This window comes from Triticum aestivum, chromosome 3A (genome assembly GCF_018294505.1).
Source record: "Triticum aestivum cultivar Chinese Spring chromosome 3A, IWGSC CS RefSeq v2.1, whole genome shotgun sequence".
NCBI lineage: Eukaryota > Viridiplantae > Streptophyta > Magnoliopsida > Poales > Poaceae > Triticum > Triticum aestivum.
The window spans coordinates 544292644-544364732 of NC_057800.1; positions in this window are offsets into that span (position 1 = coordinate 544292644).

The window sequence follows — 72089 nt, forward strand, 5'->3', positions numbered from 1 at the left end:
CCCTACGCCTAGACACAAAAGAGGAGGCCACGAGGTAGGGGGTGCGCCTACCCCCCAGGCGCGTCCTCCACCCTCGTGGGCCCCCTGTTGCTCCACCGACGTACTCCTTCCTCCTATATATACCTACGTACCCCCAAACGATCAGATACGGAGCCAAAAACCTAACTCCACCGCCGCAACTTTCTATATCCACGATATCTCATCTTGGGGCCTATTCCGAAGCTCCACCGGAGGGGGCATCGATCACAGAGGGCTTCTACATCAACGCCATAGCGCCTCCGATGAAGTGTGAGTAGTTTACCTCAGACCTACGGGTCCATAGTTATTAGCTAGATGGCTTCTTCCCTCTTTTTGGATCTCAATGCAATGTTCTCTCCCTCTCTTGTGGAGAACTATTCGATGTAATCTTCTTTTTGCGGTGTGTTTGTTGAGACCGATGAATTGTGGGTTTATGATCAAGTCTATCTATGAACAATATTTGAATCTTCTCTGAATTCTATTACTTATGATTGGTTATCTTTGCAAGTCTCTTCGAATTATCAGTTTGGTTTGGCCTACTAGATTGATCTTTCTTGCAATGGGAGAAGTGCTTAGCTTTGGGTTCAATCTTGCGGTGTCCTTTCCCAGTGACAGCAGGGGTAGCAAGGCATGTATTGTATTGTTTCCATCGAGGATAACAAGATGGGGTTTTCATCATATTGCATGAGTTTATCACTCTACATCATGTCACCTTGCTTAAGGCATTACTCTGTTTTTAACTTAATACTCTAGATGCATGCTGGCTAGCGGTCGATGAGTGGAGCAATAGTAGTAGATGTAGGCAGGAGTCGGTCTACTTGTCTCGGACGTGATGCCTATATACATGATTGTTGACACCTGATTTTGGCAAGATATAGATTGCAATGAAGATGGTCTCAAGTGAACGGGTTTTCAGCATGAAAATATTCACGTCACCGAGTGGAACAACTTTAATATTTCGGTTATATTCATTCGACCTTATCTTACGGACCGAAACTATACTCCGAGTGTCATAATTCAACGTTTCAAGTGATTTTTGGCCAATCACGTCTTCAAGATAACCTCGGATGAAGGAGCACTCTTAAGGAATTGTCTTCGTCTCGTCGAGCCAATCGATTTTGATATATAAATCATCTCAATCCGAGTTCATATGCAAAAGTTAGAGGCAATACACTGTAGACCGAACCTCAACGGAAATGTGGCATGAGGTGCCACACACTTGTCTGATAGGTTGCGCGAGTAATTCGGCCATAAAGGCTGCCCTGAATCGAAAAACCTTCAACAAGAAAAAGTTTTTTCTCGTCGAGCCGATCGTTTTTCATATAAAATTTGTCTCAATCCGAGATCGTATGCAACCTGGAGAGGCAAATCAAGATCAGGCTGTGTTTTCAGTCGGGAAATCCGAGTGAAAAGTTTACCATCCGAGTGAAAACCTACCGATCGAGTAAAAGGTCGAGTGAAAACATATCGATCGAGTAAAAGATTGGCTTCCGAGTGAAAATATAGTAGTCCGAGTGAAATTATCATCCGAGTGAAGTTATTCTGAGTGAAAAGATTACCGTCGGAATGAAAACTTGACGTTCGAGTAAGATATTGCCTTCCGAGTGAAATATAGTCATCCGAGTGAAAGATTGTCTTCCGAGTGAAATTATAGTCATCCGAGTGAAAGATTGTCTTCCGAGTGAAAGACTCTAACATCTGAGTGAAAAGGTCCAGTCGGACGAAAAACTCTAATATCCGAGTGGATGAGCTCGAATCTGAGTGAAACTGAAGATGTGCCCGAAAGTTAATCCAGATGACATCGGATGGAAAAGTGATCAACACAGAAGTTGTGTGCATCGTCAAAACGGTGGAGTTTGGTTTTAGAGTCATTATCATCTGAGATAGTATACAGCCTGTAAGTTCACTACGAGACTCGGATAATCCAGTCCGTTACATGACCGAGTCCGACTGGATATTAAAGATGGCTTCATAGAATATTCAAGATGGTCTTATTTGGAAAAGTGTTCAACATAAGAATTGTTCGTCTCGTCGAGGCGCACAAGTTTCATATTTGGGCCATCTTGATCGGAGTTCATATGCAAGCTCGGCGGCCCGCGCAAGGAGGAAGACAGAGGTTGGGCCAGATTCAGACTGAATCCGAGTTGGAATAGAATTAGGACTCTAGGACGTGAATTGATGCAATTTTTTGTAAGGAAAGCCTAGATGAATTCTTTGCTTGTACGGGAAGTCCAGCCGCATCTTATATATGTTGGGGGTGATGGCCGATTGAACAACACCAATCGAACCAATCAATCTATTACAATTTTGTGTTCATCTCTCTTTATCCCCTACCCTTGTATCTTTCTTTCTCGTTTTTCATTCGTTCTTCACGTTGGAGGGCAGCGACCCACGAGGCTCTAGGGGCGAGCGAATCGACCTAGAGCAACCCATAGCCGCCGCGCCCTGACGGGGTCCCTCCCGGGCGTGTGGGGTTTCGGGTCTGCAAAAGCGCATGTCGACTGTCTTGCGTATCGCGTTGTCGGTCGGGTCTCCTTCGACGTGAGCTGCGGTGCATCACCCCCGGCGTTGAGGGTACACGTGACGTGTTCGTGTGTCAACACACTTTTTGGTGACTCCGCTGGGGACGAAGCTTTGAACAGTCTCCAGCCTGTTCTTGCTATGAGGAGAGCGTCATCGAGCGACTACAATCTACAATGATAACATGTATCATCAATCTCCTTACGTAGATGCAAATAGCCATTATGTTGATGTTGCTAGATCTTTCAATGGACAAGTCATGTCGGCTAGCCCTAACGAGCAAAGGCCGACTAGTTATTCCGTTGGAGAAACTTGGAATTTACAGAATCGCGACATCCAATTTATGAATATGAACTTTCGCGCATCGGCAACATCTTTCAATATGCCGGTGAACAACACAATTTGTTCGAGTGATCAATATATGGCACCTCATGTGCAGGAGGGCATCTCACAGTTTTATCCATCGGCAGCCAACTCGCAATATGCGGGTTTATCCCCAAACATGCCGATGAATGAGGCAATCGGCCATGCTTCCATTAGCTATTTGGCCGGTTATCCTCAGTCATCATATAATACACCTCATGATATTAATTGTTCAGCATCATATGCAACTAAAAGTATTCATGACTCGGCTCACTTTTATGGCCGAGTGAATGGAGATTCTACAGGAGTGTATGTGTCTATTATTGCAGGAGATGAGGTGACTTTGGCTGCGTTAAAAAGCTTAGCGCAAAATAAGAAGATTACCACTCTTTGCCTTGAGCAACATGATAAAGGTTTGGTTCCTGATTACGAGGCAATAAAAGCTAGGGTTTTGAAAGAAGATGAAGTGTTACCGATTGATCAAATTGGCATGAGAAAATATTCAACAACAGTGCACATGTCTTCACCTATCGTTGCAGCATGTTATACACCCCCTATACAATCGCAAAATTTCAGCAACATCAATTCATTGCCGAAAGATCATAAAAGTATTGGGGGGGAGCTAATCCAAGCAGGGCTGAGTTTAAAGAGAAGCATGTGGCCCAAGTGGACAAGATCAAGCCAAAGCTCACAGGGAATAGCGTCAATGAATTTACTACGCCAACTCTTGAGGAATTACCAGCAGAATATCGACATGCTTATGAAGCACTCAAGAAGAAACGTGGAGTGGAATATTTGCAAGAATACGTCAAGTGCCTTCCTCCATGTAGCAACCATGTTGGCTCCATTGCAATTTTGGGGCAAGATAAAAAAGAAGCTTTGCAAGAAAATCGTCAAGAAAGGGTTCACTCAGCTAATACGGTTGATTCGGTTGAAACTGAGTCAAATATGACTAAGTCGTCTACAGCTGAACGGTTCCTTTTGTGAAAAGACAATGGTGGATTCAATTGAAACCAAATTGACCACTGAGACATTTAAGGCCGAGTGCGTTGCATCGAGCCAGCCGAGTGCATCACCGGCTAAAGCCGCTAGAGCCGAGTGCATCAAGCCAGTTATTGCTGTTGGAAATATGCCCTAGAGGCAATAATAAATTAGTTATTATTATATATTTCATTGTTCATGATAATCGTTTATTATCCATGCTAGAGTTGTATCGATAGGAAACTCAGATGCATGTGTGGATACATAGACAACACCATGTCCCTAGTAAGCCTCTAGTTGACTAGCTCGTTGATCAATAGATGGTTACGGTTTCCTAACCATGGACATTGGATGTCGTTGATAACGGGATCACATCATTAGGAGAATGATGTGATGGACAAGATCCAATCCTAAGCCTAGCACAAAGATCGTGTAGTTCGTATGCTAAAGCTTTTCTAATGTCAAATATCATTTAATTAGACCATGAGATTGTGCAACTCCCGGATATCGTAGGAGTGCTTTGGGTGTGCCAAACGTCACAACGTAACTAGGTGGCTATAAAGGTACACTACGGGTATCTCCGAAAGTGTCTGTTGGGTTGGCATGAATCGAGACTAGGATTTGTCACTCTGTGTAAACGGAGAGGTATCTCTGGGCCCACTCGGTAGGACATCATCATAATGTGCACAATGTGACCAAGGAGTTGATCACGGGATGATGTGTTACGGAATGAGTAAAGAGACTTGCTGGTAACGAGATTGAACAAGGTATCGGGATACCGACGATCGAATCTCGGGCAAGTATCGTACCGCTAGACAAAGGGAATTGTATACGGGATTGATTGAATCCTTGATATCGTGGTTCATCCGATGAGATCATCGTGGAACATGTAGGAGCCAACATGGGTATCCAGATCCCGCTGTTGGTTATTGACCGGAGAGTTGTCTCGGCCATGTCTGCATGACTCCCGAACCCGTAGGGTCTACACACTTAAGGTTCGATGACGCTAGGGTTATAGGGAAAGTATGAACATGGTTACCGAATGTTGTTTGGGGTCCCGGGTGAGATCCCGGGTGTCACGAGGAGTTCCGAAATGGTCTAGAGGTAAAGATTGATATATAGTAAGTATGGTTTTGGCCACCGGAAGTGTTCCGGGCATCACCGGTAGTGTACCGGGACCACCGGAGGGGTCCGGGGGTCCACCAGGTGGGGCCACCAGCCCCGGAGGCCTACATGGGCCAATAGTGGGTAGGGACCAGCCCCTAGGTGGGCTGGGGCGCCTCCCACCAAGGCCCAAGGCGCAAGGGAGAGTGGGAGGGGGCAAACCCTAGGTCCAGATGGAGCTTAAGGCCCACCCTAGGTGCGCCCCCCTCTCTCCCCCCTTGGCCGCAACCCTAGATGGGTTTTGGGGCTGCCGCCACCCCTAGGGAGTGAACCCTAGATGGGGGCGCAGCCCCTCCCCTTCCCCTATATATACTTGAGGTATTGGGGCTGCAACATACACGATTCGATCTCCCTGTTGGCGAAGCCCTGCTGGAGTTCCGCGCTCCTCCACCACCACCACGCCGTCGTGCTGCTGCTGGACGGAGTCTTCCCCAACCTCTCCTTCTCCCCTTGCTGGATCAAGGCGTAGGAGACGTCACCGGGCTGCACGTGTGTTGAACACGGAGGCGCCGTTGTTCGGCGCTTAGATCGGAATCAACCGCGATCTGAATCGCTACGAGTACGACTCCTTCATCCGCGTTCTTGCAACGCTTCCGCTTAGCGATCTACAAGGGTATGTAGATGCACTCCCCTTCCCCTCGTTGCTAGATTACTCCATAGATTGATCTTGGTGATGCGTAGAAAATTTTAAATTTCTGCTATGATCCCCAACAGTGGTATCATGAGCTAGGTCTATGCATAGTTTCTATGCACGAGTACAACACAAAGCAGTTGTGGGCGTCGATTTTGTCAATTTACTTGCCGTTAATGGTCTTATCTTGATTCGGCGGCATCGTGGGATGAAGCGGCCCGGACCGACCTTACACGTACTCTTACGTGAGACTGGTTCCACCGACTGACATGCACTAGTTGCATAAGGTGGCTAGCGGGTGTCTATCTCTCCCACTTTAGTCGGATCGGATTCGATGAAAAGGGTCCTTATGATGGGTAAATAGAAATTGGCATATCACGTTGTGGTTTTCGCGTAGGTAAGAAACGTTCTTGCTAGAAACCTACAGCAGGCACGTAAAAACTTGCAACAACAATTAGAGGACGTCTAACTTGTTTTTGCAGCATATGCCTTGTGATGTGATATGGCCAAAAGGATGTGATGAATGATATATGTGATGTATGAGATTGATCATGTTCTTGTAATAGGAATCACGACTTGCATGTCGATGAGTATGACAACCGGAAGGAGCCATAGGAGTTGTCTTAATTTATCTATGACCTGCGTGTCAACATAAACGTCATGTAATTACTTTACTTTATTGCTAAGGTGTTAGCCCTAGTAGTAGAAGTAATAGATGACAAGACAACTTCAAGAAGACACAATGATGGAGATCATGATGATGGAGATCATGGTGTCATGCCGGTGAACGATGATCATGGAGCCCCGAAGATGGAGATCAAAAGGAGCAAAATGATATTGGCCATATCATGTCACTATTTGATTGCATGTGATGTTTATGATGTTTTACATCTTATTTGCTCAGAACGGCGGTAGCTTAAGTAAGATGACCCCTCACTAAAATTTCAAGAAAAGTGTTCCCCCTAACTGTGCACCGTTGCGAAGGTTCGTTGTTTCGAAGCACCACGTGATGATCGGGTGTGATAGATTCTAATGTTCAAATACAACGGGTATTGACGAGCCTAGCATGTACATACATGGCCTCGGGACACATGCAAAACACTTAGGTTGACTTGACGAGCCTAGCATGTACAGACATGGCCTCGGAACACGGAAGACCAAAAGGTCGAACATGAGTCGTATAGAAGATACGATCAACATGAGATGTACACCGTTGATGACTAGTCCGTCTCACGTGATGATCGGACATGGCCTAGTCGATTCGGATCATGTTTCACTTAGATGACTAGAGGGATGTCTATCTGAGTGGGAGGTCATTAAATAATTTGATTAGATGAACTCAATTATCATGAACATAGTCTAAATTGTCTTTGCAAATATGTTGTAGATAAATAGCTCACATTGTAGCTCCCTGTTTCAATACGTTCCTAGAGAAAGATTAAGTTGAAAGATATTGTAAGCAATGATGCGGACTAGGTCTGTAGTCCGAGGAGTGTCCTCACTGCTACACAGAAGGCTTACGTCTTTGATGCACCGCTCGATGTGCAAACCCCTACAACGTCGTCTATGGATGTTGTGAACACCTGACAGACACATCCTGATGACTACTTGATAGTTTAGTGCACCATACTTTACGGCTTAGAATTGGGATTCCAATGAAGTTTTGAACGCCATAGAACATATGAGATGTTCCAAGAGCTGAAATTGGGATTTCAGGCTCATGCCAGTGTTGAGAGGTGTGAGACCTCTGACAAGTTCTTTAGCCAACAAGATGGAGGAGAATAGCTCAACTAGTGAGCATGTGCTCAGAATGTCTGGGTGCTACAATCACTTAAATCAAGTGGGAGTTAAACTTCCAGATAAGATAGTGATTGATGGAGTTCTCTAGCCACTATCACTAAGCTACTAGATCTTCGTGATGAACTATGACATGCAAGGGATGGAGTTGATCCCGGAGCTGTTCATGGTGCTTAAGACCGCAAAAGGTAGAAATCAAGAAGGAGCATCAAGTGTTGATGGTTTAACAAGACCACTGGTTTCAAGAAGGGCAAGGGCTAGAAGGGAAACTTCATGGATGGCAAACCAGTTGCCGCTCCAGTGAAGGAACCCAAGGTTGAACCCAAACCCGAGACTAAGTGCTTCTATTGTAAGGGGAACGGTCACTGGTAGCGGAATTACCCCAAATGCATGGTAGATAAGAAGGCTGGAAACTTCAAAAAAGTATATACGTGTTATTAATGTGTACCTCACTAGTACTCCTGGTAGCACCTGGGTATTGGATACCGACTCAGTTGCTATTATTGGTGACTTGAAACAAAAGCTACGGACTAAACGGAGACTGGCTAAGGGCGAGGTGACGATGTGTGTTGGAAGTGTTTCCAAAGTTGATGATATCACCATCGCACGCTCCATCTGCCTTCAGGATTAGTATTGAACCTAGATAAATGTTATCAGGTGTCTACGTTGAGCATGAATATGATTAGATCATGTTCATTGCAATACGGTTATTCATTTAAATTAGAGAATAATGGTTATTCTGTTTACATGAATAATACCTTTCATGGTCATGCACCCTATGTGAATGGTTCATTAAATCTCGGTCGTGGTAATACACATGTTCACGCCAAAAGATGTAGAGTTAATAATGATAGTACCACTTTCTTGTGGCACTGCCGCTTAGGTCATATTGGTGTAAGATGCATGAAGAAACTCCATGTCGATGGATGTTTGGAGTCACTTGATTTTGAATCACTTGACACATGCGAGCCATGCCTCATGGGTAGGATGACTAAGACCCCGTTTTCAGGTACAATGAAACGGGCAAGTGACTTGTTAGAAATCATGCATGCTGATGCGTGTGATCCAATGAGAATTGAAGCGTACGGTGGATATCGCTATTTTCTCATCTTCACTGACGATTTGAGTAGATATAGGTATGTTTACTTAATGAAGCACAAGTCTGAAACATTTGAAAAGTTCAAGCGATTTCAAAGTGAAGTTAAGAATCATCATAACAAGAAGATCAAATTCCTATGATCTGATCAATGAGAATTTCTGAGTTATGAGTTTGGCAAACACTTAAGACATTGTGGAATTGTTTCACAGTTGAAGCCACCTGGAACACCACAGGGTAATGGTGTGTCCGGATGTCGTAATCGAACCTTATGAGATATGGTGCGATCTATGATGTCTCTTACCGATCTACCGCTATTATTTTGAGGCTATGCATTAGAGACAGCTGCATTCACTTTAGATAGGACACCATCTAAGTCCGTCGAGACGACGTCGTGTGAACATTGGTTTGGCAAGAAACCAAAGTTGTTGTTTCTTAATATTTGGGGCTGTGATGCTTAAGGCTTCAGCCGGAGAAGCTCGAACCCAAAGCGGACAAACACATCTTCATAGGATACCCAAAGGTGACAGTTGGGTACACCTTCTATCTCAGATCCGAGGGCAAATTGTTTGTCACCAAGAATGGGTCCTTTCTCGAGAAGGAGTTTCTCTCGAAAGAATTGAGTGGGAGGAAAATAGAACTTGATGAGGTTGTCGAACCTTTATTTCAACCAGAGAGTGATGCAACACAGAAAGATGTTTTCTGTGGCGCCTACGTCTATTGAATAGGAAGTTAATGATACTGATCATGAAGCTTCGGATCAAGTTGCTATCGAACCTCATAGGTCGACAAGGATATGTACTACTCCTGAGTGGTACGGTAATCCTATCTTAGATATCATGTTGTTAGACAACAATGAACCTACGAGCTATGGAGAAGCGATGGTGGGCCCGTATTCCGACAAATGGTTAGAAGCAATGAAATCCGAGATAGGATCCATGTATCAGAACAAAGTATGGACTTTGGTGGACTTGCCCGATGATCAGCGAGCCATTAAGATAAATGGATCTTTAAGAAGAAGACGGACGTGGGCAGTAATGTTACCGTCTATGAAGCTCGACTTGTGGGAAAGAGTCTTTTCACAAGTTCAAGGAGTTGACTATGATGAGAATTTCTCACCCGTAGCGATGCTTAAGTCCGTCGGAATCATGTTAGCATTAGATGTATTTTTCGATTATGAAATCTGACAGATGGATGTCAAAAACAAGTTTTCTTACCAGTTTTCGTAAGAAAGAGGTGTATGTGATACAATCAAAGGTTTGTCGATCCTAAGGATGCTAAAAGGTATGCTGGCTCCAGCGATCCTTCTATGGAATAGAGCAAGCATCTCAGAGTCAGAATATATGCTTTGATGGAGTGATCAAAGCTTTTAGGTTTATACAATGTTTGCTAGAAACTTGTATTTACAAGAAAGTGAGTGGGAGCACTACAACATTTCTGATAAGTATATGTGGATGACATATTGTTGATTCGGAATGATGTAGAATTTCTGGAAAGCATAAACGGTTGTTTGAAGAGTGATCTTCAAAGGAAGACCTGGATAGAGCTGCTTACATATTGGGCATCAGGATCTATAGAAATAGATCAAGACGCCTGATGATACTTTCAAAGAACGCACACCTTGACATGTTTTTGAAAGAGTTCAAAATAGATCAGTCAAAGAAGGGGTTCTTACCTGAGTTGTAAGGTGTGAAGTTGAGTAAGACTCAAAGATTGACCACGACAGAAGAAAGAGGAAGGACGAAGGTCATCCCCTATGCTTTTGTCATAGGCTCTATACGGTATGCCATGCTGAGTACCGCACCTGATGTGTGCCTTGCCACATGTCTGGCAAGAGGGTACAAAGGTGATCTAGGAGTAGATCACCAGATAGCGGTCAAAATTATCCTTAGAGGAATAAGGAAATGTTTCTCGGATATGGAGGTGATGAAGAGTTCGACGTAAAGAGTTACGTCGATGCAAGCTTAACACCTATCCGGATAGCTCTGAGTAGAGATACCGGATACGTATAATGGAGCAACAATTTGGAATAGCTCCAAGTGGAACGTGGTAGCAGCATCTACGATATGACATAAAGTTTTGCGAAATACATAGGGATCTGAATATGGCAAGACCCGTTGACTACAACCTCTCTCACAAGCATAACATGACCAAACCCAGAACTCTTTGAGTGTTAATAACATAGTGATGTGACCTAGATCATTGAGTCTAGTAGACTCTTGGATGTTGGTCACATGGCGATGTGACCTGTGAGTGTTAATCACATGGCGATGTGAACTAGATTATTGACTCTAGTGCAAGTGGGAGACTGTTGGAAATATGCCCTAGAGGCAATAATAAATTAGTTATTATTATATATTTCATTGTTCATGATAATCTTTATTATCCATGCTAGAATTGTATCGATAGGAAACTCAGATGCATGTGTGGATAATAGACAACACCATGTCCCTAGTAAGCCTCTAGTTGACTAGCTCGTTGATCAATAGATGGTTACGGTTTCCTAACCATGGACATTGGATGTCGTTGATAACGGGATCACATCATTAGGAGAATGATGTGATGGACAAGACCCAATCCTAAGCCTAGCACAAAGATCGTGTAGTTCGTATGCTAAAGCTTTTCTAATGTCAAGTATCATTTCCTTAGACCATGAGATTGTGCAACTCCCGGATACCATAGGAGTGCTTTGGGTGTGCCAAACGTCACAACGTAACTGGGTGGCTATAAAGGTACACTACGGGTATCTCCGAAAGTGTCTGTTGGGTTGGCACGAATCGAGACTGGGATTTGTCACTCCGTATAAACGGAGAGGTATCTCTGGGCCCACTCGATAGGATATCATCATAATGTGCACAATGTGACCAAGGAGTTGATCACGGGATGATGTGTTACGGAACGAGTAAAGAGACTTGCCGGTAACGAGATTGAACAAGGTATCAGGATACCGATGATCGAATCTCGGGCAAGTATCGTACGGCTAGACAAAGGGAACTGTATACGGGATTGATTGAATCCTTGAAATTGTGGTTCATCCGATGAGATCATCGTGGAACATGTAGGAGCCAACATGGGTATCCAGATCCCGCTGTTGGTTATTGACCGGAGAGTTGTCTCGGCCATGTCTGCATGACTCCCGAACCCGTAGGGTCTACACACTTAAGGTTCGATGACGCTAGGGTTATAGGGAAAGTATGTACGCAGTTACCGAATGTTGTTCGGGGTCCCGGGCGAGATCCCGGACGTCACAGGAGTTCTGGAATGGTCTGGAGGTAAAGATTGATATATAGGAAGTATGGTTTTGGCCACTGGAAGTGTTCCGGGCATCACCGGTAGTGTACCGGGACCACCAGAGGGGTCCGGGGGTCCACCAGGTGGGGACACCAGCCCCGGAGGCCTACATGGGCCAATAGTGGGAAGGGACCAGCCCCTAGGTGGGCTGGGGCGCCTCCCACCAAGGCCCAAGGCGCAAGGGAGAGTGGGAGGGGGCAAACCCTAGGTCCAGATGGTCCTTAAGGCCCACCCTAGGTGCGCCCCCCTCTCTCCCCCCTTGGCCGCAACCCTAGATGGGTTTTGGGGCTGCCGCCACCCCTAGGGAGGGAACCCTAGATGGGGGCGCAGCCCCTCCCCTTCCCCTATATATACTTGAGGTATTGGGGCTGCAACATACACGATTCGATCTCCCTGTTAGCGCAGCCCTACCCCTCTCCCTCCTCGTCTCTCGTAGTGCTTGGCGAAGCCCTGCTGGAGTTCCGCGCTCCTCCACCACCACCACGCCATCGTGCTGCTACTGGACGGAGTCTTCCCCAACCTCTCCTTCTCCCCTTGCTGGATCAAGGCGTAGGAGACGTCACCGGGCTGCATGTGTGTTGAACGTGGAGGCGCCGTTGTTCGGCGCTTAGATTGGAATCAACCGCGATCTGAATCGCTACGAGTACGACTGCTTCATTCGCGTTCTTGCAACGCTTCCGCTTAGCGATCTACAAGGGCATGTAGATGCACTCCCCTTCCCCTCGTTGCTAGATTACTCCATAGATTGATCTTGGTGATGCGTAGAAAATTTTAAATTTCTGCTATGATCCCCAACAATTGCTGTGTGTACCAAAATAGAAGATGCAAGCTTCACCGAGAAAAAGAACGGTAAATGCAACAAATTGGCCGTGCTCGATTTTTCTGGATGTGAGGGAGCTTACATGCTGCCCTATCAGTTCCGTGCCAAAGAAATTGATGAGCATCAAGAGCAAAGTTATATGGCCAAACAAAGTTTGACTAGTGACGAAGACCAAGAACCAGAGCGTGCAGCTGAACGAAGTATAGTTGACGAAGAGCGGCCGAGTGGAATCCATTTGGGTAATCCGAGTGAAATCTACTCGGGAAATCCAAGTCAAATCTATTCAGGCAATCCGAGTGATGAGGCACGAGATCCAGAAAAAGAGGAAGATGCATTCGAGAATTATTCAGAAGTGGAGCAAGGTATTGTTCCAGTGGTGCAACCATCTTCTCGTTCCAACGACTTCACAAAGGTACACCTAGCCGAGAGTTTACTCAGTTTTCGATTCGGTCAAAATCATATTGTTGATGCACCCGTTAGTAAGATTCTAATTAATTTTGAAAGACCAATCGAGATGAGTAATCTGTTTGTTTCAAATTATCTTGTTACTAATCATGCTGATCAACACATGGCACCATTCATAGAGGCTAATAGTGACAACTTATCGCAACCAAAGTTGTTCTCGTCATGCCGACTGAACTTTATATTCATATGGGCAACTTTGTTTGTTTCATGCGTGGCTAACATTTGGTCTCAGATGAGACGTATATTCTGCAATTATTTTGGTTGCAGGAGTATAAAGCCAGGTTCAAAGTTCTCCAGGATAGCCGATTCAAGAGCAACGGGAAAGGATGACGAAAATTAATGCATAGACGAGTCGGATGATGTTAAACTGACACCGCTCGGTTGTTTTGTATTGAAGCCGGTATCATAATATCAGTTAATGGACCAGGAGTGTACGTCCAGTGCAGTCATAGTGGATCACATCATACATCGCTGACTAATCTTATTATTATTATTGATCACGATGTCGAGCCGTCAAGACAAGAGCCAACACAATGTTTGTTCAAGCAAAATGTCAAAGATTGCAACATGATCCATCAAGTCAAGCAATCAAACAAGATAGGACGATTGGAGTTTGTTGAGGCACGATCATTTGGACAGTCGGATCATTTTGATGGCCATCAAATGTTGACTCGGCTATCTTCAGCCAATTTATCTAAAAGTGGACATGTACACATCAATGATGATGGGGTCAAGTCTTCGAGCAATGATATTGTTAAAAAGTGCATCAAGAACAATCTTGAAGATGGAAATTCCATCAAAGCTACAATGATAACATCTAGCACTGGGGGGCAACAAGAGAATTCAAAGACCGGTGCACGCACAACCAAAGAAAGCAAATGCCATGGTAAGCACAAAAGCAAAAAAACCGAAAGTCACTTTCGCGCAATTATTAGAAAAGTACCAAAAGATAAGTGAGGCAAAGAGTGCTTATCGGCCGAGTGAAGCAAAAGCATCGAAGTCACCCCCAAGGCATAAATCTAAAGACTTGGATTGGCAAAGGAAGACGTTGAGCAAGCAGACTTCATATCCTGCTTTTGGGCCGCCAATGCCAATGTCGTGGATGCCTCCCTACGCTCATGTAAATCCATATCCATCATGGGGCACGTATGATACAAGGGCAAATTATCCATCTTATTTTAGATCATCTTGCCAACATTATGCAGATCCAAAAAGATCAACATTTGATGAACAATCACACGTCAAAGACCATTTCAATCATAAGGAATCGGTCCGGAGCTCAAGGAACAAGAAAGAGGTGGTCAAGCAAGTGTACCAGGTCAAGAAAGATGGTCGTAAGTGTGCTACTTCAGATTTGTTCTCAAATAACAAAGAGCCAGTTAAAGTATTGACATTGGCTACAAAAGGCAACGAGGCAAGTCAATCAAGTGCCAAAGAAGTTGAGAGTGCACAAGGCCAAAAAAGAGTTGGCATTGGTTGAAACAAAATCATAGCTGACGTGCTCACTCGGCTTAGCACATTGGCAAGAGAAGGAATTACAAAGACTTAGTGCACATGAGTTGACAAAGAAGAACATGGCATGGGTTCCCAAGAGGAGCAGTCAAAATAGAAATGATGTCTGACCTTCTATTGCAACAAGTGTTAAAAAGGTGAAGAAAGAAAAGGATGGCCGCAAGAGTGCTATTTTAGATCCGACTCCAAATGACAAAAAGCCAGCCGGGCCTATGTTGGCTGCTAAGGACAAGAAAGTGAAGCAAGTAAAATTAAAGGATCCAATAGTCAAGTTTGGACAGCCCAAGCCAGAGATGCCCAAAGTCAAGAAGAATTTGCCAGTGCATAAACCAAAGTCCCAGCCGGGACGCCCACTCGGCTTACCATATTCGCAACAGAAGAAGCTAAAACGTCTTATGGCCAAAGAGCTGGAGAAGAGGAACATGGCCTGGGTTCCTAAGGGAAATCCTCGAGTCAAGAGCGGCATCACATCTCCTATTGCGAAGCCAGCAGAAATAAGGGAGTACAAGTGTAAAGCCCGTAGGCGAGGACGACAATTTTCATATAGGACACTTTGGGAGGCGTCCCATCCATATTCTTCAATCGTACCATCAAAATCAACGCTATGGAATTTATCCTCAGCCGAAACATCTGACTTATTTCGGCTATTCACACTTTGGTGGACGGACTCCCGAGCACTTTTGAGATAAGAACGCATGGCCGATATTTGCATATCGCCCTCAGAATTCATTGTGTTGACAAACCCGGCATCTGGCTAACGGTGTTCACCATGGTTGATTTCCTACTCCTATAGCCGATGCTCATTGTTTGCCAATACTGGCGAGGCCGACTTAATTATTGAGTCGACCACCAATCAAGGGTCTAGTGCACAAAAGAGCCCTGACTCCAAATGTTATTTATTTGCAGGATCCAAGTCAGGAGACAGACGTTGTTCGGCGGAGGCTTGATGGTGTACTTTGATAACGAGTTGAGTTGCCGAACAGTTGACGGTATTCCTTTGAGGTGCATGGTCATAATCGTTCGGCAACCGTCTTCGTTGAAGGGTTCTAATATTCCCAGGGAATGCCTGGACAAATGCAAGGTCCGGATTGACATAAGAAACTTACGTGGAAGCCTTTGTGACATCCAATTGTTGTTTTCAGACAACTATTATCCAAGAGGCTCTACTGAAGAAGCAACAAGCATGAGCATATGGATGATTAAAATTATCATACTCAACATGCACAGCCAATGGAGTGTTGACATCGTGCTTAAACATTACCCTAAGCAAGGTATTTTCTGGCACGCAAGCTCTGCCAGAAAACAGGGGGGCATGTGTTGACACCTGATTTTGGCAAGATATAGATTGCAATGAAGATGGTCTCGAGTGAACAGGTTTTCAACATGAAAATATTCACGTCACCGAGTGGAACAACTTTGATGTTTCGGTTATATTCATTCGACCTTATCTTACGGACCGAAACTATACTCCGAGTGTCATAATTCAATGTTTCGAGTGGTTTTTGGCCAATCACATCTTCAAGATGACCTCGGATGAAGGAGCAGTCTTAAGGAATTGCCTTCGTCTCGTCGAGCCAATCGATTTTGATATATAAATCATCTCAATCCGAGTTCATAACAAAAGTTAGAGGCAATACACCGCAGACCGAACCTCAACGGAAATATGGCACGAGGTGCCACGCACTTGTCTGATAGGTTGCGCGAGTAATTCGGCCATCAAGGCGGCCCTGAAACAAAAAACCTTCAACACGAAAAAGTTTTGTCTCGTCGAGCCGATTGTTTTTCATATAAAATTTGTCTCAATTCGAGATCGTATGCAACTTGGAGAGGCAAATCAAGATCAGGCTGTGTTTTCAGTCGGGAAATCCGAGTGAAAAGTTTACCATCCGAGTGAAAACCTACCAATCGAGTAAAAGGTCGAGTGAAAACATATCGATCGAGTAAAAGATTGGCTTCCGAGTTAAAATATAGTAATCCGAGTGAAATTATCATCCGCGTGAAGTTATTCCGAGTGAAAAGATTACCGTCGGAATGAAAATTTGGCGTTCGAGTAAGATATTGCCTTCCGAGTGAAATATAGTCATCCGAGTGAAAGATTGTCTTCCGAGTGAAATTATAGTCATCCGAGTGAAAGATTGTCTTCTGAGTGAAAGACTCTAACATCTGAGTGAAAAGGTCCAGTCGGACGAAAAACTCTAATATCTGAGTGGATGAGCTCGGATCCGAGTGAAACTGAAGATGTGCCCGAAAGGTAATCCAGATGACCTCGGATCGAAAAGTGATCAACACGGAAGTTGTGCGCATCGTAAAAATGGTGAAGTTTGGTTTTAGAGTCATTATCATCTGAGATAGTATACGGCCTTTAAGTTCACTACGAGACTCAGACAATCCAGTCTGTTACATGACTGAGTCCGACTGGATATTAAAGATGGCTTCGTAGAATATTCAAGATGGTCTTATTTGGAAAAGTGTTCAACATAAGAATTGTTCGTCTCATCGAGGCGCACAAGTTTCATATTTGGGCCGTATTGATCGGAGGTCATATGCAAGCTCGGTGGCCCGCGCAAGGAGGAAGACAGGGGTTGGGCCAGATTCAGACTGAATCCGAGTTGGAATAGAATTAGGACTCTAGGACGTGAATTGATGTAATTTTTTGTAAGGAAAGCCTAGATGAATTCTTTGCTTGTACGGGAAGTCCAGCCGCATCTTATATATGTTGGGGATGATGGCCGATTGAACAACACCAATCGAACCAATCAATCTATTACACTTTTGTGTTCATCTATCTTTATCCCCTACCCTTGTATCTTTCTTTCTCGTTTTTCGTTCGTTCTTCGTGTTGGAGGGCAGCGACCCACGAGGCTCTAGGGGCGAGCAAATCGACCTAGAGCAACCCATAGCTGCTGCGCACCCTGACGGGGTCCCTGGCGTGTGGGGTTTCGGGTCTGCAAAAGCGCCCGTCGACTGTCTTGCGTATCGTGCTGTCGGTCGGGTCTCCTTCGACGTGAGCTGCGGTGCATCACCCCCGGCGTCGAGGGTACACGTGACGTGTTCATGTGTCAACAATGATCATGCCTAGATATTCTCATAACTATGCTCAATTCTGTCAATTGCTCAACAGTAATTTGTTCACCCACCATAGAATACTTATGCTCTTGAGAGAAGCCACTAGTGAAACCTATGGCCCCCGGGTCTATCTTTATCATATTAATCTGCTACTACTTAGTTATTTCCTTTGCTTTTTACTTTTGCCTTTATTTTATTTTGCATCTTTATCACAAAAATACCAAAAATATTATCTAATCATATCTATCAGATCTCACTCTCGTAAGTGGCAGTGTAGGGATTGACAACCCCTATTCACGTTGGTTGCGAGGATTTATTTGTTTTGTGCAGGTACGAGGGTACTCGCGCGTAGCCTCCTACTGGATTGATACCTTGGTTCTCAAAAACCGAGGGAAATACTTACGCTACTTTGCTGCATGATGTCTACTACACAACCTTCTTCTTGTAGACGTTGTTGGGCCTCCAAGTGCAGAGGTTTGTAGGATAGTAGCAAATTTCCCTCAAGTGGATGACCTAAGGTTTATCAATCCGTAGGAGGCGTAGGATGAAGATGGTCTCTCTCAAGCAGCCCTGCAACCAAATAACAAAGAGTCTCTTGTGTCCCCAACACACCCAATACAATGTTAAATTGTATAGGTGCACTAGTTCAGCGAAGAGATGGTGATACAAGTGGTATATGGATAGTAGATATGAGTATTCGTAATCTGAAAATATAAAAACAGCAAGGTAACTAATGGTAAAAGTGAGCGTAAATGGTATTGCAATGATAGGAAATAAGGCCTAGGGTTCATACTTTCACTAGTGTAAGTCCTCTCAACAATAATATCATAATTGGATCACATAACTATCCCTCAACATGCAACAAAGAGTCACTCCAAAGTCACTAATAGTAGAGAACAAACGAATAGATTATGGTAGGGTACGAAACCACCTCAAAGTTATTCTTTCCAATCAATCCGTTGGGCTATTCCTATAAGTGTCACAAACAGCCCTAGAGTTCATACTAGAATAACAACTTAAGACACAAATCAACCAAAACCCTAATGTCACCTCAAGTATCCGTGGGTATGATTATATGATATGCATCACACAATCTCAGATTCATCTATTCAACCAACACAAAGGACCTCAAAGAGTGCCCCAAAGTTCTACCGGAGAATCACGACGAAAACAAGTGCCAACCCCTATGCATAGGTTCATGGGCGGAACCCGCAAGTTGATCACCAAAACATACATCAAGTGAATCACGTGATATCCCATTGTCACCACAGATACGCATGGCAAGACATACATCAAGTGTTCTCAAATCTTTAAAGACTCAATCCGATAAGATTACTTCAAAGGGGAAACTCAATTCATTACAAGAGAGAAGAGGGGGAGGAGAAACATAAGATCCAACTACAATAGCAAACCTCGCGATACATCAAGATCGTATCACCTCAAGAACACGAGAGAGAGAGAGAGAGAGAGAGAGAGAGATCAAACACATAGCTACTGGTACATACCCTCAGCCCCGAGGGAGAACTACTCCCTCCTCGTCATGGAGAGCACCGGGATGATGAAGATGGCCACCGGAGAAGGATTGCCCCTCCGGCAGGGTGCCGGAACGGGTCTAGATTGGTTTTCGGTGGCTACGGAGGCTTCTGGCGGCGGAACTCCTGATCTAATCTCCCTTCTGGAAGTTTTTAGGGCATATGGAGTTATATAGGCAGAAGAAGCACGTCAGGGGAGCCACGAGGGCCCCACGAGGCAGGGGGCGCGCCCCTACCCTCGTGAGCTCCTCCTTCCTTCCTTCCTTGATGTGGGGTCCAAGTCCATCGGGTGGCTTTTGTTCCAAAAATAACTTCTCTAGTTGATTTTGTTCCGTTTCGACTCCGTCTGATATTCCTTTTCTTCAAAACCCTGAAATAGGCATAAAACAGCAAATCTGGGCTGGGCCTTCGGTTAATAGGTTAGTCCCGAAAGTAATATAAAAGTGGATAATAAAGCCCGATATTGCCCAAAACAGTAGATAATATAGCATGGAGCAATAAAAAATTATAGATACGTTGGAGACGTATCAAGCATCCCCATGCTTAATTCCTGCTCGTCCTCGAGTAGGTAAATGATAAAAAGATATTTTTTGATGTGGAATTCTAGTTGGCATAATTTCAATGTAATTCTTCTTAATTGTGGTATGAATATTCAGATATGAAAGATTCAAGACAAAAGTTCATATTGACATAGAAATAATAATACTTCAAGCATACTAACTAAGCAATTATGTCTTCTCAAAATAACATGGCCAAAGAAAGCTATCCCTACAAAACCATATAGTTTGGCTATGCTCTATCTTCACCACACAAAATATTTAAATCATGCACAACCCCGATGACAAGCCAAGCAATTATTGAATGCCTCCGGCGGTGTACCGGGATGTGCAATTATGCATGAGTGACATGTATGAAAGAATTATGAATGCTGGCTTTGCCACAAATACGATGTCAACTACATGATCATGCAAAGTAGTGTGACAATGATGAAGCGTGTCATAATAATGGAATGGTGGAAAGTTGCATGGCAATATATCTCGGAATGGCTATGGGAATGCCATGATAGGTAGGTATGGTGGCTGTTTTGAGGAAGGTATATGGTGGGTTTATGGTACCGGCGAAAGTTGCGCGGTACTAGAGAGGCTAGCAATGGTGGAAGGGTGAGAGTGTGTATAATCCATGGGCTCAACATTAATCATAAAGAACTCACATACTTATTGCAAAAATCTACAAGTTATCAAAGCAAAGTATTACGCGCATCCTCCTAGGGGGATAGATTGGTAGGAAAAGACCATCGCTCGTCCCCGACCGCCACTCATAAGGAAGACAATCAATAAATAAATCATGCTCCGACTTCATCACATAACGGTTCACCATACATGCATGCTACGGGAATAACAAACTTCAACACAAGTATTTCTCAAATTCATAACCACTCAACTAGCATGACTCTAATATCACCATCTCCATATCTCAAAACAATTATCAAGTATCAAACTTCTCATAGTATTCAACACACTCATAAGAGAATTTTATTATTCTTGAATACCTAGCATATTAGGATTTTAAGCAAATTACCATGCTATTAATACTCTCAAAATAATATAAGTGAAGCATGAGAGTTCAATAGTTTCTATAAAACAAATCTACCACCGTGCTCTAAAAGATATAAGTGAAGCACTAGAGCAAATCACAAACTACTCCGAAAGATATAAGTGAAGATCAATGAGTAGTCGAATAATTATGCAACTATCTGAAGACTCTCTAACATTTAATAATTTCAGATCTTGGTATTCTATTCAAACTACAAGCAAAGAAAAATAAAATGACATTCTAAGACTAGCAAACATCATGTGAAGAAGCAAAAACTTAGGATCAACCGATACTAACCGATAATTGTTGGAGAAGAAAGGTGGGATGCCAACCGGGGAATCCCCAAGCTTATCTTGAGACTTCTTGAAATATTATCTTGGGATGCCTTGGGCATCCCCAATATTGATCTTTTGTGTCTCCTTAATTCCTCTCATATCACGGTCTCCCTAAATCTCAAAAGCTTCATCCACACATAACTCAACAAGGACTCGTGAGATAAGTTAGTATAAACCATTGCAAAAACCTTATCATACTCTACTGTAGAAAACCACTAAAATTATTATTCAACATTGCATACTAAATGCCTCTGCATATTTAATAGTCCTATCTTCAAATAGAATCATTAAAGAAGCAAACATATGCAAACAATACAAACATAACAACAATCTGCCTAAACAGGATAGTCTGTAAAGAATGCTGCAGCATCCATACTTCCCTAGATCCAAAAATTATGAAATAAAATTCCCAATGTATTAAATTTATCAGAGCTTAATATGCAAAAGGTTTCAACATTTTATCACATTCTGACTTTTCTAGGGAATTATTGCAACAGCGGTAAACTTTCTGTTTTCAAACAACAACATGTATACTTGTAACATAGGCATAGTGGAGGCTATCAATGCCACTTTTATTTAAATAAAAGATTAAAAACTTTGTTCTAAATAACAGAAAGCAAATCCTAACAAAATAAATTGATGCTCCAAGCAAAACACATATCATGTGGCGAATAAAAATATAGCTCCAAGTAAAGTTACCGATGAACGAAGACGAAAGAGGGGATGCCTTCCGGGGCATCCCCAAGCTTAGGCTCTTGGTTGTCCTTGAATATTACCTTGGGGTGCCTTGGGAATCCCCAAGATTAGGCTCTTGCCACTCCTTATTCCATAGTCCATCGAATCTTTACCCAAAACTTGAAAACTTCACAACACAAAACTTAAAGTAGAAAACTCGTAAGCTCCGTTAGTATAAGAAAGTAAATCACCACTTCAAGGTACAGTAATGAAATCATTATTTATTTATATTGGTGTTAAACCTACTCTATTCCTACTTCTCTATGGTTTATAAACTATTTTACTAGACATAGATTCATCAAAATAAGTAAACAACACATGAAGAACAGAATCTGTCAAAAACAGAACAGTCTGTAGTAATCTGGATCAAACGTATACTTATGGAACTAATAAAATTCTAAAATAAATTGCCGGACCTTAGTAATTTATCTATTAATCATCTTCAAAAAGAATTAACTAAATAGCACTCTCCAAATAGAAATGGCAGCAATTCTCGTGAGCGCTAAAGTTTCTGTTTTTTTACATCATGATCGCAAAGACTTTCCCCAAGTCTTCCCAACGGTTCTACTTGGCACAAACACTAATTAAACACATAAAACCACATCTAAACAGAGTCTATATGTATTATTTATTATTAAACTGGAACAATTATCAAGGAACAAAAATAAAATTGGGTTGCCTCCCAACAAGCATTGTCGTTTAACGCCCCTAGCTAGGCATGATGATTTCAATGATGCCCATATAAAGGATAAGAATTGAAACATAAAGAGAGCATCATGAAGAATATGAGTAGCACATTTAAGTCTAACATACTTCCTATGCATAGGGATTTTGTGAGCAAATAACTTATGGGAACGAGAATCAACTTGCATAGGAAGGTAAAACAAGCATAACTTCAAAACTTTAAGCACATAGAGAGGAAACTTGATATTATTGCAATTCCTACAAGCATATGTTCCTCCCTCATAATAATTTTCAGTAGCATCATGAATGAATTCAACAATATAACCAACACCTAAAGCATTATTTTCATGATCTACAAGCATAGAAAATTTACTACTCTCCACATAAGCAAAATTCTTCTCTTTCGGGATAGTGGGAGTATCATAAGAGACTTGAATATTATAAATTGTTTCCACATTAAAAGAGTAATGTTCAGAGAAGGGGTAATCATAATCATGACAAGTTTTATAAATATAATCCTCACTACTTTTTATAGCATATGTATCATCACAATAATCATCATAAGTAGGAGGCATGCTATCATCATTATAAACTTGCATATCAAAACTTGGGAGACTAAAAATATCATCTTCATTAATCATAGATTCCCCAAGCTTGGGACAAACATTAATTGCAGCAAATATATTCTCAAATATGTCATCCTCATCAAACATAGCTTCCCCAAGCTTGGGCCTTTTCATATCATAGGCATAATCACTCTCATCATTAATAGTATAGATAGCACCGATAGTATAGCAATTATTATATTCTTCCAAGAAAGTACCAACAAGATTTTCAAGATCATAAGAAGTATCATTATCTTCCCAATCATAATCATCACAACAAGCAATAGGCATAACGAGATCATCATCAAGTGTATCATCTTCATTTTCATGAGGCACAGTAATAATAGGAGCAACCTTATTTAGGAGAGATACCTTTTTACCTCTCTTCCTTTTTCTTTTCTTCTTCTTCGCCACATCATGTGTGGGTTAAATCCTCTTTTTGGAGCTCCTTATTAATGAGATTGTTTGAATAGGAGGCTCCTCCTCGTTACCTGATTCATCATAAGAAATAATAAGAGGATATTGGGAAGTCTCTTCCCTTTCATTAGTATTCTCTTCACCCTATATGTCTTTTCTTTTCTTTATGTAATTGGCAATATAAGGATTTTCAATGCAATTCACCGCACAATACATATAAATATTCTCTAGATCAAAATCAAGAACTCTATAAAGATTAAACTTTGGAATACCCTCAGTTATACATTTCATTTCTTCATAACCCAAAAGAAGGCTAAGCTCTTTATGATGCTTAAGGGTAATCAAATTATCACAATGTTTGGACACGACTTGATCATGAAACAAATAGCATTGGAGCTTTAAATGACCATGTTCATTGCAAAGTTCACAAGGGGCACAAAAAAATATTGAATCTATCATCACATTCATCTAGCTCTTCTTGCAACAATTTAGTTTCTAAGTACTTATGCCTCTTGCAATATCTATCTTCCCTATTTGGTGTGTACTTGCAAACCCAGTCTACTCCACAAAAATTGACATGTTTATAGGAGGCATTTTCATCATAACTAGTGCAATCATCATTAGCATCATGGATATTCAAAGAATTCGTACTAACAACATTGCAATCATGCTCATCATTCAAATATTTAGTGCCAAACATTTTAGAGATCTCTTCTTCTAGCACTTGAGCACAATTATCCTTTCCACCATACTCACAAAAGATATTAAAAAGGTGAAGTGTATGAGACAAACTAAATTCCATTTTTTTATTGTTTTCTTTTATAAACTAAACTAGTGATAAAACAAGAAACTAAAAGACTCGATTGCAAGATCTAAAGATATACCTTCAAGCGCTAACCTCCCCGGCAACAGCGCCAGAAAAGAGCTTGATGTCTACTGCACAACCTTCTTGTAGACATTGTTGCGCCTCCAAGTGCAGAGGTTTGTAGGACAGTAGCAAATTTCCCTCAAGTGGATGACCTAAGGTTTATCCATCCGTAGGAGGCGTAGGATGAAGATGGTCTCTCTCAAGCAACCCTGCAACCAAATAACAAAGAGTCTCTTGTGTCCCCAACACACCCAATACAATGGTAAATTGTATAGGTGCACTAGTTCGGCGAAGAGATGGTGATACAAGTGGTATATGGATAGTAGATATGAGTATTCGTAATCTGAAAATATAAAAATAGCAAGGTAACTAATGGTAAAAGTGAGCGTAAACGGTATTGCAATGATAGGAAATAAGGCCTAGGGTTCATGCTTTCACTAGTGTAAGTCCTCTCAACAATAATATCATAATTGTATCACATAACTATCCCTCAACATGCAACAAAGAGTCACTCCAAAGTCACTAATAGCAGAGAACAAATGAAGAGATTATGGTAGGGTACGAAACCACCTCAAAGTTATTCTTTCCAATCAATCCATTGGGCTATTCCTATAAGTGTCACAAACAGCCCTAGAGTTCGTACTAGAATAACACCTTAAGACACAAATCAACCAAAACCCTAATGTCACCTAGATACTCCAATGTCACCTCAAGTATCCGTGGGTATGATTATACGATATGCATCACACAATCCCAGATTCATCTATTCAACCAACACAAAGGACCTCAAAGAGTGCCCCAAAGTTCTACCGGAGAATCACGACGAAAACGTGTGCCAACCCCTATGCATAGGTTCATGGGCGGAACCCGCAAGTTGATCACCAAAACATACATCAAGTGAATCACGAGATATCCCATTGTCACCACAGATACGCATGACAAGACATACATCAAGTGTTCTCAAATCTTTAAAGACTCAATCCGATAAGATTACTTCAAAGGGGAAACTCAATTCATTACAAGAGAGAAGAGGGGGAGGAGAAACATAAGATCCAACTATAATAGCAAAGCTCGCGATACATCAAGATCGTATCACCTCAAGAACACGATAGAGAGAGATCAAACACATAGCTACTGGTACATACCCTCAGCCCCGAGGGAGAACTACTCCCTCCTCATCATGGAGAGCACCAGGATGATGAAGATGGCCACCGGAGAAGGATTGCCCCCTCTGGCAGGGTGCCGGAACGGGTCTAGATTGGTTTTCGGTGGCTACGGAGGCTTCTGGCGGCGGAACTCCCGATCTAATCTCCCTTCTGGAAGTTTTTAGGGTATACGGAGTTATATAGGCAGAAGAAGCATGTCAGGGGAGCCACGAGGGCCCCACGAGGCAGGGGGCGCGCCCCTACCCTCGTGAGCTCCTCCTTCCTTCCTTGACATGGGGTCCAAGTCCATCGGGTGGCTTTTGTTCCAAAAATAACTTCTCTAGTTGATTTCGTTCCGTTTCGACTCCGTCTGATATTCCTTTTCTTCGAAACACTGAAATAGGCATAAAACAGCAAATCTGGGCTGGGCCTTCGGTTAATAGGTTAGTCCCGAAAGTAATATAAAAGTGGATAATAAAGCCCAATTTTGCCAAAAACAGTAGATAATATAGCATGGAGCAATCAAAAATTATAGATACGTTGGAGACGTATCACTGCGTCATCCCTTCCTCTTCGGGGAAAACCAACGCAGTGCTCAAGAGGTAGTAGATTACACCTCCTTCTTCGTTGTTGAACATCTTCTTCTTTTCACGAACCTTGTTCATTGGCAGCTGGGGAAACACCCTTATCATCTCAACTAGTTGATCGATTCTCCAGTTGAGATCTTCACGTAGTCCTTTAATCTATTGTTTTGCAACACCCATCCTCTTCTCCAATTGCGCCATGCTTGTTGCAGCTGATTCTCAAAGAGGACATCAGGAACTACTTTGGATCAACCGGACTCTAATACCACATGAAGTAGTGATGAGTGATATTTTTGCACTCATTCCACCATTATTTAAATCGGATAATCCACGAATATCCGGGAGAATAACTTTGATACTACCACTAATGACTAACTTTTGCCTGCCACAAATAAAACTTGCTGCTAAACGTAGGGAGTATGAGATGAGTTTTTGCGATTTGCCTTATCATTATTATGGAAATACCTAGATCTATTCTTGTTTTTATGCCTAGCTAGGGGCGTTAAACGATAGCGCTTGTTGGGAGGCAACCCGATTATTTTTTTGTTCTTTGCTTTTTGCTACTGTTTAGTAATAAATAATTCATCTAGCTTCTGCTATGATTGTGTTTTTTATGATTTAATTAGTGTTTGTGCCAAGTAAAGCCTTTAGGATCTTCTTGGGTGATTGTCGTTTGATCTTGCTGATAAAAACAGAAAGTATGCGCTCACGAAAATAATAATCGTCTTTTTACCAGAGAGCGATAAAATACCAATCCCAACTGAAGTAGATCAATATACTTTTTATCCTGGTCTTCCTAATTTTTCAGAATTTTTGGAGTTACAGAAGTATTCGAAACCTCCAGATTGCTACAGAATGTTCTGTTTTTGACAGATTCTGTTTTACGTGTGTTGTTTGCTTATTTTGATGCATCTATGGCTAGTATCGGGGGGTATGAACCATAGAGAAGTTGGAATACAGTAGGTTTAACACCAATATAAATAAAGAATGAGTTCATTATTGTACCTTAAAGTGGTGGTTTATTTTCTTATACTAACAGAGGTCATGAGATTTTCTGTTGAAGTTTTGTGTTGTGAAGTTTTCAAGTTTTTGGGTAAAGATTTGATGGGTTTTGGAATAAGGAGTGGCAAGAGACTAAGCTTGGGGATGCCCAAGGCACCCCAAGGTAAAATTCAAGGACAACCAGAAGCCTAAGCTTGGGGATGCCCCGGAAGGCATCCCCTCTTTCGTCTTCGTCTATCGGTAACTTTACCGATAGACACCTTTTGGGAGAGACACGCATGAATCGGAATTTATTAGAATACTCTATGTTCTTCACTTATATCTTTCGAGCTAGAATAATTTTGCTCTATGTGCTTCACTTATATCTTTTGAGCTAGATAATTTTGCTCTAGTGCTTCACTTATATCTTTTTAGAGCATGGCGGTGGTTTAATTTTATATAAATTATTGATCTCTCATCCTTCACTTATATTATTTTGAGAGTCTTTTAGAACAGCATGGTAATTTGATTTGGCTATAAAACTAGTCCTAATATGATGGGCATCCAAGATGGGTATAATAAAAACTTTCATATAAAGTGCGTTGAATACTATGAGAAGTTTGATGCTTGATGATTGTTTTGAGACATGAGGATGGTGATATTAGAGTCATGCTGGTTGAGTAGTTGTGAATTTGAGCAATACTTGTGTTGAGGGTTGCAAGTCCCGTAGCATGCACGTATGGTAACCGTTGTGTAACAAATTTGAAGCATGAGGTGTTTCTTTGATTGTCTTCCTCATGAGTGGCGGTTGGGGACGAGCGATGGTCTTTTCCTAACAATCTACCCCCCTAGGAGCATGCGTGTAGTGCTTGCTTTTGATGACTTGTAGATTTTTGCAATAAGTATGTGAGTTCTTTATGACTAATGTTGAGTCCATCGATTATACGCACTCTCACCCTTCCACCGTTGCTAGCCTCTCTAGTACCGCGCAACTTCCGCCGGTACCATAAACCCACCATTTACCTTCCTCAAAACAGCCACCATACCTACCTATTATGGTATTTCCATAGCCATTCCAAGATATATTGCCATGCAACTTTCCACTATTCCGTTTATTATGACACGATTCATCATTGTCATATTGCTTTGCATGATCATGTAGTTGACATCGTATTTTTGGCAAAGCCACCACTCATAATTTTTTCATACATGTCACTCTTGATTCATTGCACATCCCGGTACACCGCTTGATGCATTCATTTAGAGTAATATTTTGTTCTAAGTATCGAGTTGTAATTCTTGAGTTGTAACTAAATAAAAGTGTGATGATCATCATTATTAGAGCATTGTCCCATGTGAGGAAAAAAAGAGAAAGGCCAAAGTGAAAAAGAGAAGGCCCAAAAATATTATTAAAAAAAGAGAGAGAAAAAGATAGAGGGGACAATGCTACTATCCTTTTTCCACACTTGTGCTTCAAAGTAGCACCATGATCTTCATGATAGAGAGTCTCTTATTTTGTCACTTTCATATACTAGTGGGAATTTTCGTTATAGAACTTGGCTTGTATATTCCAACAATGGGCTTCCTCAAAATGCCTTATGTCTTCGTGAGCAAGCAAGTTGGATGCACACCCACTTAGTTTCTTTTGTTGAGCTTTCATACATTTATAGCTCTAGTGCATCCGTTGCATGGCAATCCCTACTCACTCACATTGATATCTATTGATGGGCATCTCCATAGCCCATTAATAAGCCTAGTTTATGTGAGACCATCTTCCTCCTTTTTGTCTTCTCCACAACCACCATTCTATTCCACCTATAGTGCTATGTCCATGGCTCACGCTCATGTATTGCGTGAAAGTTGAAAAAGTTTGAGAATACTAAAGTATGAAATAATTGCTTGGCTTGTCATCAGGGTTGTGCATGATTTGAATATTTTGTGTGACGAAGATGGAGCATGGCCAAACTATATGATTTTGTAGGGATGAACTTTCTTTGGCCATGTTATTTTGAGAATACATGATTACTTTGTTAGTATGCTTGAAGTATTATTATTTTTATGTCAATATTAAACTTTTGTCTTGAATCTTTCGGATCTAAACATTCAAGCCACAATAAAGAAAATTACATTGATGATTATGTTAGGTAGCATTCCAAATCAAAAATTCTGTCTTTATCATTTACCTACTCGAGGACGAGCAAGGATTAAGCTTGGGGGTGCTTGATACGTCTCCAACGTAGCTATAATTTTTGATTTTTCCATGGTATTATATTATCTGTTTTGGATGTTTAATGGGCTTTAATATGCTCTTTTATATTATTTTTGGGACTAACCAATTAACCGGAGGCCCAGTGCCAGTTTCTGTTTTTTTGCCTATTTTTGAGTTTCGCAGAAAAGGAATACCAAACGGAATCCAAATGGAATGAAACCTTCGCGATGATCTTCCTTGGACCGAAAGCAAACCAGGAGACTTGGAGTTGAAGTCTGGAATGCCACGAGCTGGCCACGAGGCAGGAGGGCACGCCCAGGGGGTAGGCGCGCCCCCACCCTCGTTGGTCCCTCGTTGCTCCACCGACATACTTCTTTCTCCTATATATACTCTTATACCCTAGATCGATCACAAAGAGCCACAAAACCACATTTCCACCGCCGCAACCTTCTGTACCCATGAGATCCCATCTTGGGGGCTCTTCCAGCGATCTGCCAGAGGGGGAATCGATCACGGAGGGCTTCTACATCAACACCATAGCCTCTCCGATGAAGCGTGAGTAGTTTACCACAGACCTTCGGGTCCATAGTTATTATCTAGATGTCTTCTTCTCTCTTTGATTCTCAATACAAAGTTCTCCTCAATGTTCTTGGAGATCTATTCGATGTAATACTCTTTTGCGGTGTGTTTGCCGAGATTCGATGAATTGTGGGTTTATGAACAAGATTATCTACGAATATTATTTGGTTCTTCTCTGAATTCTTATATGCATGATTTGATATCTTTGCAAGTGTCTTCGAATTATTGGTTTAGTTTGGCCTACTAGATTGATCTCTCTTGCAATGGGAGAAGTGATTAGCTTTGGGTTCAATCTTGCGGTGTCCTTTCCCAGTGACACTAGGGGTAGCAAGGCATGTATTGTATTATTGCCATCGAGGATAAAAAGATTGGGTTTATATCATATTGCTTGAGTTTATCCCTCTACATCATGTCATCTTGCTTAATGCGTTACTCTGTTCTTATGAACTTAATACTCTAGATGCATGCTGGATAGCGGTCGATGTGTGGACTAATAGTAGTAGATGCAGAATCATTTAGATCTACTTGACACGGACGTGATGCCTATATTCATGATCATTGCCTTAGATATCTTCATAACTATGCACTTTTCTATCAATTGCTCGGCAGTAATTTGTTCACCCACCGTAATACATGCTATCTTGAGAGAAGTCACTAGTGAAACCTATGACCCTTGGGTCTCTTTCTTATTATATTGCATCTCTTTTATTTACATCGCATCTCGTTTACTATTTTGCAATCTTTACTTTCCAATCTATGCAACAAAAATACCAAAAATAATTATCTTACTATCTTTATTAGATCTCACTTTTGCGAGTGACTGTGAAGGGATTGACAACCCCTTTATCGCGTTGGTTGCAAGGTTCTTGATTGTTTGTGCAGGTAATAGGTGACTTGTGCGTTGTCTCCTACTGCATTGATACCTTGGTTCTCAAAAACGAAGGGAAATACTTATGCTACTTTGCTGCATCACCCTTTCCTCTTCAAGGGAAAACCAACACATGCTCAAGAGGTAGCAAGAAGGATTTCTGGCGCTGTTGCCGGGGAGATCTACGCCAAGTCAAGAAATACCAAGTACACATCATAAACTCTTCTCCCTCACATTACATTATTTGCCATTCGCCTCTCATTTTCCTCTCCCCCACCTCTAGAACGATTTTCGAAAACCTTTGCCTTTTCTTCGCTCCTTTTCCATTTGTCTCTTTCCACTTGCTTCTTGTGTGTTCGTTCTTAGTGCGGTTTGTTGCCATCCTGTCTGAAACTGGGGAGGTTATCATTGAAAAGGATAGTAGTAACAATGGGGAAACTTTGATGCTTTTGATACTCCTCATGAAGAACCTACTATTTTACACACTGAAAAGTTTTGGATTTGTAGTGGTAATATTATTGGAAAAGGAGTTATTCAAGATTTCTTTACTTGCGCCGGTGCTTTGCCCACTATGGGTGGGTCTATTCTTCATAGAACTAGTAGTCTTGCGGATGCTATATCTTTGCTCGTGGTTGAACTTGAAAGACAATCTATCCACATGCATCCTTGCATACAAAGGATTTTTCTAGAATTTTCCAATATTGAGCATTCTTCTGTTAAGCGAGCAGCTACCATATTTTTAGCACACGAGTTCAGATTTATAATAAATGAGGCCAACGAAATTTTTGCGCATTATAGGGTGGATGTTGGCCGTCCTCCCATGGAAGCAATCCTTTTTAATCAAGAAGACATAATGTGTTTACGATCTTTAGATCATGTTGCTTATAATGAAAACCTTAGAAAAAAGGTTCCTACCGATGTTCAAGTTGACAAGATTTCTGAACTTAATGATAATTTTCCTATTCAGAACAATGGGTTAGGTTTTTCTCTTGAACAAAGGCTCATAACTTTTTGCCAAAAGAATGCTTATAATGATGAATTGGTTGTGCAATATGAGGGGCCAAAGGAGGAACCACTACCTCCCGAGCTTGATCTTGGGGACTTTTGTCCCATCAAATTTAGCCCTTTTGATTAATTTTGCCTGCCACAAAGAAAACTTGCTGCTGAACATAGGGAGTATGAGATGATTTTTCGCGATTTGCCTTATCATTATTATGGCAATACCTAGATATATTTTTGTTTTTATGCCTAGCTAGGGCGTTAAACGATAGCGCTTGTTGGGAGGCAACCCAATTTTATTTTTGTCCTTTGCTTTTTGCTCCTGTTTAGTAATAAATAATTCATCTAGCTTCTGCTATGATTGTGTTTTTTATGATTTAATTAGTGTTTGTGCCAAGTAAAGCCTTTAGGATCTTCTTGGGTGATTGTTGTTTGATCTTGCTGATGAAAACAGAAAGTACGCGCTCACGAAAATAATTATCGTTTTTTACCAGAGAGCGATAAAATACCAATTCAAACTGCAGTAGATCAATATACTTTTTATCATGGTCTTCCTAATTTTTCAGAATTTTTTAAGTTACAGAAGTATTCGAAACCTCCAGATTGCCACAGACTATTCTGTTTTTGACAGATTCTGTTTTTTGTGTGTTGTTTGCTTATTTTGATGCATCTATGGCTAGTATCGGGGGGTATGAACCATAGAAAAGTTGAAATACAGTAGGTTTAACACTAATATAAATAAAGAATGAGTTCATTACATTACCTTAAAGTGGTGGTTTATTTTCTTATACTAACGGAGCTCATGAGATTTTCTGTTGAAGTTTTTGATACGCCCATTTTGCATCATGCTTTCATAACGATATTTATTGCATTATGGACTGTTATTTCACTTTATGTCACAATACTTATGGCTATTCTCTCTTATTTTACAAGGTTTACATAAGGAGGGAGAATGCCGACAGCTGGAATTCTGGGCTGGAAAAGGAGCAAATATTATAGACCTATTCTGCGCAACTCCAAAAGTCCTGAAACTCCACGGAACATCTTAAAATAAATAAAGAAAAATCCTCGCCAAAGATGAAGGCCAAGGGGCCCACACCCTGCTCACGAGGGTGGGGGGCGCGCCCCCCTAGGGCGCGCCCCCTACCTCGTGGGCCCCCTGGTGGCTCTCCGACGTCCATCTTCTCCTATATGAAGTCTTTCGATGAGAAAAAAATCAGAAGGAACTTTTCGGGACGAGACTCCGCCGCCACGAGGCGGAACCAATCTAGAGCTCCGGCAAAGTTGTTCTTCCCGGGATACTTCCCTCCGGCAGGGGGAAATCATCACCATCGTCATCACCAACGCTACTCTCATCGGGAGAGGGCAATCTCCATCAACATCTTCACCAGCACCATCTCATCTCCAAACCCTAGTTCATCTCTTGTATCCAATTCTTGTCTCAAAGTTCGGGATTGGTGCTAGTAGGTTGCTAGTAGTGTTGATTACTCCTTGTAGTTGATGCTAGTTAGTTTATTTGGTGGAAGATCATATGTTCAGGTCCTATATGCATATTATTACCCCTCTGATTATGAACATGAATATGCTTTGTGAGTAATTATGTTTGTTCCTGAGGACAAGGGAGAAGTCTTGCTATTAGTAGTCATGTGAATTTGGTATTCGTTTGATATTTTGATAAGATGTATGTTGTCTAGCCTCTAGTGGTGTTATGTGAATGTCGACTACATAACACTTCACCATTATTTGGGCCTAGAGGAAGGCATTGGGAAGTAATAAGTAGATGATGGGTTGCTAGAGTGACAGAAGCTTAAACCCTAGTTTATGCGTTGCTTCGTAAGGGGCTGATTTGGATCCATATGTTTCATGCTATGGTTAGGTTTACCTTAATACTTTTGTTGTAGTTGCGGATGCTTGCAATAGAGGTTAATCATAAGTGGGATGCTTGTTCAAGTAAGAACAGCACCCAAGCACCGGTCCACCCACATATCAAATTATCAAAGTGTCGAACGCGAATCATATGAACGTGATGAAAACTAGCTTGACGATATTCCCATGTGTCCTCGGGAGCGCTTTTCCTATTATAAGAGTTTGTTCCGGCTTGTCCTTTGCTACAAAAAGGATTGGGACACCTTGCTGCACTTTATTTACTTTTGTTACTTGTTGCTCGTTACAATTTATCTTATCACAAAACTATCTGTTACCACTTATTTCAGTACTTGCAGAGAATACCTTGCTGAAAACCGCTTATCATTTCCTTCTGCTCCTCGTTGGGTTCGACACTCTTACTTATCGAAAGGACTACGATAGATCCCCTATACTTGTGGGTCATCAAGACTCTTTTCTGGCGTCGTTGCCGAGGAGTGTAGCGCCTTTGGTAGGTGGAATTTGGTAAGGAAAAATTTATATAGTGTGCTGAAATTTACTGTCACTTGCTACTATGGAAAGTAATTCTCTGAGGGGCTTGTTCGGGGTATCTTCATCCCATCCAGTAGAGCAAAGAGTTGCTCCTCAACCTACTGAACCTATTGAAAATGAAACTCCTTTCGAATTTCCTTCGGGTATGATGGAAAAACTGCTAGCTAACCCTTTTACAGGAGATGGAACAAAGGATCCTGATGAGCACTTAATATATGTGGATGAAGTTTGTGGATTATTTAAGCTTGCAGGTATACCCGATGATGTTGCTAAGAAGAAGGTCTCCCCTTTATCTTTTAAGGGAGACGCATTGATATGGTATAGGCTATGTGATGATATGAGACCATGGAACTATAAAAGATTGAAATTGGAATTTCATCAAAAGTATTACCCTATGCATCTTGTTCATCGTGATCGCAATTATATATATAATTTCTAGCCTCGCGAAGGAGAAAGCATCGCTCAAGCTTGGGGGAGGCTTAAATCAATGTTATATTCATGCCCCAATCATGAGCTCTCGAGAGAAATAATTATGCAAAGTTTTTATGCTCGGCTTTCTCATAATAATCAAACCATGCTCGATACTTCTTGTGCTGGCTCTTTTATGATGAAGACTATTGAATTCAGATGGAATTTATTGGATAGAATTAAACGCAACTCTGAAGATTGGGACCTCGACGAAGGTAAAGAGTCAGGTATGACACCTAAGTTTGATTGTGTTAAATCTTTTATGGATACCGATATTTTCCGTAAGTTTAGCACTAAATATGGACTTGACTCTGAGATAGTAGCTTCTTTCTGTGAATCTTTTGCTACTTATGTTGATCTCCCTAAGGAGAAGTGTCTTAAATATCATCCTCCCATAGAAGTAAAAGTAGCTGCACCTATTAAAGTTGAAGAAAAGACTGTCACTTATAATGATCCTATTGTTCCTACTTCTTATGTTGAGATACCACCTTTCCCTGTTAGAATAAAGGATCATGCTAAAGCTTCAACTGTTGTTCGTAAAAGCAATATTAGAACTTATACACCTCCTGAGCAAGTTAAAGTATAACCTAATATTGCTATTGTAAAAGATCTCTTGTCTGATAATATTGATGGGCATGTTATTCAGTTCGAAGGTGAAACTGCTAGAATTGCTAAACCTTGTGCTAAAGATAAACATAGACCTGTGGTAGGCGTGCCTGTTATTTCTGTTAAAATAGGAGATCATTGTTATCACGGCTTATGTGATATGGGTGCGAGTGCTAGTGTTATACCGCATACTTTATACGAAGAAATTAAGAATGAAATTGCACCTGCTGGGTTAGAAGGTATTCATGTCACAATTAAACTTGCCAATAGAGATACTATTTCACCAATTGGAATTGTTAGAGATGTTGAAGTCTTGTGTGGGAAAATTAAATATCCTGCTGATTTTCTTGTTCTTACTTCTCCGCAAGATAGATTTTGTCCCATTATATTTGGTAGACCCTTCTTGAACACTGTTAATGTTAGGATAGATTGCGAAAAGAATGTTGTTACTATTGGCTTGGATGATATGATTCATGAGTTTAATTTCTCTAAATTTATTAAACAACATCGTGAGGAAGAATTACCTAGTAAGGATGAAATTATTGGTCTTGCTTCTATTGCCGTACCTCCTAGTGATCCTTTAGAACACTATGTGCTAGACCATGAAAATGATATGTTCATGAATGAAAGAAGGGAAATAGATGACGTATTCTTTAAACAGGAACTTATTCTGCAACACAATTTGCCTGTTGAAATTTTAGGGGATCCTCCTCCACCCAAGGGTGATCCCGTATTTGAGCTTAAACTTTGCCTGATAATCTTAAATATGCTTATCTTGATGAAAAGAAGATATATCCTGTTATTATTAGTGCTAACGTTACAGAACATGAAGAAGAAAGATTATTGAAAACTCTGGAGAAGCACTGTGCTGCTATTGGATATACTCTTGATGATCTTAAGGGCATTAGTCCCACTCTATGTCAACATAAAATAAATTTGGAAGCAGATGCCAAACCAGTTCGTGATCCTCAACGACGTCTGAATCCTAAAATGAAAGAAGTGGTAAGAAAAGAAATAATCAAGCTTCTGGAGGCAAGTATAATTTATCCAGTTGCTGATAGTCAGTGGGTAAGTCCTGTTGAGGGAGTCCTGTATTAGGGGGTGTTCGGATAGCCGAACTATACCTTTAGCCGGACTCCTGGACTATGAAGATACAAGATTGAAGACTCCGTCCCATGTCCGGAAGGGACTTTCCTTGGCGTGGAAGGCGAGCTTGGCGATACGGATGTTCAGATCTCCTACCGTTGTAACCGACTCTATGTAACCCTAACCCTATCCGGTGTCTATATAAACTGGAGGGTTTTAGTCTGTAGGACAACATACACATCAACAATCATACCATAGGCTAGCTTGTAGGGTTTACCCTCTCTGATCTAGTGGTAGATCTACTCTTGTACTACCCATATCATCAATATTAATCAAGCAGGACGTAGGGTTTTACCTCCATCAAGAGGGCCCGAACCTAGGTAAAACTTTGTGTCCCTTGCCTCCTGTTACCATCCGGCCTAGACGCACAGTTCGGGACCCCCTACCCGAGATCTACCGGTTTTGACACCGACATTGGTGCTTTCGTTGAGAGTTCCTCTGTGCCGTCGCCGTCAGGCCCGATGGCTCCTACGATCATCAATGGCGATGCAGTCCAGGGTGAGACCTTCCTCCCCGGACAGACCTTTGTCTTTGGCGGCTTCGCACTGCGGGCCAATTCACTTGGCCATCTAGAGCAGATAGAAAGCTACGCCCCTGGCCGTCAGGTCAGGTTCGGAAGTTTAAACTACATGGCTGACATCTGCAGGGACTTGATCTTCGACGGATTCGAACCACTGCCAAGCGCGCCGCACTATCATGACGGGCATGATCTAACTCTGCCGCCGAACGGTGCCCTAGAGGCCGCACCCGCACCGGCTCCGACCCTTAGTTCGGAGTCAACTGCGCCGATCGAGGATGGGCGGTTGGACGCCACCTCGGGGGCTGCGATCCAAACGGTGATTGAGCCGAACACCAGCCCCGTACTCTGCAAGGCTCGTGACTCCAAGGAGTCGGACTCCTCTCCGGACTCCGAACCCTCCGCGCCCCTGCCAGTCGAATCCGATTGGGCGCCGATCATGGAGTTCATTGCCACAGACATCTTTCAACACTCGCCTTTCAGCAATATCCTGAAGTTACTGAAGTCTCTCTCTTTATCAGGAGAGCCCTGGCCGAACTATGGTCAGCAAGGTTGGGGTACGAACGATGAAGAAATTCAAAACCCACCCACCACCCACTTCGTAGCCACTGTCGACGACTTAACCGACATGCTCGACTTCGACTCCGAAGACATCAACGGTATGGACGCCGATGAAGGAGATGATGAAGAACCAGCGCCTACTAGGCCCTGAAAAGCCACCTCGTCATATGACATATACATGGTGGACACCCCAAAAGAGGGAGAGGGCGATGGAACAGCGGAGGATGACCCCTCCAAGAAACAGCCCAAGCACCGGCATCAGCGGGGCCGCTCAAAATCCCGCTGTCGGTGTCAAAACCGACGGATCTCGGGTAGGGGGTCCCGAACTGTGCGTCTAGGCTGGATGGTAACAGGAGGCAAGGAACACGATGTTTTACCCAGGTTCAGGCCCTCTTGATGGAGGTAAAACCCTACGTCCTGCTTGATTAATATTGATGATATGGGTAGTACAAGAGTAGATCTACCACGAGATCAAGGAGGCTAAACCCTAGAAGCTAGCCTATGGTATAATTGTTGTATATGAAGTTGTCCTACAGACTAAAACCCTCCGGTTTATATAGACACCGGAGAGGGTTAGGGTTACACAAAGTCGGTTACAATGGTAGGAGATCTTGAATATCCGCATCGCCAAGCTTGCCTTCCACGCCAAGGAAAGTCCCATCCGGACACGGGACGAAGTCTTCAATCTTGTATCTTCATAGTCCTGGAGTCCGGCTGAAGGTATAGTCCGGCTACCCGAACACCCCCTAATCCAGGACTCCCTCAGTAGCCCCTGAACCAGGCTTCAATGACGACGAGTCCGGCGCGTAGATTGTCTTCGGCATTGCAAGGCGGGTTCCTCCTCCAAATTCTTCATAAAAGTTTGTAAACACCAAGAGTAGTGTCCGGCTCTGCAAAATAAGTTTCCACGTATTGCCACAGAGAGAATAATATTAACACAAATCTAATCTGCTGACGTATTCCGCAGCGTGACATCACACTACGGCCAAGCCTTTATTCGAATCGTTTTCACTTTTCCACCTCAGCGTGTTTTGCGAGGCGGTTTCCTTGGCACGTCTTGTCAAAGCAGAGATCGTGTCCCCCATTTACGGGATTCTCATCAATACGGACGTGGGTAACCCAACCGCGCCATTTATCACGGCGCTTGGGAGGCAAGCGAGTTTTACTAGGCTGGTGGGGACGCATAGTCGCATCCGCTCATATAAGGGGATAAGGATCCACCTTTTTACCTACGCCTTCTTCCTCCTTTGCCTATCCATCTTCTGCGCACCCGAGCTCCAGCGCCCAAGCCCGCACTTCCTACCTCAACCTTCTCCAACAATGTCCGGAGCGGGAGGCAAGTGGATGGTCTCCTCCGTCACGGAGGGCCATGTCAAAAGGCTAAGGAAGGCCGGATACCTGTCCAAAGACATCGCGCACCGGCTTCCTGAGGAGGGGCAGCTTCTCCCCACCCCAAGGCCCCATGAGAGGGTAGTATTTCTTCCCCACTTCCTCCGCGGACTGGGTTTTCCTCTCCACCCATTTGTCCGCGGGCTCATGTTCTACTATGGCCTAGATTTCCACGATCTGGCCCCGAACTTCATCCTCAATATCTCGGCGTTTATCGTCGTGTGCGAGGCTTTCCTCTGCATCCGCCCCCATTTCGGCCTCTGGCTCAAGACCTTCAACGTCAAGCCAAAGGTGGTGCGCGGCAACCAGGCGGAGTGCGGAGGTGCCATGGCGGGCAAAATAGCCAACGTCCTATGGCTCGAGGGCTCCTTTGTGGAGACCTTGAAGGGGTGGCAGTCAGGGTGGTTTTACATCACCGAGCCACGCGATCCGAAGTGGATCGCAGCCCCTGAATTCCGATCCGGACCCCCTACGCGGCTCACGTCCTGGAAGGAGACGGGCTTGTCGTGGGGCGACGAAGAAGAGGTGACCGGACTGCAAAAATGCATCCAGTCCCTGGTGAACAAGCAGCTCAAGCTTGTCAACATAGTCCAGGTCATGCTCGTCCGCCGGATCCTTCCGTGTCAAGAACGGGACTTCAATTTGTGGGAGTTCAACCCGGCGCAGCACCGAACTCTAAGCAGGCTCTTCGACACGATGTACGAAGATGTCTGGAAGGGGCTAACCAAAGGCGTCGAGGCTCCCACATCCGCCTCCGAAGACCGCGGATTCAGCTCGCAGCGTCCTGCTGGCGAGGTAAAATATTTTCATCTTTTACAGGATGTTAAGTTTTCTTCATAGTTTGACTCTATGCGGGATCTAAACTCCCTCACCTTTGACAGGATTGGCAGGCGAAGTCCGGACTGATTAACTGTCCGACTCCCTTGCCCGAAGACCCACCCCCTGCTCTCCTAGTGAAGCTGCTAGTTCCGGCACCTTATGTGGTGCCGGAGAATAAGGCCAAGAAGAAGAAGGCCACGGGGACTCGAAAGAGTTCCCGACATATGGTGGTGTCGGACTCGTCGTCCGACGAGTCCGAGACGCACTCCTCCCGTGAAGACGAGGAGGAGGAAGAAGAAACCTCTCCCCCTCCAGCAGGGGGAGGAAAGAAAAGGAAGGCCGCCCTAGTAGGGGGGGCCGAAGGGTCCAAGAAGAGGAAAACTCCTCCGTCAGACTATGCCCCCGACGCTGACAAGGACGAAGAGGAGTGGCCGAAAAGGGCCAAGCGTCCGGCAAAATCGTAAGTGTTCGGATACCAGAGTAACTTGTGATATTCCTTTTGTTGCACAACTTTCCCTGATGTCGAATGTAATCATGCAGCCCGGCCAAGGACGGGCTCGACGAGTCGTCGAGCGGCTCCCTGGATTCATCGGACGTGAATTCAGTTCCGCCCGCTGCCTCCCCTGTGCTGCGGATGACGCCGAAGTGGCGTCGCGACAAGCTCCGGGGCAAGAGGAGGTGGTCCAGGAGGAGCCGCGAGGCGACCTCCCGGACTCCAGGAGTAAAGGGGACAAGACCCCCCAGGGCTCCAAGTCCGGCTTTAAGCCGGACACCGCGCCGGAATCATCAACGGTTCCGGACCGCGGCAGGCGAACTCCTGCCAAGAGGAGCAAGCCTATTGAGCCGGCGTCCTCCGTCCAACCGGAGGCGCCGGACAATCTGCTGGAGGTGCTTAAGGGCGCCTCCATCGACGAGGAGCACCGTACCATCATGAGTACGGTGGTCCAGAAGGTTCGGTCCGCCAAAAGCGGACTGACTGAAGCTTGTGCTAGCCTTCTAACAGGCTTCGAGGTAAGTAAAAATATGTAAAAATATTACCGCATAGACAGTAGCCCCTGATGCTCTGTTTGGCGTTCGGAAAGAAAAGCCGAATAGAGGATCTATTAAATATCGCAGGAGTCTAACTAAAAAGGAGTCAATATACGTATGCAGGCTTCGCTGCTGGCCACCGCCGCACTGACTGCGGAGGTGGGTGCCCTGAAGCAGGGCCTCGAGCGGACCGAGCAAGAGCTCGGCCTTGCCAAACGGCAGCTCGAGGAGAAAGAAGGTAAGAGATACCTTATAGAAAAAATGCCTATAAGAAGACGCAATTGCAAAAAATGACAGGAGTATACTGCTTATTGTAGGGGCCACAACTGAGGTGGCGACCCTCAAGCAGGCGCTGTCCGAGGCCAAGAAGAGAGCGGCCACGGAGCGCACCGAGCGGGAGAAATTTGAGGCGCAGGTCGGCGAGGTGCAGCAAGAGCTTCAGGCTCTCATGAAAAAACATGAGAGTTTGGAGCTCGACTCGAAGACGCGAGCGTCCGAGCTTGCTGCGGCCCTTAAAACTGCCAAATCTGCCAAGGCCGAAGCCCAGAAGGCCCTCCAGGAATTGGATGCGGTGAAAAAGATAGCGGCGGGTAAGGCATTCTCTATGCAAAGCAGACATATAAAAGTAAACTACTTGTTACTTACCCGAATCCGGAGCTCTCCAGGGGCATTCGCAGATCTTCCCCGCAGCGTATCCGATGCCGCCGCATTCTACCGAGCCGAGGAAGGCAGCTCGACGGAGAAGGTGTTCTGGTCTCAGTACGCTGAGGCCGGACACCCTGTGCCCTTGAGCGACCAGCTGAAGCAGCTGGTCGAGCTCCACAAGGCGGCCGAACAGGCCCTGAAGGGCTTCATAGTTCGGCTGTGGCCTGGAGAGGCCCTGCCTGGGAGCTACTTCGGACTGGTGCGGCGGCTGGTGGAGGCTTGTCCAAGGCTCGAGGTCATCAAGCGCTCCGTCTGCATCGAAGGTGCCCGTAGGGCCCTTGCCCGTGCAAAGGTGCACTGGGGTAAGCTGGACGGTGAGAAGCTTGTGAGGGACGGGCCGCCGCCGGGGAAGGAGCATCGCAAGCCCGAGAACTATTACAAGGATGTTCTGGCCGGTGCCCGCCTTATGGCGGATGAATGCACCAAGGATGTAATTTTTGAATGAACTCGCTCGTGTTATCCTGTGCGCTGAAAACTTGTTCATATGCGCTAAGCAATGCTTGAATTTAAAATATTACTTTCTGTGCGGCCGTTTATCAAAAAATTGAGAGATGGCCAGTCGTCGGCTTCTGCCCCCATGCCACTAGTGCTGGGGTGTTCGGGATAAACCTGAGCGCTCTTTTTCCCATGATTGGGTCCGTCGAGGGAGGCGCTCAGCACAACGAACAAGGCAATCGGACTATAATGCTTGAACACTCTCACTTAGCCATAGAACTCTATAATTTTAAATTTCGGCGAAGCCCCTAGTATTCGGAAGACCGAGTTCGGGGCGCTATCCACGCCTTGGCCGGACAAAGCCGGTTCCTCGCTCGAAGCGGCATAAGTCTTTAAGGACTCGAAAAACCTCTCGAACAGCGACCGGTCTCTCGCCTCATCATGACAGTCAGTTTTAGCTTTCTCTACTGAGGTGCTCAGCCCAGCTCAACTGGGGCACAATCGCAGTAGTTCTCCTAGTGCTACCTTAGCCGATATAGCGGAACGTAAGGCACCAAAACATAGGAGCCGGGCAAACCCAACTATTGACCCAAATCATGATTCGGAGCCGATGCATATAGTGCTATAAGTTCGGGGTGCCGCACTTGTGAAAGTGTACGGACTTCTCACGCCATATTGATGGGTACTGAAGCCCCTGGCGTATTTTTGCCGTACCACAGTGTACGGATGCAACATGTTATTGATAAACATATATATAAAAAGAGGATAATGCAAAAAATAGACAAAAAGCTATGCATTGTTTATAGAAAGGCTGCTATGAAAGCGGAACGATACAAATAGTGCGATAAGCAAAAGAAATTGGACTATTTAACATGTCCTGGCCAGGGGCAGGCCGCGGAATTGTATTAAAAAACAGGTATACTGCTCGCAATAGAGACCACCTGGGAGTTCCATAATGCGGCGTGGCTTGTCTGCTTTCCTGGATCTTGCATCGTTTGTGCGGCAGTTGAATTGCCGAACGGGTCATCCGAAGTATGGAGTCCTGAGAGTAAGAGAAAAAAAGAAAAAAAAGGAATCCGGCAGCCCCTGGTGCGGTTTAAGCCGTATTTCGGGCGTGCCGTGATAGTGCCCCTTCCCCTGTGCCCATGGTATTTCAAGAGCGTAGTTATGTACGCGAAGCACTGGTTTCGCTATATCGCGAGGGCTAGGGTTGGGGCCGCATTGCTACGCTAGCTCAGAACGTGCCAGGCGGTCTTGTTGTAGGGTACTCCGGGCGCGCTTGACAGTGTCCGGCTTTTTGAAGGCCGAACTGGAGAACTGCCTAGAGAGGCTGCTTTGTACTTCTGCTGCGAGCGCTGCCGTGTGCTCCTCCGTTCGGAGGGAGCGTTCAGTGTTCCCATTGACCGTGATTACTCCTCTAGGGCCTGGCATCTTGAGCTTGAGGTATGCATAGTGCGGTACCGCGTTGAATTTTGCGAATGCGGTTCGCCCGAGCAGTGCGTGATAGCCACTACGGAACGGGACTATGTCGAAGATTAACTCCTCGCTTCGGAAGTTATCCGGAGATCCGAAGACCACTTCCAGTGTGACTGAGCCTGTACAGTTGGCTTCTACACCTGGTATGACGCCTTTAAAGGTCGTTTTGGTGGGCTTGATCCTCGAGGGATCTATGCCCATTTTTCGCACTGTATCCTGGTAAAGCAGGTTCAGGCTGCTGCCGCCGTCCATGAGGACTCTTGTGAGATGAAATCCGTCAATGATTGGGTCTAGAACCAATGCGGCGAAGCCGCCGTGACGGATGCTAGTGGGGTGGTCCCTTCGATCAAAGGTGATCGGGCAGGAGGACCATGGGTTGAACTTTGGGGCGACTGGCTCTATCGCATATACGTCCCGTAACGCACGCTTCCGCTCCCTCTTGGGGATGTGGGTTGCGTATATCATGTTCACCGTCCGCACTTGCGGGGGAAATCCCTTCTGTCCACTGTTGTTCGGCGGCCTGGGCTCCTCCTCGTCGTCGCTATGCAGCCCCTTGTCTTTGTTTTCGGCTCTTAACTTGCCTGCCTGCTTGAACACCCAACAGTCCCTGTTGGTGTGATTGGCTGGCTTTTCGGGGGTGCCATGTATCTGGCACAAGCGGTCGAGTATTCGGTCCAAACTGGACGGGCCCTGAGTATTTCTTTTGAATGGCTTTTTCCGTTGACCGGATTTGTAGCCTCGGAATCCGGCATTAACTGCCGTATCCTCGTTGCTGTCGCTGTTAACGCGGCGCTTTTGTTTGTTCCGACGCGACCTGTCGCTTTTGTCCTTGGTATTCGAATTACCAGGGTTCTTGGTTAAATTGTTGCTGCGAGCTAGCCAGCTGTCTTCTCCCGCGCAAAAGCGGGTCATGAGTGTCGTGAGGGCTGCCATAGATTTCGGCTTTTCCTGTCCCAGGTGCCGGGCAAGCCACTCGTCACGGATATTATGCTTGAAGGCCGCTAAGGCCTCTGCGTCCGGACAGTCGACTATCTGGTTTTTCTTTGTTAGGAACCGTGTCCAGAATTGCCTGGCCGATTCCTCTGGCTGCTGAATTATGTGGCTTAGGTCATCGGCGTCCGGTGGTCGCACATAAGTGCCCTGGAAGTTGTCAAGGAATGCGGCTTCCAGGTCCTCCCAAGAACCGATTGAGTCTGCTGGCAAGCTGTTAAGCCAATGCCGGGCCGGTCCCTTAAGTTTGAGTGGGAGGTATTTGATGGCGTGTAGATCATCACCGCGGGCCATGTGGATATGAAGGAGATAATCCTCGATCCATACCGCAGGATCTGTTGTGCCATCGTACGATTCGATGTTTACGGGTTTGAAGCCCTCAGGGATTTTATGATCCATTACTTCATCTGTGAAGCATAGTGGGTGTGCGGCGCCTCTGTATTGGGCTATATCACGACGCAGCTCGAAGGAGCTTTGTCTGTTGAGTTCGGCCCGGCCGGATTTATTGCATCCGGAGTGACGATCACCGTCACGTGCCGTGGGGCGCCTGCGCGATCCGTAGATCGATCTTGTTTGCCTTGCCTTGTCCTCCAGTATGTCGCGCAGGTCGGGCGCATTTTCCCGTGCCTTAGTATGCTTGACGCGGCGTCGGGGCATGGCTTGAGTGGAGGGCCAAGAGGCCTCTCTGTCGCGGCCACGAGGTGGCCGGTCGGCCATGTCATGCGCTGGTGATGTAGGTGCTTCCTCCTCTAGTCGGGGTAGCAGCCTGCGCTTTGGGTAACTCTTGGAGGGGCGTTCGAGTTCATACTCTTCGGCCGCAAGGACTTCAGTCCATCTGTCAGCTAGCAAATCCTGATCAGCTCTAAGCTGTTGCTGCTTTTTCTTGAGGCTGCTTGCCGTGGCCATAAGCCTGCGTTTAAAACGCTCTTGTTCGGCGAGATCCTCTGGCACGACGAACTCGTCGTCGTCGAGGCTTGCCTCGTCTTCGGAGGGAGGCGTATAATTATCGTCCTCAACCTCTTGGTCCGCCGCCCTCTCGTGAGGGCTGGCTTCTCTGTCCTCCTGTGCTGAATCTTGCTGGAGGGGGTGTTCTTCGGCGCTATCCGGAGTAGTATTATCTCCCGTGCCGGAATCACCGTTTTTGCTTTGGCGGGATTTAGAGCGGCGCCGCTGACGCCGGCGCTTGGGCTGTTTCTTAGAGGTATCGTCCCCCGCTGTTCCATCGCCATCTCCATCCTTTGGAGTGTCCACCATATATATGTCATATGACGAGGTGGCCTTCCAGCGCCCTACAGGTGCTGGTTCTTGTTCGTCTCCTGCATCGTCGTCCATGCCGTCGATGTCTTCGGAGTCGAAGTCAAGCATGTCGGTTAAGTCGTCGACAGTGGCTACGAAGTGGGTGGTGGGTGGGTTTTGAATTTCTTCATCGTCCGTATCCCAACCTTGCTGACCGTAGTCCGGCCAGGGCTCTCCTGATAAAGAGAGAGACTTTAGAGAATTCAGGATGTCGCCGAAGGGCGAGTGCTGAAAGATGTCCGCGGCGGTGAACTCCATTATCGGCGCCCAATCGGATTCGATCGGCAGGGGCGCGGGGGGCTCGGAGTTCGGAGAGGAATCCGGCTCCTCGGAGTCACGGGCCATGCGGAGTGCGGGGCTGGAGTTCGGCTCGATCGCCTCTGAGATCGCAGCCCCTGAGGCAGCGTCCAACCGCTGATCCTCGATCGGCGCAGTAGGCTCCGAATCAATGGTCGGAACCGATGCGTGTGCGGCCTCCAAGGCGCTGTTCGGCGGCAGAGCTATATCATGCCCATCGAGACAGTGCGGCGCGCTTGGCTGTGGCTCGAATCCGTCGAAGATCAAGTCCCCGCGGATGTCAGCCGTGTAGTTTAGGCTTCCAAACCTGACCTGATGGCCAGGGGCGTAGCTTTCGATCTGCTCAAGGTGGCCAAGCGAATTGGCCCGCAGTGCGAAGCCGCCGAAGACGAAGATCTGTCCGGGGAGAAAAGTCTCACCCTGGACTGCATCGTTGTTGATGATCGAAGGAGCCATCGGGCCTAAAAGCGACGACACAAAGGAACTCTCAATGAAAGCACCAATGTCGGTGTCAAAACCGGCGGATCTCGGGTAGGGGGTCCCGAACTGTGCGTCTAGGTCGGATGGTAACAGGAGGCAAGGAACATGATGTTTTACCCAGGTTCGGGCCCTCTTGATGGAGGTAAAACCCTACGTCCTGCTTGATCAATATTGATGATATGGGTAGTACAAGAGTAGATCTACCACGAGATCAAGGAGGCTAAACCCTAGAAGCTAGCCTATGGTATAATTGTTGTATATGAAGTTGTCCTACGGACTAAAACGCTCTGGTTTATATAGACACAAGAGAGGGTTAGGGTTACACAAAGTCGGTTACAATGGTAGGAGATCTTGAATATCCTCATCACCAAGCTTGCCTTCCACGCCAAGGAAAGTCCCATCCGGACACAGGACGAAGTCTTCAATCTTGTATCTCCATAGTCCTGGAGTTCGGCTGAAGGTATAGTCCGGCTACCCGAACACCCCCTAATCCAGGACTCCCTCACCCACCAACACAAAAAGGTGATTCCAGCACGGGAGATAATAATACTCCAAAGAGTGCCGAAGAAAACCCCCTCCAGCAAGGTTTAGCACAGGAGGATGGAGAAACCAGCCCTCATGAGAGAGCGGCAGACAGAGAGGTCGAGGTCGATAACTATATGCCTCCCTCTGAAGACGAGGCAAGCCTCTATGATGACGAATTCATCGTGCCCGAGGATCCCGTTGAGCAAAAGCGTTTCCAACGCAGGCTTAAGGCCACGACAAGAAGCCTCAAGAAAAAACAGCAACAGCTCAGAGCTGATCAAGATTTGCTGGTTGACAGATGGACTGAAGTCCTTGCGGCCGAAGAGCATAAACTCGAACGCCCCTCCAAGAGTTACCCAAAGCGCAAGTTGCTACCCCGATTAGAGGAGGAAGCACTTGATGCGGCCGAACGGCCACCTCGTGGCTGCGACAGAGAGGCCTCCCGGCCCTCCACTCAAGCCGCACCCCGTACCAAGGCACGGGAATATGCGTCGGACTTATGAGACATGTTGGAGGACAAGGCAGGGCAAACACGATCGATCTATGGATCACGTGGGCACCCCACGGCTCGAGACGGTAACCGTCACGCCGGCCACAAATTCGGCAGGGCCGAACACAGTAGACAAAGCTCATTAGAGCTACGTCATGATATCGCCCAGTATAGAGGCGCCGCACACCCAGTGTGCTTTACAGACGAAATAATGGATCATCAATCCCCGAGGGTTTCAAACCCGTAAACATCGAATCATATGATGGCACAACAGACCCTGCGGTATGGATCGAGGATTATCTCCTTCATATCCACATGGCCCGTGGCGACGATTTTCACGCCATCAAATACCTCCCACTCAAGCTTAAAGGACCAGCTCGGCATTGACTCAATAGCTTGCCAACAGGATCAATCAGTTGTTGGGAGGACCTGGAAGCCGCATTTCTCAACAATTTCCAGGGCACTTATGTGCAACCCCCAGACGCCGATGACCTAAGTCACGTAATCCAGCAGCCAGAGGAATCGGCCAGACAATTCTGGACATGGTTCCTAACAAAAAAAATCAAATAGTCGACTGTCCGGACGCTGAGGTCCTAGCAGCCTTCAAGCACAATATCTGTGACGAGTGGCTCGCCCGGCACCTTGGACAGGAAAATCCGAAATCTATGGCAGCACTCACGACACTCATGACCCGCTTTTGCGCGGGAGAAGACAGCTGGCTCGCTCGTAGCAACAATATGACCAAGAACCCTGGTAGTTCAGACACCAGGGACATTAGTGGCAGGTCACGTCGCAACAAGCAGAAGCGCTGCATTAACGATGACAATGCTGAGGATACGGCAGTTAATGCCGGATTCAGAGGCTCTAAATCCTGTCAGCGGAAGAAGCCATTCAAAAGGAATCCTAGGGGCCCATCCAGCTTGGACCGAATACTTGACCGCTTGTGCCAAATACATGGCACCCCCAAAAAGCCGGCCAATCACACCAACAGGGATTGTTGGGTGTTCAAGCAGGCAGGCAAGCTAAGCGCCGACAATGAAGACAAGGGGCTGCATAGCAATGACGACGAGGAGCCCCGGCCGCCGAACAACAATGGACAGAAGGGTTTTCCCCCACAAGTGCGGACGGTGAACATGATATACGCCACCCACATCCCCAAAAGGGAGCGGAAGCGCGCATTAAGGGACGTATACGCGGTAGAGCCAGTCGCCCCAAAGTTCAACCCATGGTCCTCCTGCCCGATCACCTTTGATCGAAGAGACCATCCAACTAGCATCCATCATGGCGGATTTGCCGCATTGGTTCTAGACCCAATTATTGATGGATTTCATCTCACTAGAGTCCTCATGGACGGCGGCAGCAGCCTGAACCTGCTTTACCAGGATACAGTGCGAAAAATGGGCACCGATCCCTCGAGGATTAAGCCCACCAAAACGACCTTTAATGGCGTAATACCAGGTGTAGAGGCCAACTGTATAGGCTCAGTCACACTTGAAGTGGTCTTCAGATCCCCGGATAATTTCCAAAGCAAGGAATTGATCTTCGACATAGTCCCATTCCGAAGTGGCTATCATGCACTGCTCGGACGAACCGCATGCACCAAATTCAATGCGGTACCCGTGGAGTGATTACGGTCAATGGAAACACCGAACGCTCCCTCCGAACAGAGGAGCACACGACGGCCCTTGCAGCGGAAGTACAAAGCAGCCTCTCCAGGCAGTTCTTCAGTCCAGCCATTAAACATCCGGACACCGTCAAGCGCGCCCGGAGTAACCTACAACAAGACCGCCTGGCACGTTCCGAGCAGGCGTAGCAATGCGGCCCCAACCCCAACCCTCGCAAAAAGGCGACGCCAGTACTTCGGGTCCATAACTACGCTCTGGAAATACCATGGGCATCGGGGGAGGGGCACCATCACGGCACGCCCAAAACACGGCTTAAACCGCACCAGGGGCTGCCGATTTTTTACTTTTCTCTTACTTCCAGGACTCTACTCTTTGGAAGGCCTATTCGGCAGTTCAATTGCCACACAAACGATGCAAGGACCAGGGAAGCAGACAAGCCATGCCGCATTACGGAAATCCCAGGTGGTCTCTATCACGAGCAGTATACCTGCTTCGCATACTATTCCGCAGCTTGCCCCTGGAGCAGACATGTTAAATAGTCCAACTTTTCGTTTATCGCATTACTTGTATCGTTCTGCTTTGATCGCAGCTATTTTTAATAAACAATGCATAGCTTTTGTCTATTTTTTAAATTATCTTTTTATAAATAAATGTTCCTTAACGACATGTTGCACCCGTACAACTTGGTACGGCAAAAATACGCCAGGGGCTTTTAGCACCCCTCAATATGGTGTGAGAAGTCCGAACACTTTCACAAGTGCGGCACCCCGAACTTATAGCACTATATGCATCGGCTCCGAATCATGTCTTGGGTCAATAGTTGGGTTTGCCCGGCTCCTATGTTTTGGTGCCTTACGTTCCGCTATATCGGCTAAGGTAGCAGTAGGAGAACCACTGCGATTGTGCCCCGGTTGAGCTGGGTCGAGCACCTCAATGGAGAAAGCTAAAACTGACTGTCATGATGAAGCGAGAGCTGGTCGCTATCCAAGAGGTCTTTCGAGTCCCTAAAGACTTATGTCGCTTAGGGCGAGGAGCCGGCTCTGTCCGGCCAAGGCGTGGATAGCGCCCCAAACTCGGTCTTCCGAATACTAGGGGCTTCGCTGAAATTTAAAATTATAGAATTCTATGGCTAAGTGAGAGTGTTCATGCATTATAGTCCGATTGCCTCGTTAGTTGGGCTGTGCGCCTCCCTCGAAGGACCCAAATATGGGAAAAAGAGCGCCCAGGTTTATCCCCGAACACCCCAGCACTAGCGGCAAGGGGGCAGAAGCCGACGACTCGCCATCTCTCAGAATTGATAAACAGCCGCACAGAAGGTAATATTTTAAATTCAAAACAGCATTGCTTAGAGCATATGAACAAGTTTTCAGCGCACAGGACAAAATGAGCGAGTTTTATTCAAAAATTACATCCCTAGAACATTCATCTGCCACAAGGCGGGCACCCTTCAGAACATCCTTATAATAATTCTCGGGCTTGCGATGCTCTTTCCCCGGCGGTGGCCCGTCCTTCACAAGCTTCTCAGCATCCAGCTTGCCCCAGTGCACCTTAGCACGGGCAAGGGCCCTATGGGCAGCTTCAATGCAGACGAAGCGCTTGATGACTTCGAGCCTTGGACAGGCCTCCACCAGCCGCCGCACCAGCCCGAAATAGCTCCCAGACAGAGCCTCTCCAGGCCACAGCCGAACTATGAGGCCCCTCATGGCCTGTTCGGCCACCTTGTAGAGCTCGACCAGTTGCTTCAGCTGGTCGCTAAGGGGCATGGGGTGTCCGGCCTCAGCATACTGAGACCGGAACACCTTCTCTGTTGAGCTGCCCTCCTCGGCTCGATAGAATGCGGCGGCATCAGACACACTCCGGGGAAGATCTGCGAACGCTCCTGGAGAGCTCTGGATTCGGGTAAGTAACAAGTAACTCACGTTTATGTGTTTGCTTTGCATAAAGAATGCCTTACCCGCCGCTATTGATAAACAGCCGCACAGAAGGTAATATTTTAAATTCAAGCAGCATTGCTTAGCGCATATGAACAAGTTTTCAGCGCACAGGATAACACGAGCGGGTTTTACTCAAAAAATACATCCTTGGTACATTCATCCGCAACAAGGCGGGCACCCTTCAGAACATCCTTATAATAATTCTCGGGCTTGCGATGCTCTTTCCCCGGCGGTGGCCCGTCCTTCACAAGCTTCTCTGCATCCAGCTTGCCCCAGTGCACCTTAGCACGGGCAAGGGCCCTACGGGCACCTTCAATGCAGACGGAGCACTTGATGTCTTCAAGACTCGGACAGGCCTCCACCAGCCGCTGCACCAGCCTGAAATAGCTCCCAGGCAGAGCCTCTCTAGGCCACAGCCGAACTAGGAGGCCCTTCATGGCCTGTTCGGCCGCCTTGTGGAGCTCGACCAGTTGCTTCAGCTGGTCGCTCAGGGGCACGGGGTGTCCGGCCTCAGCGTACTGAGACCAGAACACCTTCTCCGTCGAGCTGCCCTCTTCGGCTCGATAGAATGCGGCAGCATCGGATACACTCCGGGGAAGATCTGCGAACGCTCCGGGAGAGCTCCGGATTCGGGTAAGTAACAGGTAACTCGCGTTTATGTGTTTGCTTTTCATAGAGAATGCCTTACCCGCCGCAATCTTCTTCACCTCATCCAACTCCTAGAGGGTCTTCTGGGATTCGGCCTTGGCAGATTTGGCATTTTCAATAGCCACCGCAAGCTCGGACGCTTGCGTCTTCGAGTCACGCTCCAAACTCTCATGTTTTTCCATGAGAGCCTGAAGCTCTTGCCGCACCTTGCCAACCTCGGCCTCATACTTCTCCCGCTCGGTGCGCTCCGAGGCCGAATTCTTCTCGGCCTCGTCCAGCACTTGCTTAAGGGTCGCCACCTCAGACGTGGCCCCTACAATAGCCACGATAATCCTGTCATTTTTCGCAATTGCACCTTTTTTATATATATATTTTTAACAATGTATTTCTTACCTTCATTGTCCTCGAGCTGCTTCTTGGCACGCTCGAGCTCTTGCTCGGACCTTTCGAGGTCCTACTTCAGCGTGTCCACTTCCGCAGTCAGAGCGGCGGACGTAAGCAGGGTAGCCTGCATATGCATATTGACTCATTTTTGTTAGACTGCTGCGAATTCTATTTGATCCTCTATTCGGCTTTTCTTCCCGAACGCCAAACAGAGCATCAGGGGCTACTGTCTATGCGGTACTATTATTTACACTTTCCTTACTTACCTCGAAGCCTGTCTAAAGGCTAGTACAAGCTTCAGTCAGTCCTTTTTTGCGGACTGAACCTTTTGGACCACCGCACTCATAATAGCGTGGTGCTCCTCGTCGATGGAGGCGCCTTGGAGCGCCTCCAACATATTGTCCGGCGCCTCCGGTTGGACGAAGGCCGCCGGCACGGTGGACTTGCTCCTCTTGGAAGGAGGTCCCCCGCCGGACTCTGGAACCTTTGAAGGTTCCGGAGCGGTGTCCGGCCTAGAGCCGGACTTGGAGCCCTGGGGGGTTTCATCCCCTTTACTCCTGGAGTCCGGGAGGTCACCTTGCGGCGCCTCCAGGACCACCTCCTCCCGGATTGGAACCTGTTGGGACAACACTTCGGTGTCGTCCGTAGGGCGGGGGGAGGAAGCCATCGGAAGTGAGTTCACGTCCGACGAGTCCAATGAGCCGCTCGACGACGCGTCGAGCCGGTCTTTGGGTGGTCTGCATAAACATGTTCGACATAAGGGAAAGTTGTGCAATAAACGAATACTATGAATTACTTTGGTATCCGGATACTTACGATTTCGCCAGGGGCTTGGCCCTGGGCGCCCACTCCTCTCTGCCGTCGTCGGTGTCGGTGGAGTAGTCCGGAGAAAGGGTTTTCCCCTTCTTGGACCCTTCGGCCTCCCTAGTTGCGACGGCCTTCCTTTTCTTCCCTTCCCCCGCTGGAGGGGGAGGGGTCTCTTCTTCCTCCTCCTCGTCTTCATGGGAGGAGTGCGCCTCGGATTCGTCGGATGGTGAATCTGACACCTCCGGGCGTCGGGCACTCTTTCGAGTCCCCGTGGCCTTCTTCTTGGCCCTCTTCTCCAGCACCACATAGGGTGCCGGAACCAGCAGCTTCGCCAGGTGAGCGTCCGCTGGGCCTTCGGGCAAAGGAGCCGGACAGTTGATTTGTCCGGACGTCACCTGCCAATCCTGTTAGAGGAAAGGGAGCTTAGATCCTGCATAGAATCAAACTATGGAAAACTGATACCCTCTAAAAGGAAAAAAACAAGTTACCGCGAGCGCGTGACGCTGCGCGCTGAATCCGCGATCCTCGGTAGCGGATGCAGGAGCCTCGGCGCCCTTGAAAAGCATCCTCCAGGCATCTTTGTACGTCGTGTCGAAGAGCCTATTTAGAGTTTGATGCTGCGCCGGGTCGAACTCCCACAGATTGAAGGCCCGTCGTTGACACGGGAGGATCAGACGGATGAGCATAACCTGGACTACGTTGACAAGTTTGAGCTTCTTGTTCACCAGGGTTTGGACGCATGTTTGGAGTCCGGTCAGCTCTCCTTTTTACCCCACGACAGGCCGGTCTCCTTCCAGGAGGTGAGCCGCGTAGGGGGTCCGGACCGAAACTCGGGGGCTGCGACGCATTCGGGGTCGCACAGCTCGGTGATGTAAAACCACCCGATTGCCACCCCTTCAGGGTCTCCACAAAGGAGCCCTCGAGCCACAGGATGTTGGCCATCTTGCCAACCATGGCACCGCCGCACTCCGCCTGGCTGCACCTTCGGCTTGACGTTGAAAGTCTTAAGCCATAGGCCGAAATGGGGGCGGATGCAGAGGAACGCCTCGCACACGACGATGAACGCCAAGATGTTGAGGACGGAAGTTCGGGGCCAGATCGTGGAAATCTAGGCCGTAGTAGAACATGAGCCCCCGGACAAATGGATGCAGAGGGAAGCCAAGTCCGCGGAGGAAATGGGGGAGGAATACCACCCTCTCATGGGGCCTAGGAGTGAGGATGAGCTGCCCCTTTCCGGGAAGCTGGTGCGCAATATCGCTAGCCAGATATCCGGCCTTCCTCAGCTTTTTGATGTGTCCCTCCGTGACGGAGGAGACCATCCACTTGCCTCCCGCTCCGGACATGACTAGAGAAGGTTGAGGTGGTAGTGCGGACTTGGGCGCTGGAGCTCGAGTGCGCAAGAATGGATAGGCAAAGGAGGAAGAAGGCATGGGTCAAAAGGTGGATCCTTATCCCCTTATATGGGTGGACGCAACTACGTGTCCCCACCAGCCTGGTAGAACTCGCTTATCTCCAAGCGCCGTAATCAATGGCGCGGTTGGGTTACCCACGCCCGTATTGATGAGAATCTCGGAATAAGAGGACACGATCTCTGCTTTAACAAGACGTGCCAAGGAAACCGCCTCGCATAACGCGCTAAGATGGGACAGTAAAACGGTTTGAATGAAAGCTTGGCCGTGGTGTGATGTCACACTATGGAATATGTCAGCAGATTAGATTTGTGTAAATATTATTCTCTCTATGGAAATATGTGGAAACTTATTTTGCAGAGCCGGACACTATCTTTGTGTTCAAAATCTTCTATGAAGTACTTGGAGGAGGAACCTGCCTTGCAATTCCGAAGACAATTTGCGCGCCGGGCTCGTCGTCATTGAAGCCTGGTTCAGGGGCTACTGAGGGAGTCCTGGATTAGGGGGTGTTCGGGTAGCCGAACTATACCTTCAGCCGGACTCCTGGACTATGAAGATACAAGATTGAAGACTCCGTCCCATGTCCGGAAGGGACTTTCCTTGGCGTGGAAGGCAAGCTTGGAGATACGGATGTTCAGATCTCCTACCATTGTAACCGACTCTATGTAACCCTAACCCTATCCGGTGTCTATATAAACCAGAGGGTTTTAGTCCGTAGGACAACATACACATCAACAATCATACCATAGGCTAGCTTCTAGGGTTTAGCCTCTCTGATCTCGTGGTAGATCTACTCTTGTACTACCCATATCATCAATATTAATCAAGCAGGTCGTAGGGTTTTACCTCCATCGAGAGGGCCCGAACCTGGGTAAAACTTCGTGTCCCTTGCCTCCTGTTACCATCCGGCCTAGACGCACAGTTCGGGACCCCCTACCCGAGATCCGCCGGTTTTGACACCGACACCTGTCCATTGTGTCCCCAAGAAGGGAGGTATTACTGTTGTTCCTAATGATAAAGATGAATTGATTCCACAAATAATTATTACAGGTTATAGGATGGTAATTGATTTCCGCAAATTAAACAAAGCTACTAAGGAAGATCATTACCCCTTACCTTTTATTGATCAAATGCTAGAAAGATTATTCAAACATACACACTATTGCTTTCTAGATGGTTATTCTGGTTTCTCTCAAATACCTGTGTCGGCTAGAGATCAATCGAAGACTACTTTTACATGCCCTTTTGGTACTTTTGCTTATAGACGTATGCCTTTTGGTTTATGTACTGCACCTGCTACCTTTCAAAGATGCATGATGGCTATATTCTCTGACTTTTGTGAAAAGATTTGTGAGGTTTTCATGGACGATTTTTCCGTCTATGGTTCCTCTCTTGATGATTGCTTGAGCAATCTTGATCGAGTTTTGCAGAGATGTGAAGAAACTAATCTTGTCTTGAATGGGGAAAAGTGCCACTTTATGGTTAATGAAGGTATTGTCTTGGGGCATAAAGTTTCTGAAAGAGGTATTGAAGTTGATAAAGCCAAGGTCGATGCTATTGAAAAGATGCCATGTCCCAAGGACATCAAAAGTATAAGAAGTTTCCTTGGTCACGCTGGATTTTATAGGAGGTTCATTAAGGACTTCTCAAAAATTTCTCGGCCTCTGACTAATTTATTGCAAAAAGATATACCATTTGTCTTTGATGATGATTGTGTAGAAGCATTTGAAATACTTAAGAAAGCATTATTCTCTGCACCTGTTGTTCAGCCACCTGATTGGAATTTACCCTTTGAAATTATGTGTGATGCTAGTGATTATGCTGTAGGTGCTGTTCTAGGGCAAAGAGTTGATAAGAAATTAAATGTTATTAATTATGCTAGTAAGACTCTAGAGAATGCTCAAAGAAATTATGCTACTACTGAAAAAGAGCTTTTAGTAGTAGTATTTGCTTGTGATAAGTTCAGACCTTATATTGTTGATTCTAAAGTAACTATTCACACTGATCATGCTGCTATTAAATACCTTATGGAAAAGAAAGATGCTAAACCTAGACTTATTAGATGGGTTCTCTTGCTACAAGAATTTGATTTGCATATTGTTGATAGAAAGGGAGCTGAGAACCCCGTTGCAGAAAACTTGTCTAGGTTAGAGAATGTTCTTGATGACCACTACCTATTAATGATAGCTTTCCTGTTGAACAACTAAATGTTATAAGTACTTCTCGTAGTACTCCATGGTATGCTCATTATGCTAATTATATTGTTGCTAAGTTTATACCACCTAGCTTCACATACCAGCAAAAGAAAAAGTTTTTCTATGACTTGAGACATTACTTTTGGGATGACCCACACCTTTATAAAGAAGGAGTAGATGGTGTTATTAGACGTTGTGTACCTGAGCATGAACAGGAACAGATCCTACGCAAGTGTCATTCCGAGGCTTATGGAGGACACCACGCTGGAGATAGAACTGCACATAAGGTATTCCAATCTGGTTTTTATTGGCCTACTCTCTTCAAGGATGCCCGTAAGTTTGTCTTGTCTTGTGATGAATGTCAAAGAATTGGTAATATTAGTAGACGTCAAGAAATGCCTATGAATTATTCTCTTGTTATTGAACCGTTTGATGTTTGGGGCTTTGATTATATCGGACCTTTTCTTGCCTCTAATGGATACACACATATTTTAGTTGTCGTTGATTACGTTACTAAGTGGGTAGAAGCTATTCCAACTAGTAGTGCTGATCATAAAACTTCTATTAAAATGCTTAAAGAAGTTATTTTTCCGAGGTTTGGAGTCCCTAGATATTTAATGACTGATGGTGGTTCACACTTTATTCATGGTGCTTTCCGTAAAATGCTTGCTAAGTATGATGTTAATCATAGAATTGCATCTCCTTATCACCCACAGTCTAGTGGTCAAGTAGAGTTGAGCAATAGAGAGCTCAAATTAATTTTGTAAAAGACTATTAATAGGTCTAGAAAGAATTGGTCCAAGAAACTTGATGATGCATTGTGGGCATCTAGAACCGCATACAAAAATCCTATGGGTATGTCTCCGTATAAAATGGTTTATGGAAAAGCATGTCACTTACCTCTCGAACTAGAACATAAGGCGTATTGGGCTATTAAAGATCTCAACTATGATTTTAAACTTGCCGGTGAGAAGAGGTTATTTGATATTAGCTCACTTGATGAATGGAGAACCCAAGCTTATGAAAATGCCAAGTTGTTTAAAGAAAAAGTTAAAAGATGGCATGACAAAAGGATACAAAAGTGTGAGTTTAATGTAGGTGATTATGTATTGCTATACAACTCTCGTATAAGATTTTTGCAGGAAAACTTCTCTCTAAATGGGAAGGGCCCTATGTTATCGAAGAGGTCTATCGTTCCGGTGCCATAAAGATCAACAACTTTGAAGGCACAAATCCGAAGGTGGTAAACGGTCAAAGAATTAAACATTATATCTCAGGTAATCCCATAAATGTTGAAACCAATATTATTGAAACCATAACCCCGGAGGAATACATAAGGGACACTTTCCGGAACGTTTCAGACCCCGGAAAGGAATAGGTATGTGGTACGGTAAGTAAACCGACTCCAAAACAATTTTTAAGGCAATATTTCTCCGTTTTGGAATATTTAGAAAAATAGAAAAATAAGTAGCAGTCCGGGAAGGACACGAGGGCCCCATGAGGGTGGTGGGCGCCCCCCTACCTCGTGAGCACCTCGTGTGCCTTCCGGACTCTGTTTTCTTGCACGTTACGCATTTTGGTCGGTAAAAATTCATTATATAACCTCGCGAAGGAGAAAGCTATGTGGATGATTACTTAGCAAATCCCAAGGTCTATGGAGATGTGGAACACGATGGATGGACCACGGAGGAAGAAGAGGACTATGAACCCAAGGGGAAGGAGGAGACGAGCTCAGATGAAGATGAAGCACCATTACCTCAACCTGGGGACATGCACGTGGAGTTCAAAAAGTCAAGTCTCCCTGATAGGGTAAAGAAACCCAAGTTCGAGTTTATCCCTTTTCGTCTCTTGCAGGAAAATAAGCAGGACCTATGCAAAAAGATATTAACCCTGGAGTGGGAGATTGATGATCTGAGGTATCAAAATGATGTCCTCAAGCGCAAATTAAGGGAGAATCCTAAGCCATCAACTAAGCCAACATCACCACCACCTTCTTCACCGACAAAGGAGATATAATCACATGGGTATGGGCACTCCCCTTGGCAACTGCCAAGCTTGGGGGAGGTGCCCCGGTATCGTATCACCATCACAACTCCTATCTTTATCATTTTTCTTAGATCGATCCTATTAGAAGTATCTTGATCTAGTAGAATAAAGTTTATGGCATGATCTAGTTTTGAGTTTTGCTTTATGATTTCTCTGTGTAATCGAGTCCCTGAGCTATATATAATAAAGATTAGTGTTGAGTCAAGGGCTTGATTATTTTGCCATGATCTTGGGTGAATAAAAGAAAGAAGAAAATAATAAAAATAAACAAAAAAGTTCATATTGATCTTATTGAGAGTAATGACTTCACATAGAAAGAGTGTGATGATTAAAAGTTGTTGGGAGTTGGCAGACATAGCTTTGGTCATTGTTGCAATTAATAGGAAGTAATAAGGAAAGAGAGGTTTTCACATATAGATATATTATCATTGACATCTTGTATGATTGGGAGCACTCATTAAAATATGACATGCTAAAGGGTTGATGTTGGACAAGGAAGACAACGTAATGAGTTATGTCTTTCTTATATCTGAGATAAAGTATGTTGTCATGGATCCTCTAACTTGTTGAGCTTGCCTTTCCCCCTCATGCTAGCCAAATTCTCAGCACCAAGTAGAAATACTACTTGTGCTTCCAAATACCCTTAAACCAGTTTTGCCATGAGAGTCCACCATATCTACCTATGTATTGAGTAAGATCCTTCAAGTAAGTTGTCATTGGTGCAAAGCAATAAAAATTGCTCTAAATATGTATGATTGATTGGTGTGGGAGAAATAAGCTTTATACGATCTTGTGATGTGGAAGTAATAAAAGCGACGGACTGCATAATAAAGGTTCATATCACAAGGGGCAATATAAAGTGACATTCTTTCGCATTGAGATTTTGTGCATCCAACCATAAAAGCGCATGGCAACCTCTGCTTCCCTCTACGAAGGGCCTATCTTTTATTATTATCTTCTACCTTATGCAAGAGTCACGGTGATCTTCACCTTTCCTTTTTCATTTTATCCTTTGGAAAGCTCAGCATGTTGGAAATAACATGATATATATATATATCTAATTGGATATAGGGGAGCATGAATTATTATTGTTGACATTACCCTTGAGGTAAAAGGTTGTGGGGCAAAACTATAAGCCCCTATCTTTCTTTGTGTCCAATTAAAACATCATCACCACAAGTATTGCGTGAGTGTTAGCAATTATGAAGGACTAAATGATAGTTGAGTATGTGGAATTGCTTTTTAGCTCTGACATAGACTCTTTCCGATGTTATGATAAATTGCAATTGCTTCAATGGCTGAGATTATAGTTTGTCGGAGCCCAATAAGGTTTATGATTTATACTTTTGCATTGTGAATAGATCATCACTTGAACATAAGTAATCATATGACAAAATCTATATATATTGCTGTTATGGGAATAATCATGATGCCTTCATGTCCGTATTTTATTTTTATCGACGCCTCTACCTCTAAACATGAGAACATATTTATTGTTATCGGCTTTTCGCTTGAGGACAAGCGAGGTCTAATCTTGGGGGAGTTGATACGTTCATTTTGCATCATGCTTTTATAACGATATTTTTTGCATTATCGACTGTTATTTCACTTTATGTCATAATACTTATGGCTATTCTCTCTTATTTTACATGGTTTACATAAGGACGGAGAATGCCGGCAGCTGGAATTCTGGGCTGGAAAAGGAGAAAATATTAGAGACCTATTCTACACAACTCCCAAAGTCCTGAAACTCCACGGAACATCTTAAAATAAATAATGAAAAATCCTCGCCAAAGATGAAGGCCAGGGGGCCCACACCCTGCTCACGAGGGTGGGGGCGCCCCACCTAGGGCGCGCCCCCTACCTTGTGGCCCCCCTGGTGGCTCTCCGACGTCCATCTTCTCCTATATGAAGTCTTTCGATGAGAAAAAAATCAAAAGGAACTTTTCGGGACGAGACTCTGCCGCCACGAGGCGGAACCTTGGTGGAACCAATCTAGAGCTCCGGCAGAGCTGTTTTGCCGGGGATACTTCCCTCCGGGAGGGGGAAATCATCACCAACGCTCCTCTCATCAGGAGAGGGCAATCTCCATCAACATCTTCACCAGCACCATCTCATCTCCAAACCCTAGTTCATCTCTTGTATCCAATTCTTGTCTCAAAGTCCGGGATTGGTGCTAGTAGGTTGCTAGTAGTGTTGATTACTCCTTGTAGTTGATGCTAGTTGGTTTATTTGGTGGAAGATCATATGTTCAGATCCTATATGCATATTATTACCCCTCTGATTATGAACATGAATATGGTTTGTGAGTAATTACGTTCGTTCCTTAGGACAAGGGAGAAGTCTTGCTATTAGTAGTCATGTGAATTTGTTATTCGTTTGATATTTTGGTAAGATGTATGTTGTCTAGCCTCTAGTGGTGTTATGTGAACGTCGACTACATAACACTTCACCATTATTTGGGCCTAGAGGAAGGCATTGGGAAGTAATAAGTAGATGATGGGTTGCTAGAGTGGCAGAAGCTTAAACCCTAGTTTATGTGTTACTTTGTAAGGGGCTGATTTGGATCCATATGTTTCATGCTATGGTTAGGTTTACCTTAATACTTTTGTTGTAGTTGCGGATGCTTGCAATAGAGGTTAATCATAAGTGGGATGCTTGTTCAAGTAAGAACAGCACCCAAGCACCGGTCCACCCACATATCAAATTATCAAAGTATCAAACGCGAATCATATGAACGTGATGAAAACTAGCTTGACAATATTCCCACGTGTCCTCGGGAGTGCTTTTCCTATTATAAGAGTTTGTTCCGGCTTGTCCTTTGCTACAAAACGGATTGGGCCACCTTGCTGCACTTTATTTACTTTTGTTACTTGTTGCTCGTTACAATTTATCTTATCACAAAACTATCTGTTACCACTTATTTCAGTACTTGCAGAGAATACCTTGTTGAAAACCGCTTATCATTTCCTTCTACTCCTCGTTGGGTTTGACACTCTTACTTATCAAAAGGACTACGATAGATCCCCTATACTTGTGGGTCATCGGTTTTGTGTTGTGAAGTTTTCAAGTTTTTAGGTAAAGATTTGATGGATTTTGGAATAAGGAGTGGCAAGAGCCTAATCTTGGGGATGCCCAAGGCACCCCAAGATAAAATTCAAGCACAACCAAAAGCCTAAGCTTGGGGATGCCCCGGAAGGCATCCCCTCTTTCGTCTTCGTCTATCGATAACTTTACTTGAGGCTATATTTTTATTCACCACATGATATGTGTTTTGCTTAGAGCGTCTTGTATGATTTGAGTATTTACTTCTTAGTTTACCACAATCATCCTTGATGTACACACCTTTTGGGAGAGACACGCATGAATTGGAATTTATTAGAATACTCTATGTGCTTCACTTATATATTTTGAGCTAGAATAGTTTTGCTCTATGTGCTTCACTTATATCTTTTGAGCTAGTTAATTTTGCTCTAGTGCTTCACTTATATCTTTTTAGATCACGGTGGTGGTTTTATTTTATAGAAATTATTGATCTCTCATGCTTCACTTATATTATTTTGAGAGTCTTTTAGAACAACATGGTAATTTGCTTTGGCTATAAAACTAGTCCTAATATGATGGGCATCCAAGATGGGTATAATTAAAACTTTCATATCAAGTGTGTTGAATACTATGAGAAGTTTGATGCTTGATGATTGTTTTGAGAGATGAGGATGGTGATATTAGAGTCATGGTAGTTGAGTAGTTGTGAATTTGAGCAATACTTGTGTTGGGGTTTGCAAGTCCCGTAGCATGCACGTATGGTAACTGTTGTGTAACAAATTTGAAGCATGAGGTGTTTCTTTGATTGTCTTCCTTATGAGTGGGACGAGCGATGGTCTTTTCCTACCAATCTATCCCCCTAGGAGCATGCGCGTAGTGCTTGGTTTTGATGACTTGTAGATTTTTGCAATAAGTATGTGAGTTCTTTATGACTAATGTTGAGTCCATGGATTATATGCACCCTCACCATTCCACCGTTGCTAGCCTCTCTAGTACCACACAACTTTCGCTGGTTCCATAAACCCACCATTTACCTTCCTCAAAACAGCCACCATACCTACCTATTATGGCATTTCCATAGCCATTCCGAGATATATTGCCATGCAACTTTCCACCGTTCCGTTTATTATGACACGCTTCATCATTGTCATATTGCTTTGCATGATCATGTAGTTGACATCGTATTTGTGGCAAAGCCACCATTCATAATTTTTTTCATACATGTCAGTCTTGATTCATTGCACATCCCGGTACACCGCCGGAGGAATTCATATAGAGTCATATTTTGTTCTAAGTATCAAGTTGTAATTCTTTAGTTGTAACTAAATAAAAGTGTGATGATCATCATTATTAGAGCATTGTCCCATGCGAGGAAAAAAGAGAAAGGCCAAAGAAAAAAAAGAGAAGGCCCGAAAAAATTATTAAAAAAAGAGAGAGAAAAAGAGAGAAGGGACAATGCTACTATCCTTTTTCCACACTTGTGCTTCAAAGTAGCACCATGATCTTCATGATAGAGAGTCTCTTATTTCGTCACTTTCATATAATAGTGGGAATTTTCATTATAGAACTTGGCTTGTATATTCCAACAATGGGCTTCCTCAAAATGCCCTAGGTCTTCGTGAGCAAGCAAGTTGGATGCACACCCACTTAGTTTCTTTTGTTGAGCTTTCATACATTTATAGCTCTAGTGCATCCGTTGCATGGCAATCCGTACTCATTCACATTGATATCTATTGATGGGCATCTCAAGAGCCCATTAATACGCCTAGTTGATGTGAGACCATCTTCCTCCTTTTTGTGTTCTCCACAACCACCATTCTACTCCACCTATAGTGCTATGTCCATGGCTCACGCTCATGTATTGCGTGAAAGTTGAAAAAGTTTGAGAATACTAAAGTATGAAACAATTGCTAGGCTTGTCATCGGGATTGTGCATGATTTGAATATTTTGTGTGACGAAGATGGAGCATGGCCAAACTATATGATTTTGTAGGGATGAACTTTCTTTGGCCATGTTATTTTGAGAATACATGATTACTTTGTTAGTATGCTTGAAGTATTATTATTTTTATGTCAATATTAAACTTTTGTCTTGAATCTTTCGGATCTGAACATTCATGCCACAATAAATAAAATTACATCAATTATTATGTTAGGTAGCATTCCACATCAAAAAAAATCTGTTTTTATCATTTACCTACTCTAGGACGAGCAGGAATTAAGCTTGGGGATGCTTGATACGTCTCCAATGTATCTATAATTTTTTATTGTTCCCTAGTATTATATTATCTGTTTTGGATGTTTAATGGGCTTTAATATGCTCTTTTATATTATTTTTGGGACTAACCTATTAACCGGAGGCCCGGTGCCAGTTTCTGTTTTTTTTGCCTATTTTAGAGTTTCGCAGAAAAGGAATACCAAACGGAATATAAACGGAATGAAACCTTCGCAATGATCTTCCTTGGACCGAAAGCAAACCAGGAGACTTGGAGTTGAATTATGGATGCCATGAGGCGGCCACGAGGCAGGAGGGCGTGCCCCCACCCTCGTGGGCCCCTCGTAGCTCCACCGACGTATTTCTTTTGCCTATATATAGTCTTATACCATTGATCGATCGCAAAGAGCCACAAAACCACTTTTCCACCACCGCAACCTTCTGTACTCGTGAGATCCCATCTTGGGCCCTACTCCAGCGGGAACCGATCACGGAGGGCTTCTACATCAACACCATAGCCTCTCAGATGAAGCATGAGTAGTTTACCATAGACCTTTGGGTCCATCATTATTAGCTAGATGGCTTCTTCTCTCTCTTTGATTCTCAATACAAAGTTCTCCTCGATGTTCTTGGAGATCTATTCGATGTAATACTCTTTTGCGGTGTGTTTGCTGAGATCCGATGAATTGTGGGTTTATGAACAAGATTATCTATGAATATTATTTGGTTCATCTCTGAATTCTTATACATGATTTGATATCTTTGCAAGTCTCTTCGAATTATCGGTTTAGTTTGGCCTACTAGATTGATCTTTCTTGCAATGGGGGAAGTGCTTAGCTTTGGGTTCAATCTTGTGGTGTCCTTTCCCAGTGACAGTAGGGGCAGCAAGGCAAGTATTGTATTGTTGCCATCGAGGATAAAAAGATTGGGTTTATATCATATTGCTTGAGTTTATCCCGCTACATCATGTCATCTTGCTTAATGCGTTACTCTGTTCTTATGAACTTAATGCTTTAGATGCATGTTGGATAGAGGTCGATGTGTGGAGTAATAGTAGTAGATGAAGAATCATTTCGATCTACTTGACACGGACGTGATGCCTATATTCATGATCATTGCCTTAGATATCTTCATAACTATGCGCTTTTCTATCAATTGCTCAACAGTAATTTGTTCACCCACCGTAATACATGCTATCTTGAGAGAAGCCACTAGTGAAACCTATGCCCCCCGGGTCTCTTTCTTATTATATTGCATCTCTTTTATTTACATCGCATCTCGTTTACTATTTTGCAATCTTTACTTTCAAATCTATACAACAAAAATACAAAAATATTTATCTTACTATCTTTATTAGATCTCACTTTTGCGAGTGGTCGTGAAGGGATTGACAACCCCTTTATCGTGTTGGTTGCAAGGTTCTTGATTGTTTCTGCAGGTATTAGGTGACTTGTGCGTTGTCTCCTACTGGATTGATACCTTGGTTCTCAAAAACCGATGGAAAATACTTACGCTACTTTGTTGCATCACGCTTTCCTCTTCAAGGGAAAACCAATGCATGCTCAAGAGGTAGCACTCTACAGGTGTCTCCGATGGTGTTTGTTAAGTTGGCATAGATCAAGATTAGGATTTGTCACTCCGTGTATTGGAGAGGTATCTCTGGGCCCTCTCGGTAATGCACATCACTATAAGCCTTGCAAGCAATGTGACTAATGACTTAGTTACGGGATGATGCATTATGGAACGAGTAAAGAGACTTTCTAGTAACAAGATCGAACTAGGTACGATGATACCGATGATCGAATCTCGGGAAAGTAACATACCGATGACAAAGGAAAAATGTATGTTGTTATGCGGTTTTACCGATAAAGATCTTCGAAGAATATGTAGGAGCCAATATGAGAATCCATGTTCCGCTATTGGTTATTGACTGGAGATGTGTCTCGGTCATGTCTACATAGTTATCGAACCCGTAGGGTCCGCACGCTTAACTTTCGATGATGATTTGTATTATGAGTTATGTGATTTGATGACCGGAGTTTGTTCGGAGTCCTGGATGAGATCAAGGACATGACGAGGAGTCTCGAAATGGCCGAGAAGTAAAGATTTATATATTGGAAGGTTATATTCGGACATCGGAATGGTTCCAAGTGATTCGGATATTTTACTAGAGTATCGAGGGGTTACCGGAACCCCCCGGGGAAGTATTGGGCCTATTGGGCCATGTTGGAGGAGCGGAGGAAGGCCATATGGGGATGTGTGCGCCCCCGTCTTGCTCAAACCGAATTGGACTAGGGGAGGGGGCGGCCCCCCTCTTTCCTTCTCCCTTTCTCTCCCTTCCCCTTTTCCTCTCCGGTGGAAGGAATGAGGGGGGGGGGCAAATCCTACTTGGACTAGGAGTCCAAGTAGGACCCCCATGGCGTGCCCCCTTGGCCGGACACCTCCTCCTCCACCCCCTATATATACGGAGGCGGGAGGGCACCCCAAAGGAACAATAGACAATCTCTTAGCCGTGTGCGGTGCCCCCCTCCACAGTTCAACACCTCGGTCATATCGTCGTAGTGCTTAGGTGAAGCCCTGCGCCGGTAACTTCATCATCACCGTCGCCACGCCATCATGCTGATAGAACTCTCCCTCGTCCTCAACTGGATCAAGAGCTTGAGGGATGTCATCGTGCTGAACGTGTTCTGAACACGGAGGTGTCGTACGTTCGGTACTTGGATCGGTTGGATCGTGAAAACGTTCGACTACATCAACCGCGTTACTAAACGCTTCCGCTTTCTGTCTACGAGGGTACATGGACACACTCTCCCCTCTCATTGCTATGCATCTCCTAGCTAGATCTTGCGTGATCATAGGATTTTTTTTGAATTACTATGTTCCCCAACAGTGGCATCCGAGCCAGGTCTATGCGTAGATGTTATATGCATGAGTATAACACAAAGAGTTGTGGGCGATAATAGTCATACTACTTACCAGCAATGTCTTACTTTGATTCAACGGTATTGTTGGATGAAGGGCCCGGACCGACATTACATGACCGCGTTCATGAGACTGGTTCTACCGACGTGCTTCACACACAGGTGGCTGGCGGGTGTCTGTTTCTCCAACTTTAGTTTAATCGAGTTTGACTACGGCCAATCCTTGTTGAAGGTTAAAACAGCACACTTGACAAAAAATCGTTCTGGTTTCGATGCGTAGGTAAGAATGGTTCTTGCTAGAAGCCCGTAGCAGCCACGTAAAACTTGCAACAACAAAGTAGAGGACGTCTAACTTGTTTTTGCAGGGCATGTTGTGATGTGATATGGTCAAGACGTGATGAGATATAAATTGTTGTATGAGATGATCATGTTTTGTAAAAGTTATCGGCAACTGGCAGGAGCCTTATGGTTGTCGCTTTATTGTATGAAATGCAATCGCCATGTAATTTCTTTTTCTTTATCACTAAGCGGTAGCGATAGTCGTAGAAGCAATAGTTGGCTAGATGACAACGATGCTATGATGGAGATCAAGGTGTCAAGTTGGTGACGATGGAGATCATTACGGTGCTTTGGAGATGGAGATCAAAGGCACAAGATAAAGATGGCCATATCATGTCACATATTTTGATCGCATGTGATGTTTATCCTTTATGCATCTTATTTTGCTTAGTACGGCGGTAGCATTATAAGATGATCCCTCACTAAATTCCAAGGTACAAGTGTTCTCCCTGAGTATGCACTGTTGCTACAGTTCGTCATGCCGAGACACCACGTGATGATCGGGTGTGATAAGCTCCAGTTCACATACAACGGGTGCAAGCCAGTTTTGCATGTGCAGAATACTCGGGTTAAACTTGACCAGCCTGGCATATGCAGATATGGCCTCGGAACACTGAGACCGGAAGGTTGAATGTGAATCATATAGTAGATATGATCAACATAGTGATGTTCACCTATGAAAACTACTCCATCTCATGTGATGATCGGACATGGTTTAGTTGATATGGATCACGTGATCACTTAGATGATTAGAGAGATGTCTATCTAAGTGGGAGTTCTTAAGTAATTTGATTAATTGAACTTTAATTTATCATGAACTTAGTACCTGATAGTATTTTGCATGTCTATGTTATTGTAGATAGATGGCCCGTGTTGTTGTGCCCTTGAATTTTAATGCATTCCTAGAGAAAGCTAAGTTGAAAGATGATGGTAGTAATTACATGAACTAGGTCCGTAACCTGAGGATTATCCTCATTGCTGCACAGAAGAATTACGTCCTGGAAGCACCGCTAGGTGACAAACCCGCTACAGGAGCAACTCCGGACATTATGAACATCTGGCAGAGCAAAGCTGATGACTACTTGATAGTTTAGTGTACCATGCTTTACAACTTAGAATCGAGACTTCAAAGATGTTTTGAACGTCGTGGGGCATATTAGATGTTCCAGGAGTTGAAGTTAATATTTCAAGCAAATGCCCGAGTTGAGAGGTATGAAGTCTCCAACAACTTATATAGCTGCGAAATGGAGGAGAATAGTTTTGTCAGTGAACACATACTCAGAATGTCTGGGTACCACAACCACTTGACTCGGCTGGGAGTTAATCTTCCTGATGATAGTGTCATTGACAGTTCTTCAATCATTGCCACCAAGCTATAAAGGCTTCATGATGAACTATAATATGCAAGGGATGGAAAAGACAATTCCCGAGCTCTTCGCGATGGTAAAAGCTACGGAGGTAGGAATCAAGAAGGAGCATCAAGTGTTGATCGTTATCAAGACCACTAGTTTCAAGAAAAAGGGCAAAGGGAAGAAGGGGAACTTCAAGAAGAACAACAAGCCAGTTGCTGCTCTAGGGAAGAAGCCCAAGTCTGGACCTAAGCCTGAAACTGAGTGCTTCTACTTCAAAGGGACTGGTCACTGGAAGCGGAACTGCCCCAAGTATTTGAAGGACGAGGTGACGATGCGCGTGGGAAATGGTTCCAAAGTCGATGTGATCGCCGTCGGCACGTTACCTCTACATCTACCGTCAGGATTAATTTTAGACCAAAATAATTGTTATTTGGTGCCAGCGTTGAGCATGAACATTATATCTGGATCTTGTTTAATGTGAGACGATTATTCATTTAAATCAGAGAATAATGGTTGTTCTCTTTATATGAGTAATATTTTTCTATGTTCATGCACCCTTGATGAGTGGTCTATTTTTGTTGAATCTCGATTGTAGTGATACACATATTTATAATATTGAAGACAAAAGATGCAAAGTTAATAATGATAGTGCAACTTATTTGTGGCACTGCCATTTAGGTCATAATGGTGTAAAGCGCATGAAGAAACTCCATGCTGATGGGCTTTTGGAATCACTTGATTATGAATCACTTGATCCTTGCGAACCATGCCTCATGGGCAAGATGACTAAGACTCCATTCTCCGGAACTAGGGAGCGAGGAACTGACTTATTGGAAATAATACATACTATTGTATGTGGTCTGATGAGTGTTGAGGCTCGCGGTGGGTATCGTTATTTTCTGACCTTCATAGATGATTTGAGCAGATATGGGTATATCTACTTGATGAAACATAAGTCTGAAACATTTGAAAGGTTCAAAGAATTTCAAAGTGAAGTGGAAAATCATCGTAACAAGAAAATAAAGTTTCTACGATCTAATCGTGGAGGTGAATATTTGAGTTATGAGTTTGGTCTTCATTTGAAACAATGTGGAATAGTTTCGCAACTCACGCCACCTGGAACACATCAGCGTAATGGTGTGTCCGAACGTCGTAACCGTACTTTATTAGATATGGTGCGATCTATGATGTCTCTAACTGATTTACCGCTATCATTTTTAGGTTATGCTTTAGAGACGGTTGCATTCACGTTAAATAGGGCACCATCTAAATCCGTTGAGACGACACCATATGAACTATGGTTTGGCAAGAAACCTAAGTTGTCGTTTCTTAAAGTTTGGGGCTGCGATGCTTATGTGAAAAAGCTTCAACCTGATAAGCTCGAACCCAAATCGGAGAAATGTATCTTCATAGGATACCCAAAGGAGACTGTTAGTTACACCTTCTATCACAAATCCGAAGGCAAGATATTCGTTGCTAAGAATGGATCCTTTCTAGAGAAGGAGTTTCTCTTGAAAGAAGTGGGTGGGAGGAAAGTAGAACTTGATGACGTAATTGTACCTTCTCCCGAATTGGAAAGTAGTTCATCATAGAAATCAGTTCCAGTGATTCCTACACCAACCAGTGAGGAAGCTAATGATGATGATCATGAAACTTCAGATCAAGTTACTACCGAACCTCGTAGGTCAACCAAAGTACGATCCACACCAGAGTGGTGCGGTAATCTTGTTCTGGAGGTCATGTTACTTGACCATGACAAACCTACAAACTATGAGGAAGCGATGATGAGCCCAGATTCCGCGAAATGGCTTGATGCCATGAAATCTGAGATGGGATCCATGTATGAGAACAAAGTATGGACTTTGGTTGACTTGCCCGATGATCGGCAAGCAATAGAGAATAAATGGATCTTTAAGAAGAAGACTGACGCTGACAGTAATGTTACTGTCTACAAAGCTCGACTTGTTGCGAAAGGTTTTCAACTCACCCGTAGCGATGCTTAAGTGTGTCCGAATCATGTTAGCAATTGCTGCATTTTATGATTATGAAATTTGGCAAATGGATGTCAAAACTGCATTCCTTAATGGATATCTTAAAGAAGAGTTGTATATGATGCAACCAGAAGGTTTTGTCGATCCAAAAGGTGCTAACAAAGTGTGCAAGCTCCAGCGATCCATTTATGGACTGGTGCAAGCCTCTCGGAGTTGGAATATACGCTTTGATATTGTGATCAAAGCATATGGTTTTATACAGACTTTTGGAGAAGCCTGTATTTACAAGAAAGTGAGTGGGAGCTCTGTAGCATTTCTAATTTTATATGTGGATGACATATTGTTGATTGGAAATAATACAAAATTTCTGGATGTCATAAAAGGATACTTGAATAAGAATTTTTCAATGAAAGACCTCGGAGAAGCTGCTTATATATTGGGCATCAAGATCTATAGAGATAGATCAATATGCTTAATTGGACTTTCACAAAGCACATACCTTGATAAAGTTTTGAAGAAGTTCAGAATGGATCAGTCAAAGAAAGGGTTCTTGACTGTATTACAAGGAGTGAAGTTGAGTCAGACTCAATGCCCGACCACTGCAGAAGATAGAGAGAAAATGAAAGTCATTCCCTATGCCTCAGCCATAGGTTCTATCATGTATGCAATGCTGTGTACCAGACCTGATGTGTGCCTTGCTATAAGTTTAGCAGGGAGGTACCAAAGTAATCCAGGAGTGCATCACTAGACAACGGTCAATAACATCCTGAAATACCTTAAAAGGACAAAGGATATGTTTCTCATTTATGGAGGTGACAAAGAGGTTGTCGTAAATGGTTACGTCGATGCATGTTTGACACTGATCCGGATGACTCTAAGTTACAAACCGGATACGTATTTATATTGAATGGTGGAGCTGTCAGTTGGTGCAGTTCCAAGCAGAGCGTCGTGGCGGGATCTACATGTGAAGCGGAGTACATAGCTTCTTCAGAAGTAGCAAATGAAGGAGTCTGGATGAAGAAGTTCATATCCGATCTATGTGTAATACCTAGTGCATCGGGTCCAATGAATATCTTTTGTGACAATACTGGAGCAATTGCCTTGGCGAAGGAATCCAGATTTCACAAGAGAACCAAACACATCAAGAGACGCTTCAATTCCATCCGCGATCAAGTCAAGGAGGGAGACAAAAGAGATTTGCAAGATACATACGGATCTGAATGTTGCAGACCCTTGACTAAGCCTCTCTCACGAGCAAAACATGATCAGCACCAAGACTCCATGAGTGTTAGAATCATTACTATGTAATCTAGATTATTGACTCTAGTGCAAGTGGGAGACTGAAGGAAATATGCCCTAGAGGAAATAATAAAGTTGTTATTTATATTTCCTTATATCATGATAAATGTTTATTATTCATGCTAGAATTGTATTAACCGGAAACTTAGTACATGTGTGAATACATAGACAAACAGAGTGTCCCTAGTATGCCTCTACTTGACTAGCTCGTTAATCAAATATGGTTAAGTTTCCTGACCATAGACATGTGTTGTCATTTGATGAACGAGATCACATCATTAGAGAATGATGTGGGACATGACCCATCCGTTAGCTTAGCATAATGATCGTTTAGTTTTATTGATATTGCTTTCTTCATGACTTATACATATTCCTCT